This window comes from Castanea sativa, chromosome 2 (genome assembly GCF_040712315.1).
Source record: "Castanea sativa cultivar Marrone di Chiusa Pesio chromosome 2, ASM4071231v1".
Classification (NCBI taxonomy): Eukaryota; Viridiplantae; Streptophyta; class Magnoliopsida; order Fagales; family Fagaceae; genus Castanea; species Castanea sativa.
The window spans coordinates 40,608,189-40,678,231 of record NC_134014.1 but is presented as its reverse complement, the minus strand read 5'-3'; the positions used below and the strand labels follow the sequence as shown (position 1 = coordinate 40,678,231).

The 70,043-nt window shown below is 36.7% G+C and overlaps 9 protein-coding genes and 1 long non-coding RNA gene across 11 annotated transcripts; 7 read left to right on the top strand and 3 right to left on the bottom strand.

Moving 5' to 3' along the window:
• Window positions 1-1,116: 1,116 nt before the first annotated feature.
• LOC142626384 (U-box domain-containing protein 30-like) lies at window positions 1,117-3,858 on the top strand. Its single transcript, XM_075800208.1, has one exon. It carries the CDS (start codon window positions 1,898-1,900, stop codon window positions 3,242-3,244), a length of 1,347 nt encoding a protein of 448 aa, XP_075656323.1. The 5' UTR covers window positions 1,117-1,897; the 3' UTR covers window positions 3,245-3,858.
• Window positions 3,859-10,654: 6,796 nt separating this feature from the next.
• LOC142625881 (uncharacterized) lies at window positions 10,655-11,570 on the top strand. The gene has a single exon (XM_075799623.1). It carries the CDS (start codon window positions 10,685-10,687, stop codon window positions 11,234-11,236), a length of 552 nt encoding a protein of 183 aa, XP_075655738.1. The 5' UTR covers window positions 10,655-10,684; the 3' UTR covers window positions 11,237-11,570.
• A 5,551-nt stretch (window positions 11,571-17,121) lies between these two features.
• On the bottom strand, window positions 17,122-22,433 carry LOC142623512 (GTP-binding protein At2g22870). Its single transcript, XM_075796953.1, has 4 exons — window positions 21,822-22,433; window positions 21,658-21,727; window positions 18,108-18,270; window positions 17,122-17,987 (listed from the first exon to the last, which is right to left on the bottom strand). Exons 1-4 carry the CDS (start codon window positions 22,312-22,314, stop codon window positions 17,778-17,780), a joined length of 936 nt encoding a protein of 311 aa, XP_075653068.1. The 5' UTR covers window positions 22,315-22,433; the 3' UTR covers window positions 17,122-17,777.
• Window positions 22,434-27,646: 5,213 nt separating this feature from the next.
• LOC142625817 (uncharacterized) lies at window positions 27,647-30,441 on the top strand. Its single transcript, XM_075799540.1, has 3 exons — window positions 27,647-28,386; window positions 28,659-28,846; window positions 29,553-30,441. Exons 1-3 carry the CDS (start codon window positions 27,744-27,746, stop codon window positions 30,225-30,227), a joined length of 1,506 nt encoding a protein of 501 aa, XP_075655655.1. The 5' UTR covers window positions 27,647-27,743; the 3' UTR covers window positions 30,228-30,441.
• A 1,854-nt stretch (window positions 30,442-32,295) lies between these two features.
• Window positions 32,296-38,596, bottom strand: LOC142623939 (ACT domain-containing protein ACR1). 2 transcript variants are annotated; one of them, XM_075797425.1, is made up of 8 exons: window positions 38,319-38,596; window positions 37,492-37,583; window positions 37,305-37,350; window positions 36,116-36,230; window positions 35,802-35,869; window positions 33,753-34,406; window positions 33,306-33,419; window positions 32,296-32,755 (listed from the first exon to the last, which is right to left on the bottom strand). In XM_075797425.1, the coding sequence occupies exons 2-8, from the start codon at window positions 37,560-37,562 to the stop codon at window positions 32,375-32,377; spliced, it is 1,449 nt and encodes a 482-aa protein (XP_075653540.1). In that variant the 5' UTR covers window positions 37,563-37,583; window positions 38,319-38,596; the 3' UTR covers window positions 32,296-32,374. The 2 variants fall into 2 exon arrangements, with proteins under 2 accessions (XP_075653540.1, XP_075653539.1); XM_075797424.1 differs by having other exon boundaries at window positions 33,315-33,419; window positions 38,319-38,590.
• Window positions 38,597-43,740: 5,144 nt separating this feature from the next.
• On the top strand, window positions 43,741-45,954 carry LOC142626164 (protein PHLOEM PROTEIN 2-LIKE A10-like). The gene has a single exon (XM_075799952.1). The coding sequence runs from the start codon at window positions 44,038-44,040 to the stop codon at window positions 45,259-45,261; it is 1,224 nt and encodes a 407-aa protein (XP_075656067.1). The 5' UTR covers window positions 43,741-44,037; the 3' UTR covers window positions 45,262-45,954.
• Window positions 45,955-47,691: 1,737 nt separating this feature from the next.
• LOC142626163 (uncharacterized) lies at window positions 47,692-49,673 on the bottom strand. Its single transcript, XR_012842462.1, has 2 exons — window positions 49,509-49,673; window positions 47,692-48,148 (listed from the first exon to the last, which is right to left on the bottom strand). It is a non-coding gene; the product is annotated as an uncharacterized LOC142626163 (long non-coding RNA).
• Window positions 49,674-52,235: 2,562 nt separating this feature from the next.
• LOC142625339 (uncharacterized) lies at window positions 52,236-52,928 on the top strand. Its single transcript, XM_075799017.1, has one exon. The coding sequence runs from the start codon at window positions 52,236-52,238 to the stop codon at window positions 52,926-52,928; it is 693 nt and encodes a 230-aa protein (XP_075655132.1).
• Window positions 52,929-53,119: 191 nt separating this feature from the next.
• On the top strand, window positions 53,120-57,099 carry LOC142625338 (uncharacterized). Its single transcript, XM_075799016.1, has 3 exons — window positions 53,120-53,389; window positions 53,666-54,259; window positions 56,098-57,099. Exons 1-3 carry the CDS (start codon window positions 53,120-53,122, stop codon window positions 57,097-57,099), a joined length of 1,866 nt encoding a protein of 621 aa, XP_075655131.1.
• Window positions 57,100-64,577: 7,478 nt separating this feature from the next.
• Window positions 64,578-66,516, top strand: LOC142623909 (protein CYSTEINE-RICH TRANSMEMBRANE MODULE 13-like). Its single transcript, XM_075797390.1, has 3 exons — window positions 64,578-64,781; window positions 64,894-65,026; window positions 66,280-66,516. The coding sequence occupies exons 1-3, from the start codon at window positions 64,730-64,732 to the stop codon at window positions 66,323-66,325; spliced, it is 231 nt and encodes a 76-aa protein (XP_075653505.1). The 5' UTR covers window positions 64,578-64,729; the 3' UTR covers window positions 66,326-66,516.
• The last annotated feature ends 3,527 nt before the right edge of the window (window positions 66,517-70,043 follow it).

The window sequence follows — 70,043 nt, the reverse complement described above, 5'->3', positions numbered from 1 at the left end:
AGTTTAATTAAAATTTGATTACAAAAATATCAATATTTTACACTCCAATATTAATATTTAAAAAGAAGATATAGAAAATATAAAATTTTGAATCACCAACTATATTAATTTGTTGACTTTTTTTTTTAGTCAGATATTTGATGACTTAATGTATACGGCAAAGAGTTTGTTCATTAATTTTGTGATGGAAATTGAAGAATATGACAGTGGTAGTTTTATCAGTTAGTCATAGGTAAGGAATATACCATTTATTAGATTTTTTTTTTCAATTCATATCATTTTTTTTTCATAATTAAATTCAATTGAAAAAATAAGTAAATTCTTATGCAAAAAATTTCAAGATACCTTCAATTTTTCATAAAGAAATAATCTTTGATAATATTGGTAGAATGACTTTGGTATTGAGTATTGACAAGTCATTTAAAATATAAGTGATATTATGAATACTAGAAATTATAAAATACAGTATTCATTAAGATATTTATTTTTATGGGTAATATTAGGTTGACAATTTTTTAAAATAAATTTTGTATTAAATATTTTTCTTTAAAAATTGGGTTCAACTAATACATTAATAATCTATTTTAAAAATATTTTTATGAAAAATTTAAAAAATTATAAAAAAAAGTTACTTTTTTGTTTATTCATAACAGATTTATTAAAATAGTTTATTAACGTAAAACCTTTAAAAACTTTACTCAATTGTGAATTCTATATTTAGACCAAAAAGTATATTATAGACAAAATAATGATGATTTAGGCATAAGGAGGGATGTAAGTGTCATTTGAAGTGTGAGTAACAGTGTAAGTCGATAATAAAGTAAGTAATAAACAGAGAAGCGGGAGATAACGGCGACAGATGACGTGACTGCACGTGTGGTGCGCGGGTCGAGGGGTCTTATTAACCGGCTACAACCCGTTGTTCCCGGTCATCCCCACATTATTCAAAGTTACTATATATTTTTAACTGTGACTGTAAAAAGATTCCTATCTAGCCCACACAATTATAGTACTAGTAGTAGTAAATTTTTTTTTAAAATATAGTAATAATAATAATATATTTTTTTAGTGAAGGGTTATTGTTTTTTGAGCAAAAAAGGCCCAAAAAGAAGAGCTTGTAGTAGTAGTAGGAGTCTAGTAGAACTAGAGAGTGAGTCAAGGCTCATCAAAGAGTGAGAGTGTGTAGAGGTGGAGCCTTTTTGCCAGGGAATGGCTTTTCTCTCTTCCTTTCCCTATCTCTCTCTCTCTCTCTCACCTTGGCGGTACGGCCTCTCTCATTTTTCTTCTCAAAGCTCCTCAATTTTCTTGTTTCTATGATCTGGGTCTCACTTATTTTTTCCTCTAAATTTCTATACTGTTTGTTAGATTTATATACAGTGGTCTCTTTTTTTTGTTTTGTTTTTGTGTGCAAGTGTGCACTGCTGTTGGTCTTTGGGGGGGGTAGTCTAAATTTCTTTTTGTTGGCTTTCGCATCTTTATTCGGTAAAAGGGCTGTTGATTGAACCCTTTTGAAGCTTGAACATGAAGTGAAAGAAGTTTGATTGTATGTTTATGATGTGTTGTGTGTGTGTGTGAGTGTGTGTTATGATGGTAATGATTCTTTTGACCATAGAAAGAGATCAGATAAGGGAAAGTGAAAAGGAACTGTATATGAGTGTGTGTGTGTGTGTGTACACAATAAAGAGAGTATTGTTGCTTGTGATTGTCAATGAGAGAGAACTTGGAGGGTTATATTCTCTCTTTTATTCCCTTTTTTTCACATCTCATGTGCAAGCTAGGTGTAATGTGCCTTGAAGAGTGGTCTTGTTAGTTCAGTGATTTTGGGTGGGAGTTTTGTATATTTAGTTTGGGTTTATTTATTTATTTTTGTTTCCTGTTTCAAAAGAGGATTCTGAAAATGCCTATGTTTCAGCCCTCTAGGAGGGATGGGGTTGTTGGGTATGAAGGTGGTAGAGATGGGCATGTTCTAGATCTAGACACTGCTGTCAAAGATGGGGTTTTGGGTGGGGTTGGTGGTGGGGTTGTTGGAGCTGGTGTAGAGAAGTTGGATCTGAAGAAGATGATTGAAGAGCTGGACTTATCCGAGGTTCCATCTGTGTTCATTTGCCCAATCTCCCTTGAACCAATGCAAGACCCTGTGACTCTTTGCACGGGCCAAACGTATGAGAGGTCCAACATTCTCAAATGGTTCAGTTTGGGGCACTTCACCTGCCCCACCACAATGCAAGAGCTTTGGGATGAATCCATTACACCCAATAGGACTCTTTACCATCTAATCTACACTTGGTTTTCACAGAAGTATTTGCTCATGAAGAAGAAATCAGAAGATGTACAGGGACGGGCGTCGGAGCTTCTGGAGACACTAAAGAAGGTGAAGGGTCAAGCAAGAGTTCAAGCCCTCAAGGAACTTCAGCTAGTCGTGGCAGCTCATGCCACTGCTAGGAAGACAGTGATTGATGAAGGTGGGGTTGCTGTAATTTCATCATTACTGGGTCCATTTACATCCCATGCTGTTGGTTCAGAAGTCATTGGGATTCTTGTGAATTTGACCCTGGATTCAGAGTCAAAAACGAACTTGATGCAACCTGCGAAGATTTCGTTAATGGTGGATATTCTGAATGAAGGGTGCATTGAGACGAAAATCAATTGTACCCGATTGATCGAAATGTTAATGGAAGAGAAGGATTTCAGGTCAGAGGTTGTTTCAAGTCATAGCCTCTTGGTTGGCTTGATGAGACTGGTGAAGGATAAGAGACATTCGAATGGAGTCTTGCCCGGACTTAAGGTCCTCAGGACGATATGCCTCCATAAAGAAGTGAGGGCCTTGATTGTGAGCCTAGGGGCTGTTCCTCAATTGGTTGAATTGTTGCCTGCTTTGGATCCTGATTGCTTGGAATTAGCCCTGTTCATCTTGGATGCATTGTCTACTGTACAGGAGGGAAGATTAGCTTTGAAGGAGTGCTCAAATACCATTCCGAATATGGTGAGGCTATTAATGAGGGTTTCAGAGTGCTGTACCCAATATGCTTTGTCAATCTTGTGGTCTGTATGCAAACTTGCCCCTGAAGAATGTTCCTCAGTTGCTGTTGATGCGGGTCTTGCGGCAAAGCTCCTCCTCGTGATTCAAAGTGGTTGCAATCCTGTCTTGAAGCAGCGGTCTGCAGAGCTTTTGAAGTTGTGCAGTCTAAATTATTCAGATACTATCTTCATCTCCAAGTGCAAGCTTACAAGAACAATCCAATGAATGGAAAATGTTACTCTGTATCACTCACCACCCTTTGAAGCTTTGGGGCAAGGAAGGTAAAGGGCCTACCACATCTAAGTCTATGGATCTCCGATGAACCGAACTCCAAAAAATGCGGTGGGGTTTTGAGGTACATGTTTGCTCTCCTGTACATATTGAAGTATTTCAATTCCAACAATTGATTCAACATAAATGAAGAAGAATGTAGACAGGAACAACCACTGTACAGGGTTCTCCTTGTAGGCAGTGCTCTCGATGGTTTTCGAATAAACCCCGTCAAGAAAATTATAAAACTATGTAATATCTGTATTGGGGGTACACTATCGTAAGAAAGTAAATGCAGTTGTTGGATAAAGATACTTGTTAGGGGAGGAGAAATCCTGGCAAATTTTTGGAGCTTGCAATTGCAATTGTAATTCTTATGATGTTGCTTTGCTCCATGGCATCCTTGTATTTCCCTTCAGGGTCTTAGAGACCTCCAATTTTCCTTGCAATTAGTGGGAGTTTTGCTTCTGACCCCGCATGTGTAGAGACTGGAAGTGCCTTTGGCCTTCAAATTTTATTCCATGTACAATGATATCAATCTTTTTATTTCCATTTGGTCTTATTCTGCACTGCTGTGTTTTAGACTTGTGATATTGGTTACTAGAATAACTCTTTAATTTCAGCCATTACTCTTTTTTCTTTAGGTAATTGTAGGTTTACATTGTACTAGTAATGCAAATCTTACACTATAGACTAAACAAATGACTACAACGTGAATCTTACGTTGCAAATACAATGTAAACTAAGAATTTCCCCTTTTCTTTTACTTGTAAATGTTGGTCTTGTTAAATTGTTCATCTCTGATTCTTTGGTAAGCAAATCTGCTAAAAGAGAGCGAAAGATGGATGATATACAGCTCTTGGCAATCACTACATGTGCTGGAATTGACTATTTTTGAAGATGACTAGACAGCTAGTTGCATGGTGTACTTGCTTTTTATCCTATTGCGGGAAGGGTTGAGGACAGGTCCCATTGTTACCTCTCGCTCGGTCACTGCTGAATGGAAAAGAAAGAAAAGAAAGCTGAGAGAGCTGCCTTTCACTGAATAGTGGGTTTAACTGGTATAGCATGTGCCTTCAGTTTTGTGACTCCAATTTGTGAGGGAAGTCCTCCCAGTCCACCTATATGCTGCTGCAGAAACATGTGAGACATTTTGTCTAGATTTCAGAGGATACACATGTAAATCAATCAATAGGAGCTTTTTTGTAGTTTTCAACAACATGATTTTAGAAGATATTCTTGTGGATTTTTTTCAATGAGGTATATATTGCATGTATCTCCTGTATTCCAAGGGGGTTTTTGTTGAACCCTGATATGGGTGGGTGGGGGCCTTTGGGCTCTTTAATCTCCCCACAGCAGAGACAAAAACAATAGTTCAAGTTTTGACACTTTTGGCTCATTGTGCTATTCTTTCCTACACCATTTGCTTCTGTAACTTTAATCATACACAATAATTTAATGGGGAAACAGTAAATAAAGTTTTCCCTCAATTGGTTGGAAGTTAGAACCTTTGCCTCTCTCTCTCTCTCTCCCACTATCTAAAAAAAGATTTCCCTCTAATATGTTGCTTGCGTTTGAAAAGGACCTTGACGCAAAGGAATCCTTAACGTTGGAATCTTTGAATGACAGTCCAGGCCCATATCAGTGGAAAAGCTCTTTTTCTTATTTTTGAAGCCACACAGACCAGAATATTTCTCTTTCTTTTTATGCTAATATAGCTCATTTTTCCATTTGAGGTGGGTTAAGGCCAATCTTTGAAGATTTGTTCCGTATAGTTTTTCAAATTAGTTTTTCAATGTACCAATAATGCATTCTGTGGCTCGGTTTTCCAATCTGGGCTTAGTTTTGAGGGTCAAAAGTAGGCAACATTTGTGCTCGTATGGTCTTAAAGACCATTCATTTATTGAGAGAGGATTATCAACATTCAAATCTACTGCTCAAAATTTGAAAAAAAAAAAACCATAATAAAGAGACAGAAAAACCGTCAAATCAATGGACCCAGGTTGCGTTATGATTTGATGATTGATCATTCGACAACCATGCGATTAGTATGTGGGAATCAGGGATATTCAAACCATTTGCTATTATTTATTGCTTATTAGGATGTTGATAACTTGATATGATCCCTTTATTCGATTTGGGGAATCTTTGATGGCGTAAATTTATGCCTTTGCATGACAATTGAATGAGACATTGTAGGTAAAAAGTGATCCTATATTTTTCTTTCTTCGATTCTGTCACAGTACTTATATTGCTGTCACCCTCAAAATAGACACGGGCCCAACCCCAGGAACCTATTCTTTCAGCAAATTCCTAATCCCATCTCTTACTGGGTTTAAGTTTAAAAAATTTTGGTTCATAATTGAACTTGCCACTACAGCTTGAGCTTACGTGCTGCCATCTCATCCATTGTTGACTATTTTCTGAAAGAATGTTCTAAATTTTGTGCTGCTACACGTCAAGATGAGGTTTGAAACTCTTGTGCTGAGTTTTCTTTTGACTGTTATCGAGGCGTTCCCATGCATCGAGAAACAAATAGACAGATCCAGTTGTAGCAAGATTCAGATAATTAAACACATCCAACAAGTTTGAGCAAGTAATTCTAGCAAGGTTAATTACAACATACCAGAATCAGGAACATCATAGGCCTTGTAACTAGTCATCACAATAACTAATAAATTAGATTCTAGCAAGACATTTTCAAATATTTTTCGATTCTTTGAATCAATCAGCTTTGACAAACGCTATAAGCCTATAACTATGCAATGACAAGACTAACAAGTTCAATAAAATTATATGAACTTAATATATTTGTCTGGCAAAGCAAGATAATGTAAAACTGACATAAACCAAGACTAAACAGTGAAGTGAGGAAGCAAACAAGTCGAAAAGGGAGAGGAGATAACTTTGGGTGATTCATGCTCAAAGAGCTGGTTCGTTCCCTGGCCACCATGTTGGAAGTGAAACTTTTTCGAAGCAAGTGACCTATGAGACTAGCATTGGGGTCATCACTGAATTTAATTGTAGAAAAAATTAAGAAAAATTCCAAATAAATTTCATAATTAAGCATTTCAAAATTAGACATTTGAAAACGGTATTTGTTTCTAAATACACTCTAATTAAAGAAAATGCACAACTTTATTTCCTAGTTAAAATCTAAAAAAATAAAAGAAAAAAAATTACAACAATAAGTCTAATATATATCTCTTACATTAAATATTTAAAGGCTACATTACAAAATGAAAATGTGTTAGACAACCACTTTGTCCAATCTAAAATTGGATATTAGATAAATAATTAATTCGAAGCAATGAAGAAAAAACATTGAAAAATAAAAGCCTACATGCATTCATTACTTGCAATTGCATAAAAAACTAAGACTATAAAAGGAAAGGGGGCAAAATCTTAGTCATAATAGCACATTAAAAGATTAATGAAAAAAAGCACATTAAAAGAAAATATATAAAAGAAAAATGAGTATACAATACGACCTATCCTACAATGGCATATAGAAAATTGTTAAGGTGCATGAACATATGAAAAGATTAAAAAACACATCCAAAATGGAATTCATACATGATATAGATGTTATATCTCTAAAAGACATATTATTATCTTTCTAAATTTTAATAAGTATATTAAAATGGTCTGGTTTACTCTTCATATGGGCAAAGAATATAAAATAAAAAGTAAATAATTAACAATTATTATTTTTTAAAAAAAAATCAAATATAATGAATGATTTTTGTTCACATAAAGAAAACAAAAACTATGAAGAAAGGGACAGTTAATAAAAATGAAAACTTCTATATGAAAAAATAAAAATAACAACTTTTTTTTTAATGACTACGTAAGCCAATTGTTTTTTAAGAGCCATTGATTCAGTTGGCATATATGTATAAATTCATCGCATTAATTCAATATTTTTTGGGGAAACCAACTCAAATTTTTGAATGACAAAATTTAAAATTCAAATACTATAAAAAAAATTTTAAATTTTAAATTCAAAATGGCTCTGCGGCTCTGCCATTAATTAGGGGAATTCTCCACGGGCTAAAAATATAGGGTCGAGTAGCAGTCTAAGGCCCAACCCATAAAGCCCAACTTAAACCCTATAAACCCAGGTTTGCCCATCCAGGCCTCCATAGCCCATAAAATCTCTTCTTATTCTTTTTTCCTTTTTTTTTTTTATAATAAATCTTAAATTCACACCTCACAACCAAAAGGTCCAAAACTATACGCGCTAGTTAGTTGTGCTTATTAAATTATAAGACAGGAAACACAGACGCCCAAAGCCCATAAAACCGAGAAATTATAAGGTTTTTATAGTAAACAAGTGACATAGTTCACTATTTTACTTAAAAAATTTCACTTGTTTAAAATTATTGAGTTAAAATTTTTTTTTTAATAATAAAAACTGATTATTGACTCAACAATTATAAACAAGTGTGAGTTTTTTAGTAGAATGGTAGATAAGTAAAGTGATCCACTAAAAGATGGTATAATTTCTCCATAAAATCACTGTTATGACTAATGAATGATGAACTCTGTATTTTTTTTTTTTTAAAACATCTGGGTTTAAAAATAATTTTAATTAAATTCCCAGCAAAAAAGGCAAAGTCAATAGGGCACGTGACCGTGATTCGTGATTCGTTCACGGGAGGTAGAAGCCTCAAGCCAGCCACCGTAAATCACGTGCTTCCTTGATTAGCTCGTGGGAGACATACAACTTGCACAATATCAGCATGTTAAACATAAACAGTACCTTAAAAAAATCAAAAAATATCAACGTGCAAATTTTTTACCAGTAATTATTAATAATAATTTATTATTGTCCAAAGATGAAAAAGTATGTGTACTTAATATGGCGGAAAAGAAAACACAAACCTTAAAAAAACAAAATGAAGAAAAAAAAAAACTCTTTGAAAAAATGCATATGAAAAAGGGTGCAGAATTTTGACCGATAGTTCTTAGTTTCTTATTTTGGAAAAAAACTGACCAAGTCTGTCCTTACCAAAGGAAAAGAAAAGAAGATAACTCTATATTGAGAGTACAATAATAATGCTTATAATTGCTTTGACGCCAGAGCTTACTAAGAAATAATTGCACTTTACAAGTTCCTATACAATTGGCTGAGTAACAGTGAGGCATTCTAAGAGCATGGATGGTGTTTTTTCTACTTATATTTATGGTAGGATCCACTTATTATTAAATTTATGATAAGATCCATCATAAATGTGAGAAGAGTGAGCATAATTTATCCATACTCCGGAAGTATCTAAAATTTTTCCAATTGAATAGTTGATGTCTAAGTTTAAACTATGGTAACGCTAAGTTCATTTCTTTAGCTTTCATTTTTCACAACATGTTTTGGCTGCTTTACATTGGCTTTTTTTGCCAAATACTTTGTTTTTGCAAAAAAAATTATTCAAAAATATCCGTCCAAACTTATTTATATAGTTATGTAGCATATTTTTGGAATTCAAGTTTACTAAATTCAAGTTTACCAAACTCAAATTTGATTTGTCTTGAATATTTTTTTTTATAGTTATATAGCAATTTTTTGTCATAATGTTTGGAACTTGAGTTTAATAAGCTCCAGTGTTTCTTGAAACTCGAGTTTGCATGCTAAATTTGAATTTAAAAAATATGCTATATAACTAAATAAGTTTGGGGGATTTCACAATAAATTTTTTTAACAAAAACAGAATATTTGGCAAAAAAAAAAAAGCCGCCATATGTTTCTCAGGAAATCATGAGCGCATTCAGCTGCCCTTTGTTGACTCAAAACCTGTCTCTAAGTTTCCGTCAAATACCATTTATAAGCTTAAAACTCCTAAGTAAAAATTCTCCTAGTTAATTCCCATTTTTTCTTGATCCCCGATCGCAATAGATTGCGTGTGCAGGCCTCATAAGTCATAAGGATTGATTTGCCCTTAGGTTGAGCAACAACAACTAATTATGGTGTAAAGAATATCCACTCTCGCATCAACTCTCTATTTCATGTTTTTCAAATTGCTCTGCCATAAGTATTTGACAATATTGTTTCTCAAAAAACAAAAAAAGTATTTGACAATATTCTTCCATAATTGCTCACACGAACTGTTACATCAACCATTAAGAGGATGCAAAAGGCAAGTTGTAAAAGTCTTGGTTGAGTTCAGACTTCAGATGGAGTTTGAAACCAAAAACTCATCTCTAGATTCTATACCATACACTTCATTGACAATTTACTAGAAAATTTGGAACACAGTACTGATGCCTGTGCGAATTAGGTATGCGGGAAAGAGACAATAAGGTATCCAGTGTAAAATAACTATATATGTTCATACAAAGAGAAGCTAATCCAAATGGTATCTTTAACTATCAAAATCATTAAGATCTAACTGTAGATTTCTTATATAGTTTTGGTCAAAGATAAAAACAACAAATTAAGGGCAAAAATGGGGTTTTACCCCTTTCTGCAAAACTTTTCAACAAAATTTTCATTGTCTGAAATTATTTAGGGATATACCCCTGTTTTAAAATTCAATTTTTAAAAAATCTAGTTTCAATGAAAAACTCGATTTGCCGAAAATCGAGTTTCTTGAAAATTTCTGCATGGAACTCGAGTTCCATGCATAAATTTTATTTTATTTTTAAGTTTTATTACCTATAATTCAATTTTTGTCAAATCAAATTTTTCATTGAAAGGCGATTTTTTTAAAAATTTAGTTTAAAATAAGGTCATATTCCTAAATAATTTTAAACCGGTGATATTTTACTAAAAAGTTTGTGATAGATTCCCATTTTGGACACAAATTAAGAGGGCACGTATGGCATTTCCAGGACTTCTAAGTAGGGCCACATAAAAGCAGGACGACTAAGCTATATATTATGAGGCGGCTAGTTGTGACCCCCACCAGATACCACCTTCTCCAATTACTATTAAATATATTAACAATGCTGAATACCCCTCTCTTAATCCCACAGAACACTAATTTAATCAAACAATGAATTTATTTATGCCTAGTTGCTATGTGCTAGCTAACTAATTAAGCTTCTCTCATTAAAAAACACTAATTAATCCTCTCAATAATGAACACATATGACTGAACATAAAAGAACAGCAAAAGAAAGAAAGAAAATTACGAAAGGCTATATATGTACATATATGTATTAAAAAAAAAGGGTCATACCCCATGCGTTTGACCACATTGCATGTATGTGTGTCATCACAGATTCCGCCGACGGCTGAAGACAAAACAAACTTTGAATTTTTCACAAAGGGCTTCACAAAAGTCGAAGTCTTTTCTTTTATCTCATGCTCACTTGTCTTGTATCTTTCATCAAACAATCTATATATAGAAGGTAGAACTTTCATGCATTTTCATATCTCTTTCACACAAACCAAATATGGAAGCGTATTCTTCTTCTTCGTCCTCTTCCACTTATCTGTCACAAAATTTTCAAAAAACAAAGAGTGCAAAACTCCCACACCCCTTTAATTCCTCACTCCATTCGGTTAAAAAGCCACCCACAAAGCCATGGAAGAAGCCTGTGGCTCCACTTCCACCAACACCACCTAGAATATACAAGGTAGACCCTGTCAACTTCAGGGACCTCGTTCAAAAGCTCACTGGTGCAACCGAGTTTCAGTCTCAGCAGCGTCTCCAAAGCGTTGCGCCTCCACAACTCAAAGTTGCCAATTCCACACAACCATTAATGTATAACAGAAACATTTCTGTGCCTCCACAACTCCACCGTTCGACATCGAAACCACCATTGTCTGCAGCAGTGTACCAGGACTTAACATCTCTGGAAAAGAAACCCCAGAAAATATCTGATCGTGAAGAGGCTGCGTTTTCGCTTGGGATGAATCTGTCGCCTTCTTCCCTTAATTGGTGTTCTTACCCTCTTATGAGTCCAGGAACTCTTTCCAGTTTGGAACAAAGCACGGTTCTTTAATTAGCACTTTTTTCACTTAGACTCTGTGTATATATATAAATATTATATTTTATATATATACCAGTGTCTCTCCACTGCTTTAATATACAAAGCAGTCTGGTTTTAGTATCCTTTGTTCTTTCTGCAATGCATAAATTACAATTTAGATCACAACCTCTGTCTTTTATCATGTATACGGTTGAACTCGTTACCGTTCACCATCTATTTGCCAGCAAAATAAATATTGTTCAGCCAAGACAAAGATAAGCTAGAGTTACATTTTTATTTACTAGAACTACATTGTTGTTTATATTAAAATTCATTGGAAGCAATATAATATTCATGAATGTAGGTGAAATTCATTGGCGTGTGAGAACTTTCATATAGTTTCTTGCATCATTATTAGCTGATTAGAGAGTAAGCACATGACGGTGAAATTCATTGGCTTATGAGAACTTTCATCCTTCTTTGACCATAGCAAACTACATATAATCTAAAACAGGAAACTGAATTTTCAATGCCGTAGTTAGACTTTAACTTGCTCCTTGCAGTCATGATTCTCACGAATTAAAGGAAACTGAGCGAATACTAATCAATAGATGGTCTAACATTCCACATTTAGGATATTGGGCGCGTGTTAACGAGTACGGAAAAGAATTTGTGACCCAATAATACGTAGTCTTGGTTGGTGTTCTTCCTAAAATTCAAACCATGAACTTGTTTTTCAGACTCAATTGAGGACAATGCTAGACTAGACTTGGTTGCATTCTAATATAAATGGATGGATGCATGTCAAGAAAGTGAGAAATTAACTACACTCGTTAAACACTAGAATTTTACAGAGTCTTATCTTCTTCCACAGTGCAACCTCATGCATGTAGGCCTACAATATGAGTTGGAGTTCATATCCTTGTGGAATAAAAAAAATTCTATCTTTCACTTTTGTTATTTTTATTTGTCATTGATGAAGTATAAAATTGAAACGCGTAAAGTGTGACCAAGGATTTTCATGCATTTTTTGTATGCCCATATATGTATGTATAGGGCCGGCTCGATACACTTTGGGTGGTGGTAAGATAGCAAATTCAAGCAAGGTATTTTATATTTAAACATTAGTTAAATAATATTTATTTGTCTTTTTATTTAAAAGATATACTTCTTATACTTTTAAAGATGCCAAAATACAAACAATAATTCTAGATATACACTTATAAATATATATTTTTTTTTTAAAGAATAGATATATAAAAAAAATTTACAACTTTTTTTTACGTATATGCTGAGATAAGTTGTGATTGGTATAAAATAAATGTTAATCACAATCTCATGTAAAAGTAATCTTATACTAGTTACAATTTGATACCTCAAAAATTGAGAAATTGTTATTATGTTTATAATATTGATGAAAATTGAAATAGTAATAAAGCTTTGTGTTTTGATTTTTGCACAGCCCACTTCTTTATTTTTATTGTTTTAGTGAAGCCGATTATTTGAGCATAATACTGAGGCATTTTAGAACAGATAGTGCAGAATAGACAAAAAAAAATGTTCAATTTTACTTGTCTATGCTCCAAAATTACCCACATTAATCAAAGTAAAGATGGCCAAATTTGTAAAATTGCTATTTCAATAGTATAAATTTATACTGATACTATTCATTTTACATTTAGTTTTTTATTTTTTTCTTACGTAATCCAAGGATGAAGGAATAAAGTGAATATTAGTTTTTGTATCACTTGTATGTCAAGAAAAAACTATTAAAAAATTCAAGAAAAATATGATATTTTAATGAAAAAGAATTTAGAATGGATAATATGACGATGTTGGTATTTTTAAAAAGTGATGATGTAAAATAGAAAAAATAGGTTTTTATATTAAAATTGTGAGGGCCAAACTTTTGGTTAATGGGCTAACTCCTATATTGGGCTTACAACTTATTTGTTATTGTGGGTGTGTGGATATCCTACAATGGGAAGTTCATTTGAAACAAAATCAATACTTGTGACTTGGTTCCTTCTTCTCCCTTCTAAGCTGCTAGTTCTCTCTCTCTCTCTCTCTCTCTCTCTCTCTCTCTCTCTCTCTCTCTCTCTCTCTCTCCGGCTTGTAGTTCTCTAGTTCGGTAGTCTCTAATGTCTAACCCTCCCCCGTTCTTCCTCTTCTTTCCCCATTTATACCCTCCCTTAGTGGAGTTGAAATGATTAGTTTTAGTATTTTTCGTGCAAGTGGGGCTCTTTAGGATTATTCCTGACGCACTTGGGTCCCACTTCAAAAAAAAGAATTCCAGGCTTTGGGACTTACAATAGACACCAAATGTTGCTCAGTGACAATACCCCCAAGACATTACCGAGGTAGCTCCCAAATCAGGCCCTGAACAAGAACAGACCTCGGGAATTAACCAATCCGACCAATCTCTCAAGCATTATGGACTGGGCCTACTATGTAATTGATATCGGACCCTTGGCTCATGGTCCTATCAATAATGGGTCAATGATCGTACAAAAATAAATAAAAATTTTTGCACGAATTAACATGAATACTCTTATTATTTGGGGCTAGGAAATTAATAGTGAAATTCTTTTAATGCATGTCTCTACAATTTTTTTTTTGGATAAACTAAATTTTTAATGTTTCTAGTCTTATTCGTTAAATAATGTCCAAATACATGGCCTAATTACTGTGGTCTACAATTTGCACAGGATAAATTAGGGGTTCCTGCATGATAAGGTAGGTACGAGTATGACCAGAATAATTCAACTGTTCACCCACGTGTTCTGCATGTCCATTGACAGTCGGTTAAAATAAAAAATTATTAAAAGAACAATTCTTCACGCCATCTTACTATTATAATATTTCGTACTATTTGGTACGTATTTGAATGAAGCTTTTGTCGACCAAAAGTGATTAATAATTAATTAATAGTATAATCTATACAATCACAGATTAGAGCTAGATGAGAAAGCCCGAGCCTCAACAATTCCGGTAGGGATTTATGAAAAATTATCTGTTGAATTTTGAAAGAGTGGAATGATATTGTGCTTAAGGTTTGATATAAGCTGAAATTTAATTTATCAGTTTTTGAAACTACGAGGTTTATTTTGTTAAATACTTAAATCCCATAAATTATGGGGTTTAATTTGTTAGTTTTTTTTTTTTGATATGCAATTTGTTAGTTGTTATACCATCTAAAAATAAGGTTTAAATAAAATTTTTCTAATAATTTTAGTTACTAGGTAACATGGAATCATTACCAAAGACCATAGGCATAATGTACTAATTGCAAATTTGTTATAAAGAATACATATGGTAACTCTACTATAGAGTCTAAAATCTAATCCATTTATTTTAAATTGAGTGAAATAGATTTTGTCACATCATCAATAATTTAAATAAATATCAAAATAGTGATAATTAACATTTTTTTTAAAAGAAAATGTTGGTAAATGTAGTTCACTCATTTTAAAACAAATATATATGATTTTTTAAGAACTCCATGACAATATTACTCTAAAAACTCCATACGATCTTAACAGTTATGTAAATACTATTAGGTAAAGACACCTTTTATAAGGCCGCGATAGAAGTTCATTACAAAAGATATATGACAAAAATGTGGGAAAAAGATTTTGAGAAATTGAAGCCATTGAGTCTTAAATTATTGAGAAAATTACATAAAAAGACTGAGACTTTATATAGGAGTAATGTTTTACATTAAGATAGTTTATAATTTTGTCAATTAAATTTCTAAACTCATGAAACTACTTTAATTGAAGCTGCCGTTGATATCCATTATGCTAGATAGTAACCAAGCAAAGGAAACAATAAAGCATTAATAAAATTTAAGCTTCCCCTAGATAACTAGCTTCAGTTTTTTGAATAGAAGATTCATTTTTAACTTTCTTATTCTAGTGAAACTTTCTCTCTCTACCTTTCTGATGATGTACAGAAAATCAGTAAGGTTGAATGGTCTGATTTCAATGGACTAGTGGTTGGCTGGTTGCTTGGAAGGCCTGAAAAGAAAGAAACACAAGATCAAAGGTGACCGGGGCGAACCGGCCAAGAACCCTCCGATACTTAAGTTAGTTTTCTCTTTAGAACTCAATAATTCAAACTTTAGGAGTGGTAAAAACTTACCTTCACTTGATATGAATGAGTCTTTTTTATAACGAGCTTTGGAGTGTTTACTTATTTAGTAACTTCCTCAACGTGGATTGAAGTTAGAAGGTTCAGACTTATCTTTTATAATTGCTATTAGAAGTTAGAAGGTTTAGACTTATCTTCTACAATTGTTATTAGAAGTTAAGAATTTAGTAGGAAGTTAGAGAAATAATTAAGGATTTTGCTCATACTTCAGAATAGTGGAATGTGGTCCGGATTATAAGCTTTTGAATATAAATTTATTCTGAGAATTTTCAAGTGTTGGGAGGTCATCCAGGTTCTTTCATGTTGGACAACCTTCTTACACTGGGATGATCTTTTTACGCTAGACAACCTTTTTATATTAAGAGAACCTTTCTGGACTTAAACGACACTACGGACGAACGGAAGATATTTCAATTTTTGGTTCACCATCACTCTATAATGGCTGCGAATTCATTTATGAGTAAATTTAGGTAAAATGCTAAGTTTTATCAACAATTTTCACATTTTTGCTACCATGTTACTATCCTAATCTAAAACAATCATTAAACTAATGAAATTTTATATTTTTACAATAGATTATTACACAAATTATGAAGAAAATGACGCTCTCCTTCTTTTAATTTACTGATGAATGACACTCCCCTCCTTTTGTAAGTATAAATCAATGTGAATCCTTTTTAAAAAGAAATATCTTGTTAGTGAAAACTTTTTTTTTTTTTTTTGAGGGAATTGTTAGTGAAAACTTAAGTGTTGCATTTATACAAATTTCAATGGGGGGATATCATTTCGAGGATTGTCATTTTGCCAAATGTCAAGGCATGTTGGTTTAATTTATTCTTTTTTGTAATAGAAAAATGCTATATTTTATATGTTCACTCGGATTTTTGCTAATAACATAAAGATTAACCTGATATGTGAACAGCACATCCCTAAAGAAAATGCCTAAAATTTTCAATTTCTCTAGTCAACCTAACCACAAAAAGAAGACACTTATGAAAGGAATAATTTATTGTTGTTAAATTTGGGATTAAACAATGGAAAAAACAAATAAATGATTGATAAACAAATGCTTATCCTTTAAATTTTAAATTTCACTTGCCTTTTAATGTTACTTTCAAATTAATTTTGCTTTCAATCTTGCATTTTAATCTTGCTACCTCAAGCTAAAATCCTAGCTCCGCCATTGGAGATACCTTAGTTAGTTTCAATATTAACAAATGTTTACAAAACTTCAATTGTCATTTTAAACATTTCAAAATCGTTTTTTTTTTTTTGCAACATTCAGCATAAAACCGTTTCCCAGATCTCAATCAACCAAGATTTCACTTTGACCGGCTGAACTCATGAACTCAACCGATCGACCTTCAATCAAGCAGTGTCAAAAAAACAGAATGATCAGGAAATACTTCACTAATGATTCGAGTAGTCAACCTAGAATCAAATCTTAAATCGAGATGTCTTGAACGATCGAGTTAGGAGTCAAGACTCCTTAAACAAAAACCTTCTGACTATTTACACAAAGGCTCTTTAAGGATTCACGTCCAATCTTGATTTTAATTTAAAATTCTCTCAACTTTTAAATATTATATATTACATCCTACCTTGTATATATATACAACATTCACAATTCAGGATTTTTTTTTTTTTTTTTGGATTGGTAAATGTATGACTTATGCTTCTCCATTACCTGGAGTGCCATATTCAAGGACCACTGGCAGGAATGATGTTAAGAAAAAAAAAAAACACACATACCACATCACATATGATAAAAATCTTTCAAGAAAGCACAACCCTCTTTTCTTTTTTAATAAGTAATGTAAGATTCATTTAAACACCATTCTCATACACGGGAAAGTATACAACAGAGCAGTGAAGAAGAAGAAGAAAAAGAAGGAACCAAGATTACAAAGGCTGAGAAATTAACAACGGATTAGCAAGTCATTTCAGAAGTCCATGAAAGAAAAAGTGGAGAAAGTATAAGATTTAGAGCTCCATTCGTATGAGATTTCAGGAAAAGGAACTTAAGGTGCGTCAAAGATAACTCCTCCACCGATTCCTCTCTTTCCGAATGCAAAACAAGAGGCAAAGGAGCTATACCCCCCACATGCCCCCTACCTCTAAAATATCCCAAAGTAACTCTCCAATATTCCAATATAGCAAGAACAGAATGGGGCAAGAAAGCACAATATCATTCATTTCTATACATATGGAGAATGTTATATCCCAACACACAGCCAATTTCCTTCAGGACATGCAGCCGGTAAAAACAACTATAGGCAACTAAAGTCAAGTCCTTAGGTTTTTGCGCTCTTCACTGTCATGATATATATGCATCTTTTTCTAGCTTTCACAATTTCTTTCAATTGAAAAAACCTACCTTCGCTTCAGGCAGGTTACATATTGTGGTATTTGAAATTTCCTCCTATTGATCCCAGTAGTTTCTTAGCTGTGACATATGTAGGAGAAGGTCATCTCTGCCCAGACCAGTAACACTGCTAGTCATGATCCATGGGGGATGTACCTTGTAGTTTTGTCTGATCACTTGTTGAAAATCCCTGATATTCTCATCAGGCCTTTTTCCTTTGCTTGCCTTCATTTTGTCACACTTAGTGAAAACAATGGTAATTGGTATCTGAAAAGCACAGAAAAATGGCAGAAATACCAAGATGAGAACTGGATTTAGCATTGTGGCAGTGACCAAATGGTAAGTGAACAACGATATGAACGTTTAAAACATCAGAGGGAAGCATACATTGTTGCGTCCAAGCCAATTAGCACAGTCTAGGTCAATCTTCTGAGGTGGAACACTTGCATCAACGAGAAGTAGGACAGCAACAAGAGTATCTCTGTTCAAAAAGTAGCCTTTGGTGAATGAGGACCAATCCATTCTAGCAGCATCTGGGGCTTTAGCAAATCTGTGAATAAAGTGAACCGCAAAGTATCAATTAGAATGAAGAATTCTGCGATAGGGATGACATCAAATTATGTAGTTGTAGAGGAGAAACAAGATACATATATAGGTTTCCATTCCATCACATTTATCCTTCCAGGAAATTATTATAATAATGAGAATGATCACAATTAGTTCTCCCTATTGTAATTTGCCTCAATAAGAATAAAGTCTAGAGAAGCAGAAAGAGCTCCCAATACCTGACAATCAATTAACATGGCAAAAATAATGTTTTCGTTCTTAAAGTTTACAAAAAGTTTGGTTTCGTCCAGAAACTTTAAAAGTTAACTATTGAAAACATTATGCTTTATATCCTTCTATCCACTTATGTTAACTTTGAGTCCTATGTGTCTAACCAAAAGCCTATGTGGCATTACTTTTTTTTTCTTGCTAAGTCTATGTGGCATGAATTTTTTTTTTTTTTTTCTTGCTAAGTCTACATGGCATTACTTAATCTGACATGGAGCACCACACCCAAAAATATAGGTAATACTTTATCTGACACGGATCAAACCATTATAAAATAAAGAGTGAGGACAGCTGGCATGCTTTCATTGGTCACACCAAATGATAAAAAACTGAGGACCATATCCCCAATTTCCCATTTCATTTAGGGTTTTCAGAAAACACAAACTCAATCCCACCAAATACAAATTTTAACCTTGAAAACAAAAATTGCATGTAACCCACACTGAAAGCCACAGAGATTTAAAGCGAGAGCATTGACAATAAGGGATTGACGAGCATTGCTCCGTCTTTGGGCGGGTACATTGAGTAAAACTTTAGACATTTTGCTTCGTTTTAAATCAATTAAATACACGTTGCCTAAATTTATGTGACTTTGAGTGTAACCCACAAGAATTGCTTTGATTTTATAATTGTTATTTGAAAATGATATGTTTGGGTTATGGCTGCATCACATGCCCAGCCCCTAAAAGTAAATGGGCAATGCTCAGTTCTATTTAGTGCCAAACTGACCATATACCACAGTTTGGGCCAAGTAAAGCTGAGAAAGAGATCCAAGACTTTGATGGCCTGGATTGACGCAGCCATAGAAGATTAATTTGCTACTTCTTTGCACATTAGTCTATTCAAAAAAATTTTTATGGGGCCCATGTGTGAAGTCCAATTGAAATGAAAGTTGCGCAGCTTTAAAGATCTATCTATATGTCTGCTATGGTTAAAAGATTTTTTCAATTTGGGTTTTTATTTAACAAGTTATGGTTAATTTTGTATTTAGTGACAATTTTGCAATCCCTACAAATTAAGAGTATTTTGGTAGTTTAGTTGACCTTATTAGATTTCTAGTTTACTAGTCAAACTACGACATATCAATAAAATTTTACTAGTCAAAACTATGAGTCCTGAACCAATAATTCAAGAATGATTCCTCATGTAATATATGCTCAATGTAATTAAAAATAGATGGAGTTGATTAATAAAAAAAGTACTATGTGTTTTGAGCATTGGGGCATGTTGGCTTTTGTGTGTTCTTCTCTCCCTTTCTCTTCTTGCTTTTCTCTTGATATTATTAGTGGATACTGTTCATGCAGCAATTTAACAAACATAAAACTCCTTTTTTTCCTTCTTCCTTACAACCCAAAGCAAGCATTTTCTTTTGCCAATCAAAACCCTAAACCCCACATAATTTCTTCCACCAAATAGTCATCAAATAACTCATCAAACTACTTTTTGATTCCTAACACAACCCCAAAACCCATTCCTCAACGAATTTTAAAAACCTAGATCCACAAATTCTCCTAATCCTAACTCCATCACACGCACTTGTAGATAATTTCCCAAATTTTTCGTATGTCATGTATCCTTCCTCCACAAAACAAAAAAGGAGAAAATAGATGGCTTTTAAAGAAATGCAATGTATATCACTATGTTGTACACTCAACCAACTCAACAATGCCTAATAACTAAATTATTCCGGGTTGGCTATGGCATGGTTGTCTTCAAAATTGCTGACTCAAAGTACAAGAGTAAACACATTCTCTTTGCTGTGTGATGGTGTGATGGTCCATAGCATGGTTAGAGAAACAATATCCTCTGCGGAAGACTGGAAGTATAAGGTTAAGGCAAAACCCAAGAATAAGTGTCCATGTTAAGTAATTAGGCTTTTATATTTTATTTGGTCACTATGAATCATAGGTTTTCTCTTATTAATAAGTAAGTCTTACTAAGTTTATGGGTCTTTATGTGTGGGCTTTGGTTCAATTCAATTAGGGTTTTGTTTACTAATTTAAGTCCTAGTTCTATTCGGAGAAGTTAAGAGCAGTATCTATTTAAGTGTTTTATTGTACTGTACAAGGGAGTTGATCAATAAAATTTTGAGTGTTATGAGTATTGAAGCATGTTGGCCTTAGTGTTCTTGTCCCTCCCTTTTCTCTTCTTTCTTCTTCTTTTCTTTCTCACGAGTATTGTTCACAATACTAAAAAAAATTCTAGTTCAGTTTCTTTCTTCTTTTGTCAACCATAAATCAAATCCTCACTCTTTTGAACCCTAACCTCCTTCTAAAATGATTCTGAACCCAAAAATACACAAATCGTCATACAAACTTGCTCTTCCCAAGGAAGTGTCATTTGAGAGCTCATACCAAATTACCAATCAAAGAAGATTTTACATAAAATCTATCTTCTTGCAGAATCGTAAAAGATTTTGCATGATAAAGAAGATTATGTCTCATCTGGGGCACTCCTATATTTCAAAATTTGCTTAGAATTGGTCTATTTTCCTAAGAAGCACAGACATGGACATGGACATGGACATGGGTACGGGTATGACATAGCGACACAAGCAATTTCTGAAAATTTATAACATAAAACAGCCAGTTCCATATTGGTATGACACCATTACAACACAAATACGACATGGTTACGGTACCCTAAATGAAGTAGTCATGCTTCCTAGCAGTGTTTTCAGCTTTTATACTCGGGATAGTGTGTGTGCTTGGTGAGTTTCCCTATGTTAAGTACTTTGGCTGCTAGAGCAGATCTGCATAGAATGTAGCTACTATGCTTGTATTGTGTGCTATTCAGAGTTGCTGTTGAATATATACTTATATAGCTGATTTATCCCCACACACTCCCACCCATGTGTACACACACACCCCCTTCTTACCATAATTCAATAGAAAAAACAAAAAATTTGCAGACATGCTAGACAATCTCCAACATTCAAGCATAGAAATAGACAAAAAATAAAAAATAATAAACGGGAAGTGCATAATACTCGAAATTTCATAGCATTTATCTCTAATTTAACCATAATGCTTATATTCTCTCATTGTGATACTAAGTTTCACGAAGCAAACAGCTAAAATTCAAACAACTAACCAGGACTTACCCATAGCCAGGCAAATCCACAATATACCAGCTCTTATTCACCAAGAAATGATTAATAAGCTGAGTCTTTCCTGCACAAATTTCAAAGTTTTAAACCCAAATAAGCAACACCCAGAAACCCAAAAAAGTCCAAGAAAACCATACAAAGTGGGAAAATTTCAAAACCTGGCTTCTTAGAAGTAAGAGCAACTTCCTTCTTGCGAACCAGAGCATTGATAAGCGAAGACTTGCCAACATTAGACCGACCCAGAATCGCAAACTCGGGCCTGTGATCTTTGGGACACTCCTTGGCTTTCCCACTGCTCTTCACGAACTCCACCTCCTTGATCCGAGACTCACCCGCGTAGGGTCCGATAACGATGTTGGAGCCGGGCAGAACCATGTCCTCTGTCACCTCGTCCGGGTCGACCCCGGGTGGCACGAACAGGACGGTCCGGACGAACCGGGCGGCGTCGGAGATTTGTCGGGTCTGGGTAGTCTTAGAGGCTGAAGCTGAGACATGGTGGTGGGTCGGGTTGCGGAGGGTCCAGTGGGAAAGATATCGGGTTGGGAAAGAGAGTGTGGGTTTAGGGAATGGTAGTATAGAAGAAGAAGAAGAAGAAGAAGGGTTTATGAGAGACGCGAGTTGGAGAGTCAGGATTCTATTTCTCACTAACATTTTTTTTTTTTGGGTTCAATCTCTAAAGTGTTAATTGTTGAACTGAACTAGCACCCGAAACTCACCACATCACCTCACCACCTCACCGCACCCGAAACTGGTCCGTTGGTTTCTGATATGCGTGGAACGACGTCGCTCAGGATTTTTATTGTGATTACAAAGGCAAATGCATGGATAGTTGACGTTCCCCAATAATGGGCTAAGGACAGCCCAAATGGTAATAGTATGGGCCAAAAGTTTTAGACTTTGTATGAAGTTCATTAGCAAGTCATCAGAGCAAGAGGAGTCCGGTAGGGACCTTCTGGTGTCATTTCATCTTCAAGGAAAACAGTTTACATCCTCTTTTTTTTTCTTCTTTTTTGAGAAAAACATCCAAAACAATATGAAGGAATGAATGGCGAATCTTCTTGTATGTTTGAAATGGAGGGAGGCCATCATCAAAAAATAATGTTAATTATATGACATTTTTAATGAGTCATGCAATTTATTTAAATGTATACATAGATAATTGTATAAATTGATATGTAAAAAGTTGGAGATTCCTCAAAATTGATTTGAAAGTTGGAGATTCCTCAAAATTGAGTGGTAAGAATAGGTGGATTATTAATTTCTTTCTATATGATATGTTTTAATTCAGAAATGATATGTTTTAATTCCTTACATAGTCATGTTGTTTATGTAAGGAATTAAAACATATCATATAGAAAGTTAATTGTGCTAAGAATATTATGACACTCACCTATAGAAGAATGAGAAGGTTACGATGATGCAGAAGAGTTGAATTTTGGGATGGTTTGGTTGTGTTTTGATAGGGACACAAGCCAAAGAACAAGTTTTTGGTGGTTTGAGGGAAGGAACTAGGTTTTGTGTTTCTGATTGTAGTTTGCTTTCTTGCTTTGTTGGGTGGTGGCAGGTATGATACCTTTGTGGAATAGGGCTTGGCTGTGAGCAATGAAGTTAATTGCAGGTAAGTTGGACTCGAGGAACCAGGTCAGCCCACCTGGACAAAGCCCAACATGAAGCCCAAAGCCCATTAGGTGATGTAGGCTCGATACGCATGGGCGAGGTAACCCCAACCTTCATCACAATGGGCCCGATCTCTAGTTGAGTGTCGGGAATTAGGGCGACCATGTCTTGAGAGATTCCTTAGAGATCGATGGTCTGAGCCAACCACAAAGGAAATTTGTGTGTGGTTCCAACAAGGTTGGTCACCAAGAACTAACGATTCTGAAAGGGATCCATTCCCGAACACTTTTCGGTGTCTGGAACAAGTTCCAAGGGAATCATCTGAATTCGTGAGGATTAAGATTCTGGTGGACGTGGGAATGTGTGAGTAAGTGGGGAAAGAAATGATAGCCACCCTATTAACGGAGGGCTGTAAAAGGAGGTTGAAACAAGGTTAGAAGGGGTTGGGCATTGAAGAGAGAGAGAGAGAGAGAGAGAGAGAGAGGGAGAGAGAGAGAGAGAAGGGGGATGAGAGGAAAACACAAAGAGAGAGTGAGTGAATACACTAGGATATTCAAGGGGAGTACTATCACTTGTTTGGGGCCTTGATTAGAAGGATTGAGCACAACCCCCACGTACAAATAAATTGTAAGCCCATTATTGCAGCAGAGACGATTCTGGGCACGCACATAATCCTTTATGGTTCTCTAAACCCATCAAAAATTCACCAAAATGCAAAACATTTTATGTGGTTCTTGTACATGCAGCATTACATGATTAAAATATTAGTTATCAATTAAACTTACAATTCTACATTTAAATTTACAATTTTAATCACAAACTAAGAATGAATAAACAAATGAAAACATTAAACAATAAATAAATAAAAATTTTCCAAAACTAATGTGCGTGCCCAAAATCGTCTCTGCTGTAATAATGGGCTTACAGTTTATTTGTACGTGAGGGTTACGCTCAATCCTACTAATCAAGGCCCCAAACAAGTGATAATACTCCCCCTTAATTCCCCTGAATATCCCAGCGTATTCACTCACTCTCTCTCTGTGTTTTCCTCTCTTCCCCCCTCTCCCTCTCTCCAATGTCCAACCCCTTCCAACCTTGTTTCGACCTCCTTTTATAGCCCTCCGTTAATGGGGTGGCTATTATTTCTTTTCTCACTTACTCACACATTCCCACGTCCACCAGAATGCCAAGGGATCCTCACAAATTCAGAGGATTCCCTTAAAACTTGTTCCAAACGCTGGAAAGTGTTCAGAAGTTGATCCCTTTTAGAATCGTTAGTTCTTGGTGACCGACTTCGTTGGGACCGCACACAGATTTCCTTTATGGTCGGCTCAGACCATCGACCTTTAAGGAATCTCTTAGGACGTAGTTGTCCCAATTCCTGACGCTCAACTAGAGATTAGACCCATTGTGATGAAGCCCGGGGTTACCTCCCCCATGCGTATCAAGCCTACATCACCTAATGGGCTTTGGGCTTCATGTTAGGCTTTGTCCAGGTGGGTTGACCTGGTTCCTTGGGCCTAACTCACCCACAGATTACAATATATAATTGTGTGATTTGCATATACTTAGCACTAAATGATACTGGTAAAATATAATCCTCTAATAGACCAAGTAGGTGCAAGGCACATGTTGCAAACACTAATAATAATAAAGTTTGTAAAATAAATATAGATAAATAAACTAGGATATGAATAGAGAATAGAGAATATTACGTTATATTTATAAACAAGTTAAAAATATCTATTAAATAAATTAAGTATATGCATACATTTAGGGTGTGGCAAGGTGAGCAAAACTAGTCCTCATTCCATCACCTCTTCAAGGTGGGAAAAAAAACCCATGCAAGATGAAATAGGATAAAACAAGTTTTTTTTTTCCCCTCAAGTTAAAGGATATGTGTGTGTGTGGTGAAACAATGAAAGTATTGAAAAAAAAAAGGGAAAAATGATCTTCCATCTTGGTTTGAAGGAAAATTCCTCAAAATCAGTACACAATGATTGATAAAACCATTCATGTATACTTTTTTTTGGATAACTTTTTTTTTTTAGAGATAATTACAACATGCTGCTAACCCTGCAACTCGAACCCTTTTCCCCTTAGACCCCCAAGCATTTTGTACATGGGGAGGTGCCAATTTAGCTACAAGGCCTTTAACTTTTAATTGGATAACCTATTTAATGAGTCATGTGACTTGTTTAAATAATTCATGTGACTTGTTTAAATAATACATGTGAATGGTGTTAAAAGATAACATGTAGTGGATTGAAGAAAAAGTAGTGAAAAACTACATTCTTTTGTATTAATATGTGATATCATATTATTTAAGAAAATAGTTGGTGTTTTCTTTAAAAAGGAAAAAAAAATGAAGTTAATTTCTTATGTAATTCATAATCCACTAGGATGGTTAGAAATTGCATATAATGCAAAATATGACAACAAAAAATTTGGGACGACAATTTGCTCCGCCCCTCCCGCTTCGCCCCCCGCGAGTTTTTCCTGCCCCGCAAAGGTGGTGGGGCGGGGATGGTGCAAGATTTTAGCCCTGCACTAAAGGGCGGGGCGGGGATGAGTTTAGATTTTTTAGACCTAACTCGCCCCATCCCTGCCCCGCCCCGTCTGGCATTAATAAGAGTTAAATTATAAATTTTTTACATCCTAAAACCCAACTATTTAAACAAACATATAATCAGCTTATTTTAATCTACCCGATAAGGATTTTTGCCTTTTTTTTTTCTTTAGCAAGGTTGGAAATAACGTACTAATTTTACATTTTATTTTGTATTTATTATAAACAAATTTATATACTATTGAATCGTTGATTTTGTATTATGAGATTTTTGTTTTTGTTGTGATATTGTTTTGTTAAATACTCTTGTAGGGATAAATGGCCCAAACATGAGTATTGGGCTGTAGGCCGTGTCCGAAGACCTTAAGTAGTCTGAGGATAGGCAATAATGACTGAGGCCTACAGAATGATGGCCCATGGAAGGAGTTTGGTCATGAGGAATTAGAAATGTTGCCCGAGAAGAAGTATCTCCTTGGTTGAGCAGAGTAGAGGTCATACGTCCGTCCTTCTGTCAAGAACAATGCAACAGACAATCATTTTGACAAGTATAAACATCAGGTGGGGATAGGACAAAAGAGAGTTGGAAAATATCTAAGAAGAAAGTTGCTGCCACCGTATTAAATGCTCTGCAACTAACCCCTTGGCCGTATTAATGTGGAGGTGATACCTGAATAGTAACCTCCAATCTTACAGTTATCCACAAAGACTTCAGGAAGGTGCTGATGAGACAAATATCAAAGCCAGCAATCTAATCTACACGTGGAGGGCTAAGATGAAGTAAGGAAGAGGTATATAAAGAAGGAAAATCCTATTACAAAGGGATCATCAAAGAATCTGTAGAAAAATCATTGTACACACAAGAACTGTAATTTTGGTTAAGTTTAAGAGAAATATATAAGAACAGCCTTCCTCGGACTTTGTCGAGGAGGATTTTCCTTGCTCAAACTGTTTGTTTCATGCTTTACAATAACAACTAACTTGCTGTGATCAATATATATCCTAACTCATTGACAGTTTAGTTTCAAGTCACTCTCTACAAATTCATTGATTGGGCTCTTTGGATCATTGACCTTTCTTTTGGGCTTTGGGAACAAAACGTGCCCTTACAACTTTAATATTATTATTTTATTTTTGCTAAAAATTAGTTTAATTTGATGTGATAAATTTATTTTGAATTTCAAGTATATTTTTATTAAAGAAACAGGTTTTATTAATAAAATTGCAATAGTTGTGGGTAAATTAATAAGAAGTAAAGTTTTACAGGGTGGGGCAGGGTTTCGCGAGACCCCAAGGGGCGAGAATGAGGCAACAAAAAAATTTCTCATCATGCGGGATGGGACAGGACGGGGATGAGGTAAGATAAAACCATGTGGAGCAGAGGTGAAGATCTCATCTTTCGGATCTACCCCACCCTATTGCCATCCCTACAAAAAATAATTTTTAAAAAAGTATAGCAATAAATATAAATTTTATCAATGAAATAGAGATAAATTCAACTATAACAATGGGATAAATGTATTTATTAAGGACATGTGTTATAGGTAATGATGTTTGTATCCAATCCATTATTTTAAAATTTTGAATATTTTGATAATAAAATTATAGTTAAAATGAAATTTTAAATTTCTTGAAAATTAGATAATAGAGTTATATCCGAATCAAACTATCCTTAATAAATCTTATAATTTGGTTCAACTACAACTTCAAGTGTACTAGAAACACAAATAATCCTTACAAAAAAGAGAAAAGAAAAAAAAGAAATACAAATAATAAAACAAAACTGCGTCGTATTGGCAACCTCTTATCCCCCGTAAAGAACCCACTTGCAGCTCAGAATCGTTTCAACTTTCAATACACGAATGAGAAAATAGAGTCAACCTCAAAACATTCAACAATGTCGTGGATAGCAAGGTCCATCGCGAACTCACTCAAACTCGACGACGACGACGACGACGACAAAGAACACCAACATGCCAATCCTAATGCCGATTCCACAGATCCAAATTCACCGCTCAAACCTGATCAACACCACCGCGGTGACCAAACCGAATCGCCATCGTCACAGTCGTCGAACCAATCGCCACGTGGCGTCAAAGAGGACCTCTCGGAGATCACCAAAACCCTAACTCGCCAACTCTGGGGCGTCGCCTCCTTCCTCGCCCCTCCTCCTCCTCCGGACCAAACTTCCTCCTCCTCCTCCGCTCCGCCGCGCCAGGTCGCCGACTCAAACCCCTCTCAACTTTCCGATCACAAAGCTCCCGAAGAGGAAGAGGAGGAGGACGTGATCTCCGGAATCCGCAGCGATTTCGCGGAGATCAGTGGGAGATTCAAGACCGGGATCTCCAAGCTTTCGAGCACCAAAACGGTGTCGGAGATCACCAAAATCGCTTCCAATTTTCTCCAGCTTGGATCGGAGGAGCACGAGATCGGCGACGCGGTCGGCGTCACCGAAGAGGTGCTGGCTTTCGCGAGAAACATCGCGATGCATCCAGAAACTTGGTTGGATTTCCCTCTCCCTCACGATGAAGATTCAGACGGTAGTACTCTCGTAATTCATCATCTATTTGAGATTATATGCAATGCGATAATGCGGTTTGATCTGATTAAGAAATGTTTGTTAGTCAATTGCCATTTTAGGTTGTTCACTGAGTGATAATAATTGTGCTTATGAACTAATATTTGAGAAGTAAGAAAGTTGTGATTTTTATTTTTAGTTCGGAAATTTAGAAAGAAAACTTAGAAAAGTAGAAATTGTGTGTTATAGACTTTTGTTCTGATTTTATGCATCTTTTGATAATTTTTCGGCCAGAGTTTGAGCTGTCTGATGCCCAACAAGAACATGCTCTGGCTATTGAGCGATTTGCGCCAAGATTGGCTGCACTCCGGATTGAACTATGTCCGGGACATATGAGTGAGGCTTGTTTTTGGAAGATTTACTTTGTACTCTTGCATCCAAGACTCAATAAACATGATGCCGAAGTTTTGTCAACGCCCCAAGTAAGTTAATTTCCGTTTGGCACTGACATAGTTTTAGTTTATAGGTTTATCATGTTAATTGTTTTTCTTATATTATTTTTTTCGTTGATTATTTATGTGACTGCTGATTGAGTTTAACCACTTATGGGCTGAAGAGATTCTTTTCTTCAAGCTCTAGCACAAGGAATCAAGGATTTTTCAAATGTGTGAACTTTTTGTATGCGACATCACACAATTCTGGTATTGTTGTGGGGGTATATGTGAGAGCCTTGCGCATGAAGGTTTTTTTAATTTATTTTACCATGCTTATAGAATATATAACTGGCACCAAAACACTTCAATTTTGTTTTTGGCTTTTGAGTTTTTAGGTTTAAGTATCCCAATTTAGTGATGGCTTCATAGCACTTTAATGAGAACTACTTGGTGAACCAAGTTATTATATATATATATATATATATATATATATATATATATATATATATATATATTGTATGGCGCAGATGGGAAAACATAGGATCATATTGGGGTGTTAGTTACTAAGTTTTACAGGTAGTAAGCTTGATATGTCAAACCCCTTTGTTATATGTTGTATCTGGGGTTTCTGATGAAGGAAGCAGGAAGTGGTTTTCGACCCTGAGTTTGGGAAATTCTGGCCTTTGGCTTACTTTTCATGTTTTGATTCATTAGTTTGCAATGCATTACTAGCAAGTGATGTTTATGTTTGCAGATAGTGGAGGCTAGAATGATGTTGACACAGGAGTTACAGAACCGCAATAAGGCAAAGCAAGAACCAGAATATTCTGGAAGAGGCACTAATTATTCAAATGAAACTGCTGACATACCACATGAACAGAATCTCTCCATGCCACCAAGTTCCCAACCAGAGTCAGCCCCTCTCCAGATATCTGCTGTTCAAGTGGCCCTGTCCTCAGTGCCAGCTGACATTGAGATGGAGAAGCACCCAGTCCAAAGTACCGAACTTCAAATTGTTGACAAGCCTGTTGTTGAGGAAGGACCAGTGAATCAAAACAAAAATCAATCCTCTACAGGGAATGATGAGGATGATGGTGATGAATGGTTGAAAGAGGAAAGTTCAGAAATGGTTGGTGTTAGTGAAACATCCTTCCCTATGGGGAATGCTGAGGATGTATCATTCAGCGATCTCGAGGATGATGATGATGGAGATGTACCTACAAGTTACAAGAAAGTAACATCTGGTTCTGATTCATCAACAAAAGACTCACGAGATTGGGTTCAGCTGAGCAGAAGCTCAGTTGACTCAGTTAAGGATATCAGTTCTGTTGAGACCCAACATACTGGTTCTGAGCAGGTAAGTTCTCGTAACCATGAGACCAAGGAATCTAATGACTGGCTTGATCTCGATGACATTGATGTGATCTGATGATGCCCACTAAAAACCTTGCACAAATAATGTGTTGTACTTCCCAAACCTGTTGTGAAATGCTGGTCTGGTCTATGCTTTTTTTAGTCTGAATCAGGCTTTGATACTGTATGTATGTACATAAATTCCATTCTAAACTGGATGATTATTTGTGTCTTATAAATGTATTTATCAAGTTTAGTAAACTCTGCTCCATCTTATATAGTTCTTCCAATAGCAGTTGTAACTTCTGCTCCATCTTATGAAGTTATGAACTATGTCTGTTTATTTGAATTCGACTGCATGTTTTTGAGATCGTTGGAATTCTGATGGAAAACATTGTCCTTGATTATTCTCATTTTTCATTCGAAAAGGAAAAGTTTTGTGGGAGAATCATTCATGAGCTAGTAGTGGAGATATAATCAGGAAAGGTTTCCTGAACTATATAATCATTTAAAGACAAAATATTGCAATAATCAATTGTCAGAGAAAATAATCTTTCGGGCTTTGACGGCTGGTGTGTCACTCGCACAAGTAACCTCAAGTATCTATGGTTACATTATGACTTAATAGCTTGTGAGTTTCAACTTCTATGCTAGAAAGTTGTTACTGTTATCGAAGATTATTTTTAATGGATCTCCTTATGCTGACATATCACAAACACCTGCATGTATTTAGGATGAATTTTTTAGCTGTACTGCCTGCCATATTGCTTCTGTCTATTTCATCTTATAACCAGATTGCTATTTCCTGAAATCAAGCTTGAATTGTTCTTGTTGATTTGGTCATGTGGTTTCGGGTTATATAGTTGAAGCAAATCAGGATGATTTCAGAATGCAAGCATTATGACATTGTCTTGAAAGTCGAGGTAAAAAAATTTACATGGAAGTAGATTTTGATTATAACTTAGTGTCCATTTGAGAATAGCTAATCTAGCTTTTTGTTGAAAACATTTTGTTGAAAGTGTGCTAAAGTATGCTTGTTCTTTAAAAAAATTTAAAAAAGTGAGAAAATGCGGGAAAAAACGAGCTTTTGAAAAGCTGTATATAAAATCTAAAAGCTAAAAGTTAAAATCTAAAGCTGATGCCAAATAGGCTCAACTTTGGTGATGAGCTAAAGTGGAGTCAGATCTTGGGCAATGCAGGATCCATGGCAATGCAGGATCCAGAACCTAGAGCAAGAAACTGAAATGTGTCATTTAGAGGTTTTATTTGTTTATCTATGGAGTTGGGCATTTAATGGAGTATCGTGTGATGTGGAATTGGATCCTAGAGTACTTAGGTAACTCCACTTTGGAGTTCTTTAAATTATATCCATCTATATTAAAACAAGTGGATTGGATTTTGTAACATTATTAATATTTAAACTAGCCTCATCACACGCTTTTCGTGCGTGCGATGGGGCTTATTTTATTTTATTTTATTTGGTGGTTGTAGCAAAAAAAAAAAAATCTATGTTTTTTTATTATATATATATAATTTTTATTTTGAGAATATAATTTATAAGTGGATAAATAAATTTGAAAATCAACAAGAGAGTGATTCTATTTTTAGGCAATATTTTAGTGAAAGTTAGGGGTATACATTTACCAGATTGTCTTTTAGTTTTGTCTCTACTTAAACATAGGGATGTTGGGGTATTTTAGAACAAAAAAAATCCAGTCCAAATAAAGGAAGCCCCTTAAATAGTAGTATAGATGAGAGTTTTCCTAAAAAAATAAAAAAAAATTAAATGAGAGTTTTTAAAACTCCATGGCCGAGTTATCTTAAAGCTATAGAGGGATAGTAGGGCCTCAAGAGGCCAGTTGATGCATAACTATTTCAGGCCGACAAATCTATAGTTGCATACTCAATTATTCCCCTTTGATTTGTAAGCTTGCAAATTGATCTTTCGCTCAAAGGCATTAATAATGTCACAGTTGTTTAAGGGGATTCATTATTGTGCATAGAATAAACCCAAGTTATAATGGAAATGCTTTTCAGCCAATTTTCATTAAAATTTGAGTGTGGGTCGATGTTATTCGTGTGGCTATGTGCAGACACTATCAAAAAGAGATATCTATCTAAATTATTTACAAGACATCATCATGTTGGGAAGAAAGAAACTCTTGTTAGAAACATAACCTATTTACAGATGTCTATTGAGTACAGGCATGGAAGGTTCTTGAGTTAGGAACTCATGATGTGGCCAAAACTGCTTGATAGGCGTTCAAGCTGAGACCACAACAAGTTTCCAAGTGAGAATCTCGGCTTATCCTCTATGCTGCCATGGGTGCTTCGGATTGTTCTTGATGAAGAAGACTGTGTAGCCCATCTTGGGGACTTCTGAACTGCAAGGACGGATCCCCCAATCTCTTCTTTCACGACTTCGGCTATGTTTGGATTCACATCATACCCCGAGGTGTCTTTAACATAGAATGATCCAACTGCTCTGTCACCTCGTGTCCAAACCTCAACCCTCGATATTGATATCCCATTCTCTCGAAGCACTCGTGTGACATCTGAGAGAAGTCCCATTCGGTTTTGAGCGCAGACCTCAAACTTTAGTCCCTACACATGTATCAAAAAGAGTTAATGAACCTACGTTTTAGTTAATGTGTTAATCTCAAAAGCAGATAAAAGTGCATTATCTCAAATGCTAGTAAAAATGGGGCACATATAACTAGTCGACGAAATTAGCATTGAACAAAGTTTTTCTCTAAACTAGTTTGAAGAGAAACTTTTCAAACTTCTCACATATCTCTTTTTTTTGTGTGAATTTTGAAAATTTAACCGTTGAATTTCATGTTCCTTATGTTTTTAATATACATATTAGATTTCGTTCAAATTGGATATTATTTACTATTCGATCAATAAATATATTTTTTATACACAATTTCAAATCATAAAAATTTAAAATTTTAATATTTGATTGATGAGATAACAATTGATCTTTGATTTTCTTGAAATTTTACATGCATGAAGAATATAATAAGAACATGCAATCTAACGGTTAGATTTTCAAAATTCTCACTCAATATAGAAATATATGAAGAATTCGTAGAGTTTCTCTTCAAACTAGTTTGAAGAGAAACTTTGTTTAGTATGAGCAAGGCCTTACTGGACATACATGCGAGACTCGTCTCTCTATAGCAGCAACCAAACATTGTGTAAGCATATGCCTTTCGCTCTCTGTATCCAACGTGCAACCATCCTTTTGCCGTATAAAGTACTCCTGTGTTATTCACATTGAAGCAAAAACATAGCGAAACAAACACATTAGCAGATTAAAAAATTGATGGCAGATTAAAAAATTTATGGCAAATTTGGCTGAGAGCACCAAACAATGTCGAACAAAGATAATATATTATTGCTTAATGCTTAGTCAGAACCAGATGCAATGGAACACAAATTTTCAAGATATGTTATGCTTGGAAATCATTTAAATGCAAGAAGAAATGGAGCTACTTAAAGCTAGAAAACATTGAGAAACATGTATTGTACGAAAGTAATGATTTGATGATTACAGACCTAAGAAATAGTAACAGGAAAGACTATATATTAGTACCTGATCAGCCATAGAGCCCTTGGAAGCAACCACAGCATGAAACACCACGTACTCCAAATCAGTGAGAGCACAAACAGTGTCAAACAAAAGCTTGGGACGATCTCTACTCTTCACATTCACCACCGAGTACCCTTTCTCCTTGCAACTCTCGATTGTGACGTGGGTCCCATCACAACCCATCTTATGCTCACCACCGCCGCCATCACAAACACGACACCGCTCGTAATCCAAATCCGCATGCATCAACTGGTGGAGCCGCCTCTCCGTGTGGGTCTGGGCCGTCTGGACTGCTTCTGGGCCCATCAACCTGACACTCCTTCTCTCTCTCTTCCCATCATGGGCCTCAACCACGTTCTCTAGCTGCTCTTCCACGTGGGCCAGCCGAATTGGGTCTGTAATGGGCCCTCCTTTGGACGCATCTTCAACGTAGATAATGCAGGCCGCTCGTGTGTTGTGGGTCCATCCCACGGCAGAGGTGATGCTGCAGCCAAGCTGAAGGAGCACAGCTGATATCTCAGACATTAGACCTGGTCGGTCTGTCCCAGTCATCTCTAGAGCTGTTTGCTCAGTTGACACGTGGCGGGGTTTCACCTCTCTTCCCAACCGTGTTTGTAACTCCTTTGACATCTTCTCTTTTCTGCTTGGACATAGTGCCTGCAAGGTTGTATTCATTAGTGGCAAAGTCTAGGGACCCAATTTTTGAAGAAAATAGGGTATTAAAATACTACTGTTTGAGCTTGACAGGTCCAAAAAGAAAAGTAAAAACTATTATTGGTTTACACTGCACTATTCATGCAGGAATTAAGATTCACAAGGTAGATTAAACAAATATATATAATATTATACACATTTGTTTAATCTATAGTGTAAATCTTACTTGGATAGTACAATTCAACATAATAATTTTCCAAAAAAAAAAAAAATTGCTTATAAATTATTGTTTATGGAAGGAAGAATAGACCGGCCTCAATTGTATTGGAAATTAGAAATTAAAGTATTTATGTCAAGCCAAGTGATAAGGTAAGAAACTGGTGCATACAAGACTATACAGGTATGAATGAGTCAGTTTTTGCCAATGTTGTAATCCATTTTGCTAGTTCTTGACAAATTTTCAAGCTTCTATATACATATATAAACAAAATCCTTTGTTTATTTATAAATAAATTAGAATTTGAGATTATTTTATAAAAATAGAAAGAAGTTGGGGATAATTTTGGGATTTCTTAAAGAAAGTAGTGGCATTCATACAAAGATACCATTTTAGATTTAAGGCGAAAAAATTTAAAAGGTCAGTTTTTTATTTTTGTGAAATTTTTACTTAATTTTTTGTTATATTTTATTTATTATTGATAAAAAATTAAAATAGGATCACTTCATTCTCTTAATATTTTTAAGTAATTAATAATTTACTTTAAAGTCAAATTAATAATAAATTTTAACATAAGTTGTATATAAAAAAAAATATAAAAATAAACTTACTTATTATATAAGTCATTTAAGGGTAAGAGAGAAAAAAGTAATTTGATGATGACTTGTTGAAAAGAGAAGCTTTTAGAGATAGAAAGGAATGGTTTTATGGCATCTGATTGTCAGAGTTATTTTGAGAGAGAGTATTATATTATAAAACTAAAATTATGAAAGGGAAAAGGCGATCGTAATTTTGTTTAAGAATAAAATTATAAGCGTAAAACTTGAGAAAAAGTAAGTCCAACTTAGACTAAACTTGTTAATAAGTCTTGATATAAAGTTGAGAAAAAAAATTCTATAAAAAATCCAAGTATGTGGTTTAGATCATCTTGACTCATAAAAAAACCTACATTTACCTAAAAATTATTACTTTTACAATTTATGAAGCTAATTAAACTGAGTTCAAGCTACTGAAATTTTTAATAAGCTCCGAGTTCAAACATAATAAGTGAGTTAGAACTAGCTTGAACATCTTGGCTCGGCGTAGCTTTGACTCAGTTAGGCTAAAGGGTGTAACTAAATTTCAGAAAATTACCAAGCTAGCTAGATAAACAAAAGAGAGAGAAAGAGAAAGAGAGAGACCTGCTGAATGTAAAGTATGAGGTTTTCGTCAGTGAGTTTGTTGCCGAGCTGGTCTGTCACGTGAAACACTGCGCCACCATGCAATCAAAAGATACCCACACCACATGAATCAGCCACAGGTTCAAGTCGTAAATGACTTATTATATATAGCTCAGAAACAGAAAGTTATCCTTTATAATCATATCCTAATTCTTCCTTTTTCTTTTTAATAAGTAATCACAGTGATAAATGGTGTAACAGAGACATTATTATATATAATATAGGTGATGTAAGATTGAATTGAATGATTGATGCTAGGGTGTGTAGGCACTGACCATCCATGAACCAACCACCATCGGAGGAAATGTATGATTTGGAAATAACAAGGTCCAGATCTGTCAAGACTTGGACCATCTCTAGTAGAATCCCGTGCTTGTTTGCACTGTCAACCTGTGTCAAAAAAACAAAACATTTGTTAAAGGGTTTCTTTCATAGTTCATTTTCTTACTTTTAATTATTAAGCCCGTGAACCCTGGTTACAAATTACAAAAGAACTAGAAGAGCAACTAGACAAGGGTAGAGAACTGAACCATGAAATCAAGGAGAAAAATTCTAGGTATTTTCTATTTTGCTTATTGAATTGAACCCAGCTTGCGCTTAGCTTTTTAAGGGTTTCATGGTCTTTTCATACTTGTTTCATTCTTTATGAACTAGATAGTCTAGATTGCGACATTTCGTTAGAATACTGTTGCATAGAAAAGAGAAGTATCTGCTTCTATACAATTCCAGAAATCCTTGCATGAATCAGCTACTGATCAGGACTTTAAAATCAAAGGAAACCAATTAATGATAACTTTAATTGCTTCCTCCTTTCCAACATGTGATTTCTAATGGCTCTCCACCGGTGGGACAGAAAAAGACACAAAAACAGCTCTCCATTCGGTGGGTTCAATATCAAAATTACAATAAATCTAACACAACCTATATTTTTATACTATTTTTTATAAGTAAATGATATTCCAATCATAATTAACAAACTTAAAAAGATGTTCTAAAAGTTGGGTTCTCAATATTAATTACTATTAAAATTAAACTAGGGTTTAAGTAAATCTTTAGATGTTCATTAGTCATTTTTCGCCGTCAAAAGGACCAACGATGATGGAAGAGAAGTAGGAGCTTATTTGGACAGAATCGAATACTCTTAAACTTAAAATTAAACTAGGGTTTAAGTGAATGTTTAGATGCGCATTAATCATTGTCACCGAAAATATAACTAATTAAAGTGATCATTATCTCTAGTTCTCTATTCTTACAATATTTGAGATTTGTAGAATTTCTCACAGTTGTTTATACAAACATTGATGGAATTTCCAACAGCTGGAATTCCACTTCTCAATCCCCCCACCCACCAAAAAAAGTATAAACAAAAAGAGAGAGGAGGATAGATTCCATGAAACATGTCTATTCCCAGCCAACAAGATTGATTAATTTAGATTCAATACTATAAGATACTAAAAATCTAACCTTCACAAGAGTGCAGTCTTCGCATGCGTCATTGTCTATGCAAACCCTGAAAAGCCAAACGAGCAAAGCAAAGTGATGAGTTGCTGAATTATATAAAAAAGGAAGAACCAAAGAACTGAAAATAGATAGCATAATTAGAACAACAAATCACAGGATGAGTAGTACCGAGTTCTATGATTAATAATACCTGGGAGGGTACATTCTTTCTATGAGAGATTCAAACTCGGGATCGATATAGGGTTGGTAAATGATCTCCATCTTTTATTCTTCTTAGCAAAGCTGCTTAGAAAAATAACATCACTTATATATATATATATATATACACACACTTCTTTTAGAACATTCACAACACATGGGAGAAAAAAAAAACGCGTAAACAGAACCGCATATCGTGGAGGAGATAAGAAAGCCAGCGGAGACTAGTTTGTTGCTGAAGAAATATTGAATGATTTGAAAGAATTACACGCTACAAAATATGACTATTTCATGGTAGGCGTTTAATTGTTTCAGAACCACGTGTATATATAGCTTCTTTCTTCAATTGGAAGAAAGACAGAGAGACTTTTGTGTCTGTCTACGATTACATCGATTATCTATGCAGCTTACAGAGACAAGAATTCGGGAACACAGATGTATTTCTTATAAATGAAATGAGTTGGAAGAAAAAAATCTATTGGAGTAGAACAAAAGACATGGAAGTAGCCACACGATAAATTGGTGAGACCAAAAATCATTGAACCAAAACAAACAAGGAAACCGAATCTCTATCTTAAACTGCGGACTCTACGGAGTCAAAGAGTTCTAGGTCTAATAGAACTGATATTCTTTGATTGGAAATGACCAGAAAGATTGAAATTTTGGATGAAATACGATGCTTTAAAAGCAAGTATTTGACAAAAACTTTAAACAATATTTCCCTCAAAGAATTCAAGATGACATGAAAGTTGAAACCCAGTAATTTAAATACCTTAATCTATTGAAAAAACGTAAAAAAAAGAGTTCAATAACAATTACCTGTTATGTTATAAAATACGACCCAACAAAACTCACAGAAGTTCACAAATTCTTTCTTTCTGAGAATCTGACATACGCGTACATTAGAAAAGTCGCTTTCTTCAATGTAGCCGAAATAGATGGGTTCTGATGAATCTGATCAGCTAGTATATAACAGAAACTCTTACCAGCAACCGTGGAAATCTAAACCCGTACTCCGAACCCGTAACCGAAACCGAATCAAGATTCAAGACCCACATTCAATTTGGCTGCTTTTTTCTTGGCCGAGTCATATAATAATAATATAACCGCCACAGTCTATCTCTCTTGAGCTCTTTGTGAGGCAAGGAAAAAAGAAAAAACGAAAACGTGTTAGCTTAGGGTTAAAGTAACCTAGGGGTATTCAGAGACTCTCACTGAGGATTCGCCACGTAAGGGTTTCTGATAGCCACGTGGCGAATCTAGCATGCTGACATGCCTATCAAAGTGCGGCGTCTCGCCTCTACAACTCATCAATAATTATCAAAACTGGTGAATCCAAGTGTTGGTTACGAGTCTCTTTCGGGATAACAACGTGTCTTTTTACCATACATATCTTTTCTTTTCTATTCACATTTTTTTTTTTCCTTCAAGTTAGTTTTGGACTTTTTTACTTAGTCAACTGAGCTGGAGACTATATATGGGCTCAGCTCCTAAATGCTGAAATTTCTGATTCAATCAATGTGACAGCTAGGAAGAGAACATGCATTCGATTGTAGTGTCATAAAAAAAAAAGTGTTGATTACGTGGCAATAAATGGGCTAATAGAGCATGGATTCAGATCCTCTAGAGTTTTTAGGGTACTCTACCAAGTAGAGTTCATTAAATCCTAGCCACTTTTTAATGATTTAATGGTCTAGATTCTGCCATGTCAGCATTTCATTAACAATCATCTTAATTGTTTTGTTTACAACATTATTTTATTATTTTAAGAATATTATTAATGAAATGCTGACATGGCAGAATCTAAACCATTAAATCATTAAAGAGTGGTTAGGATTTAATGAACTCTACTGGTAGAGTACCCTAAGAACTCTACTGGTAGAGTACCCTAAGAACTCTAGAGGATCTGAATCCATAGAGTATTGGCTTGGTGATTGAGATCACGACCTGCAATTACTTTCAATGATTGAGATCGACAGTTTTTTCCAAAAAAAAATTCAAGACTAATTCCAGTAGATTTCTTTCTGAAACATTTACCAAAGAATGTTTCGGCTGGGCCAATTACAATGTCATTTGATCAAACCTAAAATTTAGTCCACTAAACTTCATGCTTCATGGGTTGGACCAATGACCAAAAATAGGTGGACTGGACCGGGCCTAATGCAGAGGCATTATTCCCGTTTTGTAAAATAAGAAAATTGAGTGATTTTCTTGTCTATAATAACTTCCAAGGCGGCAAGGCAACCATTTAGAGGGTACATTATCATGCCTATTTTTATATAAGCATGAAAGAGATTTTTAGGGTGGGCTAAACTTATTTGGGAAATGTAGAAAAGGGAACTTAGGAATTAATCACTCATGATGATGAAAAACCACCAATTAGTCACACGGTCCTCACAAGCTTGAAACAATACCTACACAACACAAAAAAAGATGACCTAACAAAGAGCATCGGTGTGGTGCCGGCCAAATACCCTTCAAAAGTCAAGTTAGAACTTTACACAACTCTAGAGTGTCAGAGCTAGGATGAATTATGCGTACCTTGCTTTCTGAGGGTTCTTGGGTTTTTATAGTGGTGTAGAATCGATCTCCATTTCTTGCGTACCAAGGCATTTTCTTACTGGGAAGATCCTCCTTAATGAGCGTATATTATGGAATCTTTTCATAGATAGAATTTTTCTCATATTGGGATTCTTTGAAGTTAATCGTGAGATGCAAGTTAATTCCATTTAGGAATCCTTGGAGCTTAATCAAAATGGATGGATGCCATGTGGCCGTTACATCCGTCTACTGTGTGTCCGTGCACCTTGGACTCGTCCACTCTTGGCCAATTGGTCCAAGGGTCGTCATGTTTGTTCAAGAGTATCCGTCATCAATCTTTTTACCCTCTTCAATCACCATCATCGTGAGTTTTGTGGGTTGAAAAGATAAGAAATAATGAAACATAAAGTCCAAAAATATTTAGAAACCGTTTGATAATGGGATAGTGTGAGTTTGTTTAACTGCTTGGTAGTTGGCTTGGGTGTGGGATTCGAATTATTACTACTAATTTCATTACACGCGCTTCACGCATGCAATGAGACTTTGTTTTTTGGGTTTAGTATCATAATAAAGAATTAAAGTAGAAAAAAAAAAATACAAAATGACTGGTTTTATAAGCAGAGTTTCCCTTATCAGCTGACTAAGAACGTCACAAAAATAAAACTTTTACACTTTGCATTTCTAACAAAGGAGACCTGGGTATTGGTATTCACATGTTTACCACATGATCTGGCTAAACCTTTTGCTATTGAAGAGGTGTGTTGAATGCATTGGCTTGGTGAAAGTCTCTCAATAGTCATACCGCTTCCTCTAATGATTCAGCAAGCTATTTCTGAATGCCATCATGGATGAAGAGGTTGAGGGCGTTCCATCACTACAAAAAACAGGGTCTATAGCCGCGTTTAAAAAACGCGGCTATAGACCCCGAAAACGCAGCTATAGACCTGAAGCCGCGTTTACAACCCCGGCCTAAGCGGAGCAGCAACAGACCCTGCGGGTCTATAGCCGCGTTTGAACTACGGCTATAGGCTTCAGGTCTATAGCCGCGTTTTTTAAAAACGCGGCTACAGACCAAACCTGAGCTGTGTTTAAACCGCGGCTATAGGTCTTTTTAAAAACAAAAAAAAAATTTAATGGCGGTTTTTTTCCCCCCAAAAAATTCAAAATTCAAACAAAATTTTTTTTTTAAATTAAACACAAACCCAAAAAATTCAAAATCAAACACAATGTACTGACAGTACAAATGCAACGTGCTCCAAATTTAAACAAAACTAACCCAAATTAAAAAATAAATCCATTCAAAGAACACAAAAACTCAAGAACACAAACCTATTTAAACATAAGCACAATATCAGCAACACAATAGCAAAAATAACTTCTAGCAAAAGTATAATATCCATAAAAAAATTAGAGAATTTTTACATCAAATAGTAGAGATGAGTGAGCCTTTAGCTTTTCTTATGAAGTTTTCCAGTGATCCTTGCTTGAAAAATGAAGTATATGGTGGTGTGGAGTGTACCGGTGAGAAGAGTGTGTGCGTTGTGTTGAAAGAAAAAAAGAAGGAACGAGAGAAAAAAAGAAGGAAAGAGAGAAAAAAAAGAAAAGAAGAAGCAGCCACAAAGAAACAAAGAAAAAAAAAGAGCTGTGTTGCAGTGAAGAAGGAAAAAAAAAAAAAAAAAAAAGAGAAAGAAAGGAGCTGGGCTTGACTTGCAGAGAAGAAAGAAAGAAAGAACCCAAGAAAGCAGACAATGACCAAAGAAAGAAAAGATGAGAAAGAAAAGATAAGAGTGGGGGTAGGTGGGAAAGTGGGTTCTGGGGTTTTTTATTGGTGTTCCCTATAGCCGCGTTTTTGAAAACGCGGCTATAGCCCCTCCCTTATAAAAAAAATAATTTATTCGGATGCACAGGTAATCTTTTTAAAAAATATATATTATTTGACTGGACCTATAGCCGCGTTTTTGAAAACGCGGCTATAGCCCCCGTTATATAAAAAAAATTATTTGGATATACAAGTCATCTTTTTATAACATATATTATTTGACTGGACCTATAGCCGCGTTTTTATGAAACGCGGCTATAACCCTCCCTTATAAAAAAAATTTGTTCTACTGTACATAGCACCCTATAAAAAAAATATTTTTGTCTGGACCTATAGCCGCGTTTTGATAAACGCGGCTGTAGTCCGGACGTGAAACGCAGCTCAAGGCACTAGAAACGCGGCTTTAGACCTAACCTATGGCCGCGTTTAACAAAACGCAGCTATAGGTTGGGTCTGAAGCCGCGTTTCTAGGAAACGGGGCTATAGGTTTGGTCTATAGCCGCGTTTCTTTTAAACGCGGTTATAGGTCAGGTATAGCCGCGTTTTTTTATAAACGCAGCTATAGCGCGCGTTTTTTGTAGTGCATATGTGATGGTTTGAAAGCTTGTGGAGCATATTCTTGGTTAGAGACAAAAAATCCTCTACCATTTCTTGCCAATGAACAAATTACAAACTGAGTAAAATTTTGAACATAATAAATTTGCAAACACAAAATTATTGAAAAGGCCTTTTTATAAACCGTAGACTGTAGCACCTGGTTAGACGAATCACCCAAAACTCCAAGATCGGTTGCTTTTTTTCTCACTTTTTCGAAGAAACATAAAGAAAGAATAATAGAACAATTTCATTATCATTTTGTCGAAACCAAAAAAGAAGAGATAGAGAGATCGTCTACCCAATCAATCTTATATTGGAGCTGAAATCCCAAAATTTCTAAAGCAGTAGTTATTTGAAAAGTTTTAGTTAAAAAACAAAAGAGATAGACTATAAAAATTGTAAAAATGGATAAGAATAAAAAATGTATAAATTAAAATAGGGATTTAAGAGCGGTTTAAATTTAAAAACTTAAGAATGAAATGGTAAAATGTGACATAATGTGGTTAAACATGTGATCTTATGGAGGAAATTTAGAATTTTGAAAATTGTTAATCAGAGAGGAAGAAACGCGTATGGGAGAAACTTTTTTTTTTCTTCAAATTTATCTAAAATTTAGGAGTTTTTAAATTAGTAATTTTACGTATTTAACTCTATTATCTATATTTTTTAGGGTACTTTGGGCATATAAAAGTAGGAGTTCAAACAATGAAAACCCCCTTAAATAATAGTATAAATAAAGAGTTTTTGGAAATTTCTATATATATCTTCCAATTAATTTTTTTTACACAAAAGTATTTATTAACTTATTGCGTCTGCTTTATAATGATTACTCTTTATCATCAATTCAAAACACTAATTAATTTTTGGTATAAATGATATTCAAACCTTAACTACCTTATTAAAATTCTTTGCAGAATTCTTTATTTATAAGACTCGATTTCTATTTCTTAGTGGACAAAGATTACATTACTTTATTACAAATGGATAGAACATTTATTTTCACTCTAACGAATAGCTTTTTATTCTGCACTAAGGTAATCTAAAAAATAAACAAATTAATTTTCCTTTTTTTAACCCAAAAAAAAAACTTAATTAGCTTTCCGAATCCCAATAAGAATGTGAGACAATTTCTCAAAAAACCCCCCTTCCTCCTGTCAAAAATTGTGAATTTGAAAAACACAACATTGTACACAAGCCCAAAGTTTATAGCCCATAAATCGCTGTTCCACACCGACACTAAGGCCTACTAAAAATGGTTCAATAAACTATTATTCCTTGGCCAGAAGTCCAGAACCAGAAGTTCAAAATCGCTAGTTTTTTGTGCACTAAAAATTTAAACTGGTGGTAGTTAAAATTGGAAAATAAACCACATCATTGCCTTGGTCCTCTGTGCTGCTTTCCTTTGCCTGTCTTGAAGGACCAAAACCCAGTGTCTATCTCTCATCATTACTTTGTTATGTCTTAGGTTTCAATCATATTCACATGAATCACATGTTCCTCCACTTCATCAAATTTATTTAGTTTTGAGCTTCAAAACTTGTTTGCACTCACGAAGTCTCTGTTCTTTCGGGTTTCGTATTCATGATGGACCTGCAATATTTGGTAAAAGCTGGTTTCGATTTCACTCGCAAAAGAAAGAAGTTGGTTCTTCTATTCGCTGCTTTCGGCTTCACCGGTTATAGTCTCTACTCGGTTTATCATCTACCTTCAGTAGCTCGCAAGCGAGAGAGAGTTTCAAAGCTTTTTTCAGCTTTGCTTTCTGTAGCTGAAGCTGTGTCTGACTCCGCTGAGTCAGTTGGGGTTGTCTCCAAAGATCTCAAGCAGTTTCTTCAATCCAATTCTGACCAAATTCCCAATAGTTTGAAGCAGATATCGAAAATCACAAGGTCCAACGAGTTTTCAGAGTCTTTGACACGGCTCACACAGGCTTTAACTGTTGGAATTTTGCGGGGTTATAGATCTGTGAGTAGCTCTGATGGTGGTGCTAATTCAGGTTTTGCCGAGCAAGTTATGGACAAGCTTTTTACTACAGCTGGGTCTGGGTTTGCTTCTGTTGTTGTGGGAAGCTTCGCTAGGAACTTGGTCATGGCGTTTTTTTCAGATGGGCAGTCTAGTGAAGGATCAAATTCGAAGGGTTCGAAAATGAATCAGATTCCACAATGGATCAACGTGGTTTGTGATGATAAGTGCAGAGAGCTAATTGGTGATTGTATCCAAATGTTTGTGAGCACAGCGGTTGCTGTTTATCTTGACAAGACCATGGATATGGACTTCTATGATGAATTGTTTTCTGGGTTGACTAACCCCAAGCATGAAGTTCAAGTGAGAGACATGTTGGTTTCAGTTTGTAATGGTGCAGTTGAAACTCTTGTGAAAACATCTCACCAAGTGTTGACAAGTTCGAATTCGAGTCCAAGTCCTCGTTTTTTGGAAATTGAAGAAGGCTTAAGTCCGGGTAAAAATTGGGATTTGGGGCTTAAATCAAGAAAGTTGTTTGCTGAGAAGAAAGATAATGGGTGGGTTGGTAAAGTGTCATCCACTTTGGCAGTGCCAAGTAATAGAAGATTTGTTCTTGATGTTACTGGGAGGGTTACTTTTGAAACTGTCAGGTCTTTCCTGGAGGTTTTGTTGGAGAAGCTATATGAAGCTGTGAAAAAATGTGTTAACGTCGTTCATGAGGAAGTTATTGACAGGGGTCATGAAGTTGTGAGATTTGCTTCTGCAAAGTCCTCTGTTGTTGCTACCATGTGTCTCTCAGTCTGTCTGCAGATACTGGATGGAGTTTGGATTTTAGTGCCAGCTTAAGTTGAGAATACTTTCATTCAGTAAGTTCGCGCGATTGGATTCCCAAAAATTCTTGTTTGGAGGATGCAGTTATGTTTATTTCTTTGTGTATCTTTATTCAAATATGCATTTGTCTTCAAAATTGAAAAGGTTACTCTGATATGATATTGAATGATGCTTGTCCTTTGTCATTTTGACATCATAGAAAATTTATGGGTTTTGGACACCTTCTGCATAGTTAAAGCAATTGTCTTTATTGGGTACTTTCATGAGATCAAAACATCTGGAAAATTTGGAACTTACATATTGATATGGTATGGAAAGGATCTCCTTGTTCATTGGACAGTTGTTTGAAGATGTTTAGTTATTTGAAAGTGGGAAGAGACAACTGTCCATAATTGAAGTTTGTTTGGTAGCTATAACATGGCGATTTGGCGACAATCCTTCCGATTTCGACAGCCAGGAGAGCATCCTGGCCTCCTGGTGATTCATGGTGAACTTGCTGCACTACATACAGTCAGTGAACTTGGCAATCGCTGGTTATCAAATGCCTGAACTGCCTAGACACCTTGCCTTTGAATGTTTTTTTGATAAATAAATTGTCTATAAATGTAGAACTATATGTTCACTAGTTTGATTCATATGTATTCCTCCAACCTCTCTTGTGATTTAGAAATTCATTCTTAGAATAAAGATAAGTCAGTAGATTATTGGTAGCTTCGCTAGGCACTAGAAACTTCCTGAGCTCTTGAAGTTTATCCCAACTTGCCCAAATTGGTAAAGTCAATAATGGGAGCCAACTACTACACGCAAAAATGGATAAGGCTTATTATTAGCGTGCAGCATGGTCAGTCTCATGGCTTGTTGGTAAGAAACAAAAATAATTCAGATAAGACTGCTTTTGCAGTTAGTCAGTTATGCCACCCCACCGACCATATATTTAAGGATCCTAATCCATACATGATTATCCTTTTTCAAAGAATGGTGTAAGATATCAGTCTGTTTGGCTATTTCCACATATTGGAAAACTGATGGAACAATTTTCCAGGATATCTATATTCCAAATTTTGTCCTTTATTTCTGTTTTTAGTTCTATGGTCCACCTTTCTGTTTCACATTCACATAGTTATCATCCTTAATCCGAAATGGAGAAAATAATAAGGAGCATTAGGCCTTGTTTGATTATCATTGGAGGTGGATTCATTTTCCCTTTTCATTTTCTAAATTCTTTTTTTTTTCTATGTTTGGAAAGCACATTTTGTGTGTTTTCCAACTCACATTTTTTTAGTGGATCCCGTGCACTGTTCACAGGACTCACAAATTTTTTTTTCCCCCCAGCAAAAACAACTTTAAAACTAGGTCTCACAGAACTATTTATACATTTAAAAATTATTTTGTTACAGTGTTTTCAGTTTTCAGCAATAAGCGGTATCCAAACAGACCTATAATTTCTCAAATCTTGTATTCATTTTATCTACGCAATCTATTTCATGTTTGGCATTATTTTCTGCTCTATTTTTTTCACTTTATATTTTTCAATTAAAAATTCAACACATTTGAGAGAGAGAGAGAGAGAGAGAGAGAGAGAGAGAGAGAGTGCGTGTTTTTTGATGGGACAAATTAGTGTTAGTAAGACCTACAGATTTGATTTTTAAATTTCTTTTTTTTTTTTTACAAAAATGTCACCATATTCATTTTCAAGAAAATGAAAACACCAAAAAGTTGTATTCCGTTTTTGTATTCAAATCCTATTTTTTTGAATACTGAAAATGAAATTTGAATACAAATATAAAGCCAAAGAAGTTTTTTAATGGTGGGTCCCACAAAAACTGGAAATGAATATAGAATACACCCCATTTTAGCTCAAACCAAACATACCCTTATTTTGCCATCTACACTAGCTCTTAATGGAACAAGGCTAACCTAGGTTGTATAAACATAGAATACATATGCATTACAAGTTGTATTATTGACATTTCATAAAAAAAAAAAGTATTATTGACATGATTTTTGAGCCTTATTGGAATCTTCATTTGTCTGAAAAAAGGTTTCAATGTCAATAACCTTTAGTAAACCTGGAGGGCAGATGGAGGGTGATTGTGTTTCCTTGCTTTTGGTGGATATTCCACCAGGTGGGGTTTGTAAGAAACTAGAGTCTGAATTTAGAACAGATAAAATTTAGGTACAATGCCTTAGGTACAACAATGTTTTTGAATTTATAAAACTTTGGTGCATGCATGAAACTGTACCTAAGTTTTGCCATTTTATAAGCTGCAAGTAAAAAAGAATGATATCGGGCAAATCATCTAGAAATGAAAAGGAAGGAATGGTAGTTACTAATTAAATGCATTATCTTTACCCTTTACAATGTGGAAAATCATAATGTTGATCAGATGCAGCATCTTGGATAATCGCAATGGTGAATGGCATATGCATGAGATATTGGAATTCTACTAGCAGCATTTCCTATGTAATATAACCAAGGTTCAATAACAGTGTTCATTGTAATGTAGCAACTCAAAAACAATTGAGCAAATACAGAACTTGTGTATAGTTTTTCTTTAACCAGAAAGACAGATGAAACTCACTGTATCTTTTCGTTATGGGGTCAGGGAACGGACAAATCCAATGTTAACGGCTTTTGCCCTGTTCCATTCTTATCATGACAATATCAAGAACACAAACACATGACTTTGCTTCAGCTTACTTAATAAAGCAAACTGGAAGAGTAATCCCCTGGCATTGCACTTTCATTAAAGGACCAAGCAAGCATGAGGAAATTCACATTAATATCTGCTAACTTGAACTTGCATCAGTCTCCCTTGCAGCTGCCTCTTCCTGATGCCTTTTTTTCCAGTACTCTTCAAGCGGGGGTCCAAATATTGCCTTTCCAGAAACAACTCCAATTCTGCAGAACCCAAATTATCATATAAAGCAAATCAATTACGTACTCTGAAAAATTTATTCAATCAGAATCCACCAGGCTATGATGTAAATTTGAGAGCAAAATTTATGGGGTAGCATATCTGAGGCACACTAACAGCAGATGAAAAACCCCCAGAGGGTTTTAGCATTTAGCAATTTGCATTTTAGAACACACAAATATTAGCCCGCATTATTATCTTACTATGACCTGAAAAATAATTAAAGCAAATTGAGCATATTTTGCATTGTTTTTTCCACTAAACATTCCACGTTGAAGGTTGGCCACAATGTTATAACATGTAAGATTAAACCAGAGGGTTTTAGCATATTTCTCAAGCTAACATTAAAACAAAAGAATAGCAGAGATGGCATACTACTTTTGCAGTCAAGTACAACAAATGTACTCTAAAAGCAAATGTTGGATGCACACGTGTGAGTGAAATCTCATATTGAATAGTAATGAGAAGAATGAGTGGTTAATATAACATAGTTCAGCCAAACTCATAGGCTTAGGCTTTAGGGTTAAGTGGTACTCCTATGGTTATCTCCCCCAACAACAAGCCAAGCAAGAATAATATCTAAACCACATTGAAACAAAATAGAGATAAAGACAAGTGTTTCCCATTTTCTATTTATTTTTCTCTTTCAATTTCATACTATGCACCTCCATCGAAATATGTTCTGTTGAACGTTCTTGTTTGTACCGGAGTGTTGTTTGGTTAGAAGCTGAAGAGCTACAAATTGCTGCAAGCAAATTCTATAGACCATCCATCATCTCCAAGTTTTGATTGAATGTGAAATTATGTCAACGGTGGGTGAAGGATATTGGATACCACATTCTCACAACATTGATCAACACTTACATATTGGAAAATTAAACACGCACCTAGCGGGTTTTGAACCCACGACCACGCCCTCCAGTCCACCCATTCTTATGGGAGAAAGAAGTGGCATTTAAGTTAGAGCTCATTGACTACAAGCAACATAAATGAAGTAATGAACACAATATCCTAGCATTAGAATTCGATTATATTTCCTCTTAAACTTTCACAAACATATTCAAGAAGTAAGGAACATGGACATCCTTAAGCAAAGTAGTGTACACACGGTGTTATGACTTCGCACAGCCTATATATGATATAAAGAAAAACGGCACAGCCTATTCTGAATAATTCATGTTGGTTCGAACCGAACATATTGTTATATATTCATAGTCTAGATAATCCAATTCAAAGAAAAGTAGGTCCTAAAAAACTAAAACTCATAAGCTAGAAACCCAAAACCAAAGCATATGAACTCAAAAAAAGAGAAAAATATAAACAGAAATAGTAAAGCGTACTTACATGACTGCTCCAATCACCAGCGGAAACGAGAGGAACCTGCTTCGACCTAACATTTTTTTCAATTGAAGAGCTCTCTCGATTTGCTTGCGGATTTGTGCGCTTTTCAGGTTCTAGATCGATTATAGCTTTGGATCTTGAAAAAGAAAAAGAAAAAAAGAAGCTTTATTATGAAAATAATCATGGGAAAAGGCCCATTGAGTAGATTGGGATGTAAACTGGTCAAGTGAAGCTCAGTCTAATTGCTTGTGCTTGGGCTTGTGCTTGTGCTTGTGCTTGTGCTTATGCTTGGGCCGAATATTAAGCCTGCACAATCTTTCCTATTCTAGATCGGGTAAGTAAAAAGAAACACAAACTCTCAAAGCTTGAGTTAGTCATTGCTAGACTAGTATGCTATAAAAAATAAAAATAAAAATTGTTTGAGTGTGTTAGTCATTGCTAGACTAGTGGCCCTTAAGTGAGAAAATTAATATTGATTTTTTTTTGGTTGAAAAAGTATGAAGTCTAGTACTTAAATTTAAAATAGTTATTTGAATATCTACGTACTATGACAATTTCTTAAAACTTATTTACTAAATGTAATATCTACTCACCAAAAAATGCTACAAATAATGATAATGAATGTCATCATCTTTCTACAATATTTAAATTTTCGCAATGAATGATAATATATGCTACAATGTTTTTGAAGATTTTTATTAAATTAAATATTTGCAATCATCTACAATAAAATTTTTTTTATTCATATTTCATTATTTATTATCTTATTTTATGAGTCTAACTATGATGTTTAGCTTATTTATTTTTAATGAATACCCTTTTAAGTAGGAAAGTAAATTAAAAAAAGAACAAATAACAAAAGACATACGTCATCAAAATTTCTATTAGATAAAATTATAAGTGTAGAAGATTTAAACCTAATAAATTAGTGTTCTCTAGGTAACAAATAGAATACCATATATCATCATTCTAACTTTAGGTAACAAATAGAACACCATATATCATCATTCTAACTTTCCAAGATGACTACCAGTCTACCACATAAAATTCAAAATACACAAAGAAATTTTTTGGGACATTAAAATTTAGTAGGAGTATATTAGACATTGCATAATGGAATATTTTATGAATTATAAGATTTTTTCAGGGTTTAACTAAGAAAGAAACAATAGGGGTTGTACGGGACGCTATTCGTTCGCAGGCCCAATACTCCCCAAAGCCCATCATAACAATGCCACGTACATGAAGCCCACGACTCGCTAAGATTCGAGTTCTAAAACTATCATGCTTAAGATCATATATGACATCAGGCCCACGAACACCGTCCGGACGATCCTCGACACTCAACTCGAAATTAGGAAAGCACTGATGACAGACACTATAAACGTAAAAGCCTGTTTGTTCGGGGAATGTAATCGCTCGAAAGGTCGGGTCCCCGTGAGTCTAGTGAAAGCTTTGGGGATATCACTGCCGAGCAGTCTAGCCAGCGGTGGAACTAGTTCCAATGCCACTCTCACCTCTTCCCACTCCTAACTAAACCCCCACTTAAGGGTAATAGTATTGGACCCCTCCTTCCACCCACCAGGGGAATAATCATGGCCATTCCACTAAGTTTGGCTATAAATAGGCAAGGGAGATTCAGTTGAAGGGGTTGGCAATTCTGGAGAAGAGAGATTGGAGGGAGAGATCGATCATGCTGGAAGAAGAGGAAGAGCGACAAGGATAACAAGGGAAACTGGGGTACTAGGCTTGCCGAGTATAGCATCACCCGTTGTAGGAAATCTGAAAGCCCATTATACAAATAGATTGTGAGCCCAAATACATCTTAGGCCGAATAACCACTCTAGAAGGGCACGCACAATTAGTGTCGTTTGTGGGAATCTCCTATGTAGCTGTGGTACTATATAGGTGTGCACGGGAGAATGTCTGGAAGAAGATAGGGGAGCCATGTAGAGAGCGGCTCTGGGGGGTTGTTGCGGGGGTCTACATAGCGGGAAAGGAGGCAAAAGAGGCGGGAGGACAGGAGATGTGAGGAAGCAGCGAAATCTGGGCCCGAAGAAGGATCGTACCAAACCCTCCGGACAATGTTTGACGCCTCGGGCAGCAGCCATCTCGACGGAAGAGACTAGGAGCTTGAGCAGAGGGATCAAGAACTCGAGCGCCTACGTAGGACAGTGAGGGATTTGGAGTTGGAAGCGCGGGGCAGAAACAGGAGAAGGGACCATGAGGAGCGAAGGGAGAGGTCGGCAAGTGTGGGGAACCACCGTGCGGCAGAATCCCAACAATCTGAGTCTCACCGAAATCGCGACCGTTCGTGAGAGTACGCGGACCGTGAGTCAACTTCCCCGGATGAGGGGCGACCTCAAAATGCGGCCATGGATGCCATGAGCCGGGCATTACGCCAAGCTGCACATCTTTATTCTTGAGGGACATTGAGAACGCGCTTATGTTGAGCAGATTCACACGGCCGCCGTTCAATTCCTACACTGGAAAGACGGACCCGGTGGAGCATCTAAGCCACTATATTCAAATGATGTCTTTACACACCCATAACGATGCGTTAATGTGTAAGGTTTTCCCCTTGAGCCTCTGCCCTACTGCTTTGAGGTGGTCAACGGATTGAAGAAAGGTTCGGTCCATAGTTTTTCGGAGTTGATCTAGGAGTTTGGAGTGCGGTTCATGACTTGCAGCCAGGTTCCGCAGCCCGTGGACGCGTTACTATCGATGAAAATGGGGGCTGGGGAAACCCTTTGTAATTACGCCAATCAGTATTGGGAGTTGTATAACAAGATCGGCGGGGGCAATGAAAAGTTTGCGGCGAGCACCTTTTGGATGGGGCTACCTGAAGAGTACGGGCTCAAAGAATCATTGACCCTGAGGCCTCCCGAAGATATAAGGCAGTTGATGAGGTGTATCGAGGAATACAAGCGCTTAGAAGACGATCGGCTGCAGACCAAGGCGAAGGCCCCGATCATCAATTATCCTCAGAATACTGGCTTCAACCCCAGACACCGGAAGGATTTGAGAATTCAAGAGCCTGGTCTGGCGATCGGGGGGGTTAATGCGGCGTTCAAGGAGCCCGTGCACAGGATCATTGACAGGATAAAAAATGAGCCGTATTTTAAGCGGCCGAACAAGATGGTAGGCAACCCATCAAGGGGAAACCAGAATTTGTATTGCACTTACCACAGAGATAAAGGGCACACCACCAAGCAGTGCAGAGTGTTGAAAGATCACTTGGAACAGTTGGTGAAGGCAGGACACTTGAAAAAATTTCTAGTGGAAGCAGGGAATCAGGAGACCGGGCAAGGAGATCGGCTGCGTCGAAACCCTCTCCCACCCCCTTTGGGGGTAATAGAGGTCATTCATGCGATACTGAGGAGAATTAGAGCACCCACAACGAGGGGGTATTGGTGGTGGTAGTAGCAGAAGGTTGCGCAGGCGAACAATCCCCGGGGAAGAGGCAGAGGTACGCTAGACAACCCATAGCCTTTGACAACGACAACCTGGAAAGCACCACTCAGCCGCACCACGATGCTCTAGTAGTCATGGCCCGTGTGAGGGGCTTCATAGCAAAGAGAATAATGATTGATTAGGGGAACGACGCAGACGTAATGTACCTGGACCTATACAGGGGGCTCGGCCTGAGAAAGGAGGATTTGTCAAAGTATGACACGTCGTTGATGGAATTCGATGGGCATATGATGACCCTAGAAGGGAAGATTTCACTCCCAGTCAACATGGGAGGTAAAGAGGTAGTGGTGGCATTCATAGTGGTCGCTTCTTTCTCGCCATACACGGCAATACTTAGAAGGCCGTGGATTCATGACATGGGAATTGTACCGTCCACCCTGCATGTAAAAGTCAAGTTCCAAACTGAAGAGGCAATTACAGTGATAAGGGGCGATCAGCAAACGGCCAGACAGTGCTTAGTAGCCGCGGCCAACAAACAAATCTAGCAAAAGGAATCAAACAAGAAGGCTCCCCTATAGCAATTACAGTAGCCCCAAGTAGGGGGGACCAAAGTTGCCGAGGAATTGGTAAAAGTAAAAATTCTACCGGGAGGTGAAAGGAGTTTCCTGTTAGGGGTAAGCTCGAATGATGGGGAAATGGTGGAGTTACTGCTGTTTCTTATATGAAACGTGGATGTGTTCGCTTAGAGCCCATATGAGGTGCTCGGGGTCGACCCCGAATTTATAGTTCACAAGTTGAATGTGGATCCTTTATGCCCTCCTAAGAAGCAGAGACCAAGAAGGTCAACTAAGGAACATGTGGAAGCCGTCAGACAGGAGGTCAGGAAGCTGAGAGAGGCGGGGGCCATAAAGGAAACGTTCTTTCTGGAATGGCTCGCAAATACGGTGGTCATGAAGAAGAAGAACGGTAAGTGGAAGGCTTGTGTTGATTTCATCGACTTGAACCGAGCATGCCTGAAGGATCCGTTTCCGATGCTGAAAATTGATCAATTGGTGGACGCTACGTGTAGGCACCTAAGAATGAGCTTTCTTGACACTTTCCAGGGTTATCACCAGATTGCCCTGGCCGATGAAGATCAGGAGAAAATGGTGTTCATAACACTCGATGCTAACTATCACTATACCGTGATGCCATGCGGATTGAAGAACGCGGGAGCCATTTATCAACGAATGATGACGAGGATGTTTAGGGATAAAATTGAATGGACGGTTGAAGTATACATTGATGACAAGGTGATAAAGAGCAAGCAAGAAGTACAGCACATCGACAACCTTAAGGAGGTGTTCAAGATACTCCGGCGCCACTAGCTACGCCTCAACGTCGATAAGTGCGTTTTCAGAGTAGGGTCCGGCAAGTTCCTGGGTTATTTGATTACCAAATGGGGGATCAAAGTCAACCCCGATCAAATTGAAGCTGTGATACGTCTCAAACCACCAAGCAATCCAAAAGAGGTTCAAAAATTGACCGGTATTGATGCAAACCTCAATCGACACGCTTTGAGACCCAACAAAAATATTGGAATACTTGCCCAAGAAAGCTAAAATTCATATTTTTGATAGAAACCCTGACCCAACGTTTATAATTGAAACGCAAACCAAAGGTATAAGTTGACCTTGACCCAATGATTATAAAGAATCACGAACTGAAGGTATAAAGTTTGAACGCCACAAGGAAGAATCTTTAATAAGTTCACAGTTCCTGAAGAACCAAAAGAAGAGCAAAGCCTCACCTTTTCTAATTTTTATTCAATAATATTATGAAAAACGTTTACAGACTTAATGACCTATTTAAGGACTTTATAAAACTTGACCGACAAGAAAATATATTCTAAAATAACTCCTAATTGATACCTTACCATATCTGGAATCAAATTTGACCTAAAAAGCATTAAATGCACCTAAAGACAAGGAATTAAATTACCTAAACTTAAAATAATTTTTTTACATAAAAATACCAAAAATAATAAATTACAGTAATTAAACAGTAAATTGTGTCCTACATCAGACCCCTCCACTTGAAACAAACTCGTCCTCGAGTTCATCTTTGAAATCTGAAATCTTCCGCTCCAAATAAACAAATACTTCGAATGCTTTAATGACTTGATCCGGTTGTGAAATTTGAATCCTTCATAAAGTGTAGCAGAAAATTTCTTCTCATCTACTTTCAATTTATTTGCAACATCAATCAACAAAGGGTTGATAATAAAATTAAAAGTTTCTACTCCAAGAAAATCAACATATTGTATAGTCATCTTTAACAAATCAACTGAGACTTGAGGATTGTGAGTTGTAGACTCATCCTCATATTTAACCTCAATTGAATCTTCCACAATGTTCTCAATAATTACCATCTTTTTTTTTTTGGAGCTGGGTGCACGATTTTAACTTAGTGCACTTCAATAAAAACAAAAAAAATAAGAATGATGAATGAAGAACACAAAAGAAACAAGATAGGATGATAGCAGGAAACAAAAGATAAAAGGATAGAAAACTGATTTTAGAACCTGTGCTCTGATACCAAATGATGCGAACCTCAATCGACACGCTTTGAGACCCAACAAAATATTGGAATACTTGCCCAAGAAAGCTAAAATTCAGATTTTTGATAGAAACCTTGACCCAACGTTTATAATTGAAACGCGAACCAAAGGTATAAGTTGACCTTGACCCAATGATTATAAAGAATCACGAACCGAAGGTAAAAAGTTTGAACGCTACAAGGAAGAATCTTTGATAAGTTCACAGTTCCTGAAGAACCAAAAGAAGAGCAAAGCCTCACATTTTCTGATTTTTATTCAATAATATTATGAAAAATGTTTACAGACTTAATGGCCTATTTAAAGACTCCATAAAACTTGACCGACAAGAAAATATATTCTAAAATAACTCCTAATTGATACCTTACCATATCTGGAATCAAATTTGACCTAAAAAGCATTAAATGCACCTAAAAACAAGAAATTAAATCACCTAAACTTAAAATAACGTTTTTACATAAAAATACCAAAAATAATAAATTACAATAATTAAACAGTAAATTGTGTCCTACATCAGGTATGCTGGCTGCTCTTAACCAATTTATTTCCAAATTCGCTGATCGGTGCCAACCATTTTATTAGCTTTTGAAGAAGTGGAAGGGGTTTCAATGGGACAAGGAGTGTGATAGAGCCTTCCAAGATCTTAAGGACTACCTTGGGCGGGCTCCGACGTTGGCAGCCTCGGAACTAGGAGAGGACTTGTATATGTACCTCTCGGTATCTGAGCATGCAGCCAGTGCCGTGCTATTAAGAGATAGTGGTGTACAACTCCTGGTTTATTACATCAACAAGACATTAGTTGACGTCGAGACCAGGTATTTACCACTGGAGAAACTAGTGTTGGCTCTCGTGCATTCCACCCGAAAATTGCCCTATTATTTTCAGGCCCACATTGTCCATATGCTAACCGAGTACGGACTTCAGTCATTGTTGAGAAGATTTGACTTTACGGGGAGGATAGCCAAGTGGGGGACTCGGCTAGGCTCTTTCGATATCAGGTACAAACCGAGGAACTCGATGAAGGGACAAGTACTCGCAGACTTTATTGCCGAGTTCGCGCCAAAAAGTACAGATATAGTCTGCCTCGCGGTGGTCAGGCCATGGAAAGTATTTGTGGATGGCACATCCAATACGTCAGGAGAAGGGGCGGGGATCGTGGTCATCACCCTGGAAGGGCTAAAGTTAGAGCACTCGTTCAGGTTAGGCTTCAGGGCTTCTAACAATGAGGTTAAGTATGAGGCCCTGCTGGCCAGACTTAGAGTTGTCATGGATCTGGGAGCCAAAGAGGTGGAAGTTTACTCGGATTCTCTCCTAGTAGTGAATCAGGTGCAAGGGAACTTCGAGGCCAAAGCTACTCGGATGATGGATTATCTACTGCTGGTAAAGCAGACCATGGGTAATTTTTCAAAGGTCAAGATTGAACGGGTAGCCCGGGGGCAGAACCGGCACGCTGATTCCTTAGCAACGCTGGCATCATCAATAGTTGACATGGTACCTCGGTTGATCAGAGTGGAGTTAGTGTTGGAACCAAGTATTACCGCTAGGACACTAGTCACACAGATCACCACAACCGAGAGTTGCTAGATGGACCCTATCATTGAGTTCCTTGCAGAGGACCGAGCCCCGAAAGATGAGAAAGAGGCAGCCAGAGTACGACGGACTGCTGCTAGGTACTGGTTGTCTGCCGATAGGAAGCTATACCGAAGATCATTCGAAGGGCCGTACTTGCAGTGTCTTCGTCCCAATTAGGCCAAAGAGCTTTTGACTGAGCTAGATGAGGGTGTGTGCGATAGCCATGTGGGGGGCGCTCATTGGCCCACCGAGCAATGACTCAAGGGTTTTGGTGGTCGCGGATGAGGAAAGATGCAACTAAGCATGCTCGGAGGTGCGAGCAGTGTCAAATACATGCACCGATGATCTACCAGCCTACTAAGAATTTGAACCCAGTAAGCAGCCCATGACCATTCGCCCGCTAGGGGCTAGACATAGTCGGGCCATTTCCTCGAGCACCGGGCAACTAGAGGTTTGTGCTGGTGGCCGTAGACTACTTCACCAAGTGGGCAGAAGCGGAGGCGCTGGCAAACATCCGAGATGTTGATGTCAAGAGGTTCGTATGGAGGAACATTATAACAAGATTTGGCGTGCCGGAGTCTCTTGTCTTTGAAAATGGTCTACAGTTCGACAGCAAGGCATTTCGGGAGTTTTGCAACAACCTCGGTATCCGGAACCGGTATTCCATACCAGCATATTTGTAGAGTAACGGCCAGGCAGAAGCTACCAATAAGGCCATCGTGAGCGTATTGAATATAAGGCTGAAGGGTGCCAAGGGAAGATGGGCCGAGGAGTTACCAAGCGTCTTATGGGCATACCGAACAACTCCTAGGAGATCCACGGGAGAGACACCATTTTCTCTGACTTACGAGGCAGAGGCTGTCATCCCCGCTGAAGTGAACCTGTGCAGCGCCCGAGTCACGGGATTCGCTCTGAACAAGAACAAGAAGCTAATGGCAAAGTAGCTGAACTTGCTGGAGGAACACTGAGAAGCGACCATCATTTGACTAGCAGAATATCAGCAAAAGCTCGCCTAGAGATACAACAGAAGTGTGAGGAAACAGGAGTTTGCCGCTGGGGATCTGGTACTTCGCAAGGTCGTAGGGAATACACGAGACGTTAATGCAGGGAAACTAGCTCCATCCTGGTAAGGGCCCTACTGAGTAACTGCTATTGTCGGTGTAGAGGCGTACTATTTAGAAGACTTGGAGGAAAAACCCCTTCGCCGGCCATGGAATGTTCACAACTTGAAAAAGTTCTATCATTGACCGGTTATTTTCCAAAGATGTAAACTTGATGTAATTTTGCATTATCACGTATTTAATATGACAGTATTTACTCACGCAGGTGCATATGACCCCATTACTTTTAAGTTATTATCACCAGGCAATAAATATAGAGAGAATCGCGAATGTGAAGACATCTTATTCACGCTAAGGATAGAAACCTATCCTCGGTTCGATTCCTATCGCCGAGCAGGTGGAAACCTTAAACTACATATCTTCTAGGGATAGAAACCTATCCTCGGTTCGATTCCTATCACCGAGCAGGTGGAAACCTTAAACTACATATCTTCTAGGGACAGAAACCTATCCTCGGTTTGATTCCCATCGCCGAGCACTACATATCTTCTAAGGACAGAAAACTATCCTCGGTTCGATTGATATCGTCGAGCGGGTGGAAACTTGAAACTACATATCTTCTAAGGACAGAAACCTATCCTCGGTTTGATTCCTAGCACTGAGCAGGTGGAAACCTTAAACTACATATTTTCTATGGACGGAAACCAATCCTCGCTTCAATTCCTATCACCGAGGGGGTGGAAACCTCAAGACATTATTTTCTAAGGGTAGAAACCATGAGCTTCCGTACTGAGCAACGAAAACATGAGCCAAAAGATCCTAGGGGCGGAAACATTGCTCTCAACCATCATAAGCGAGAAAGTAAGATATGATGATTAAGTTAACCCTAATCATATACAAAACCGGCAGTTCTCAAACAAATAGGCATGAATTTAAAAATAGGAACGAAACATACGAATTTATGTCCCAACGATACTGATCAAAACTATTCAAACGTTAGAGAAATTGTTTCGTCGCCACAGCCAGACGACCTAGGCACACAAAAAAATAAAATAAAATAAGATATAATAATATCAAATTTTTTTATGCTCCACCGAAAATTGAGTCTTCATTCAGGTGGGTTGGAGGGCAAAGTCTGTGAATCGGGTTGAGTGGGCATATCCTTTACTAGCGGAGCTGTGAGGGGGGCCTGTTCTCGAACATCCTCAGCTTCAACATGGATGTTGCTTGAGGCTTCTAAGTCAACCATTTCAACATGGGAATCAATCGCCTGCACAAGGTCCCTTATGCTTGGCGTATCTTCCTCATCTTCAGCACTGACCTAACTTTGAATAGGTAGGGGTGGAACCGAATATGGAATCTGATTGGGGTTCCATAGAGGGGAATCCTCAGCTACTCCCATCGCTTGGAGGGCAGCCAACCACCCTTCCCCGAACCCATGGTTCCGAGCCTGATGGATAATAGGTTCCACAGAGTTCTCGGCCTCCGTAAAGCCTGCGTTATACCATTTGTCCTCGCAGGTTTCAAGAGCATCCTTTAAGCCGGCAATTTGGTCTGCTTGGGACAAATTCAGACTATTCTCCTTGGCTAACTTTAGCTCGGTCTCGCCCAATCTGGATATCAGATCGGTCAGTTTCTTCTCTGCCGCTAAACGAGCTTTTTCGGCATCTACTGCTTTCCTTTCATATGCGTTAGCAGCTTCTTCCTTCTTCTTGACCACGTTCTCGGTAGTGGTTTTCTGTTCATTGGCCTAATCAATAACCTCGGCCACCTCCTTCAACCTCCCGTCGATAACACTAGTCAGCTGCGCGGCCTGAGAACATAAACGGTGATGAATTAATGAAAGTGGGAAAGCGCATACGTATTGCAATGCATGAAAGTCGGGAAGTAACAATTACCGCGATGGTATGCCATTGCAGCCGTCTAGCAAGTGACTCGTCATCCCCGTCCGAGAAGAAGTGGGCGTCCTCAGGCAATAGGAGACCTTGCGCCAGGCTTTGAGCGACCTGACCTCCTTTGCCTTGCGCCCACAACCGAATAGTGGCGGTCGCCGGTAGGGGTTTGTCGCCTAGCCTAAAGTCAGGCTGCCAATTAGCCATAACCTGAGAGGAAGATGCTTCCTTTGTCTCGACCTGGATGGTCGGTTGAACAGCACTTGTCGCCTCCTGGGTATTGGGGCCCACTTTCGCCCGAGGCGGGGTTTTTGGGGGAACATCACCCGGGGTGGGACTGACCTTTTCGGCATCTCGCTTCCTTTTTCTGACCTTTCCAGTGAGAAGACCCGGCCCCTTTCTTAAGGGGGACTGAGGTTGAGCTGTGGGGCTGGCCTCGAGCAGGAACCAAGTGAGGGTCATTGTTCTTTTGCTTACCATTTTCCCTGCCGGACCGGTTTTGACGCCCGATGTGCTGATCGACTCAGCTACTCTTTTGGCCGCTTGGACTTGGGCGTTGTTCCCCTCAACAGGAACGTGCACTAGCTCTCTGAGAGCCCGGGAAACTCGTTCGGCTGACTCGTCCTGGACCGGGGTAAGGTCTTCAGTAGTTATGTAGCGGGGACTGAAGTCGCGGGCTTCGCTGGTAGTCAGTGAGGGGGGAAGGAAGTTGGCGTGTCGGATGTCGACGTAAGATAGCAATGGGCTGTCGACCAAAAGGGCTTGGCTGAAGGGTTGCCAAGTCTTGTACATGGGGGTGCAACTGAGTATAAGGTGTGACGCCCTGAGCTGTCCGTCGCTGTGGACAAATATCTTGGACCGAAGCACGGAATTCAAATCTCTTATATTCGCTACTCTAAGATCTTGGGTGAATACTTTACTGTCTGCGACAAAGAAATACGAGGGCTTAGTATCCGAACAAAATAAATAAAAGTAAAGGAAAGGAAAGGAAAAATGACGGATTAGTGTCCGGCACAAACCAACTTCACGCCGCGAGAGAGGACAAGGGATGTCACCGGTAAACCAATTACCGCGCACCCGAACAAACTCTCCAGCAGAATTCTTGTTAGAATCGGGTAGACATGAAATTAGCCGTACCCGCGTATCTTTGACCTTCAAATAATAATTGGTCTCTTTATTCCCACACATGTAATTTATGTCATGATGACTCAATCTTAAACCGTATATTTGGTTCAGCCTACTGACGCAACTAACTACCCGGTAAAAGTTGGGAGGAAGTTAGTCCGGGCACAAGCCATAAAACCTAAGTGTATCGATTAAAAGAGCATCCACGGGAAATCTAACCCCACTCTCCAGAATTGACATCAAAGGGAAAAAGGCAGTGTTGGAACCCCTATAAAGTGAAAATTCGCTCTCATGGCAGTACGCCACATCTACATCCTCAAGGGTGTTGAATGTTTCCTAAAAGTGGCTAGGGATGCCTCAGTGTTCAGAAGGTGAGCGAAACCCATCCTAGACACTAGGATTGAAGAATTGAACTAGAGTAAAAGAGAGAGAGGTAGAAGACTTACTTCGGATTCTAGGGGAGAGGAGTATTCTGGGCTAAGGGATTAATACCAGATGAATGCTCGGCAGAGAAGGGGGCTCAAAGAATGGAGATTGTAAAAAAGAAGAGGGACTCAAAGTGGCCTATTTATAGGAACCATGAGAGAAGGGGTCGGTGCGGATCAATAAATAGAGAGCGGGAAATCTCGCCAATCCCCACGCCAACTGTCGCACACACGCCGTTTCGGTTCACGAACCATCGCGCAATGATGAGAATCTGAGCCAGCGGTCACATAACGCACGACTTTTCAGGGGCGCATTAAATGATTTTTCTAAACCACCCAAATCCCTGTCCGTTCAGTATCTCAGATAGCGCTTATCCCTTGACCTTGACTCGTGCCCGGGGCCGGGCACGAATCAAGGGGGGGCTATTGTACGGGATGCTATTCATTCGCAGGCCCAATACTCCCCAAAGCCCATCACAACAATGCCACATACACGAAGTCCACGACTCGCTGGGATTCGAGTTTTAAAACTATCATGCTTAAGATCACATATGACACCGGGCCCACGAACACCGTCTGGATGATCCTCGGCACTTAACTCGAAATTAGGAAAGCACTGATGACAGACGCTGTAAACGTAAAACCCTGCTTGTTCGGGGAATCTAATTGCCCGAAAGGTCGGGTCCCCGTGAGTCTAGTGAAAGCTTTGGGGATATCACTGCCGAGCAGGCCAACCAGCGGTGGAACCAGTTCCAATGCCACTCTCACCTCTTCCCACTCCCAACTAAACCCCCACTTAAGGGTAATAGTATTGGACCCATCCTTCCACCCACCAGGGGAATAATCATGGCCATTCCACTAAGTTTGGCTATGAATAGGCAAGGGAGATTCAGTTTAAGGGGTTGGCAATTCTAGAGAAAAGAGACTAGAGAGAGAGATCGATCATGCTGGAAGAAGAGGGAGAGCGACAAGGATAACAAGGGAAACTGGGGTACTGGGCTTGCCGAGCATAGCATCACCCGTTGTAGGAAATCCAAAAGCCCACTATACAAATAGATTGTGAGCCCAAATACATCTTAGGCCCAATAACCACTCTAGAAGGGCACGCACAGGGGTATATGCTTATTATTATTATTTTTTGATAGGAGGGTATATGCTTATTTACAAAATATAAATGACGAAATTATTCAACTTCAGTTTAAGGGGGGAATGCAACTACTTAAACATATTTAAAAGAAAAAAAAAACTCAAATCGATTACTGAAAAAAAAAAAGGCACTGTAACTACTACAGTACCAGTTGAACAAACCAAAAGGCCATTGTAACTGCAATGCATTCAGACTGAAATTTGTTATAACAATATATATGCCGGCTAATATAAAAGTTTAAAAGAAAAAAAAAAAGCACAAACTGATCATTAAAAAAAAAAAACCTTTAGGTACTGTAGCTACAGTGCCAATGTAACCACTAAAAGGACACCGTAGCTACAATGCATCAGCGCATTTGCGCTTTTATTTTTATTTTTATAGGAAACTTAAAACTTTATTCAAAAAAATTAAGAGAGCACGTCGTGTGAAATAGCTTGCTAAGCAAGGATTTTCCATTGTGCGTGTTTGTTTATCAAAAAAAGAAAGCAAGGATTATATAAGAAACCGATTTAGAAAAAAAGTGAGATAGACAGAGAGAGAAAGTGGAGAGAGAGTGATTGGAGTGGAGAGATTGAGAGAGGCCTCGCACGATGTCGCTACAGAGGCCACCATCACGCTGCCTATACATTACCTGTTTGGTACACTACAACGCGTCTTTCTTTTCCTTCTTTTTTATTTGTTATTTTTTGTTAAATTTTGATAATAGATTTTTAGTTGGAGTAGAATTTAAATTTCTAAAACTTAGATGATAAAGTTTTATCTAAATTAAATTATTGTTAAATCTTATCCCCTAGTCAATAGCTTCGAATTTTAGTAACTTAATAAAATAATAATTTAATAAGATGCAACTTGATTAAAAAAACAAAAACAAAAGCAAAAATGTGGGTGGTGTGGGATTAAGTTTAGAAAATTTTTATAATAGACTTTTAGTTTGAATAGAATTTAAATTTGTTTTAAAGTATTGTTAAATCATGCAACTTGAGGGAAAAAAAGAGTGAGTTGTGTGGGATTTAAGTTTAGAAAATTTTGATAATAGACTTTTAGTTTGAATAGAATTTAAATTTGTTTTAAATTATTGTTAAATCTTATCCTTTAGTCAGAACATGATTTTTAAAATAAAAAAAAAACTTGAGTTTTTGTGTGGGATAGTTTGTAAATTTTTTTATTATAAAATTTTAGATTGAATAGAATTTAAATTGTTGAAATTTAAATGATAAATTTTTACCAAAGTTGTTAAATATTATCCCTTAATTGAGGAAATATATTCTAACAAAAAATCTATAATTAATTTACTAATTAATGAGAGTAACCACTTGGCGCAATCACAACTTTTAAGTCAACTTTTATATATATATATATATATATATATATATATATATATATATATATTTTTTTTTTTTTTCAAATGGTGTTAAGTGATGGTATTAAAAAAATATTGTAAGAAATTTTAAAATTTTATATTATAAACAAACTATCTATCGAAATAAACTAAAATGATAAAATAAGATAAACACGTCTTTAGCACTCGCGTTATATTATCATTTATCCATATAGAGAATCTGAGAAATAATTATTTTTAGCAAAAAGGAGGTTATAAAAAGTTGAAACTACTTTTTAAATTAAAATTTAAAATAAAAAGATATTTTAATTTTTTTAGAAAAAAGAGGGGGAAAAAAAAAATGTTAAAACTTGAAACTTTTACACTTCTACTACTTTTGCTTTCCTATTAGCCTTACGAGTGCGATGCGATCAACTTTTATTCTTTAATTTATTGCGAAGGCAGAGTAGCACCGTGTCTCTCTCGCCGTTCAATTTTGAGTCGGTTTGGGCATCGAAAGGAAACTTCGCTATAGATTCCAGTCTCATACTTCGCCGCCTTTATAGTTTTCTTCTATAAAAACCACCTTAAGCCTCAAAACTTAATTCCAGTCGTTCTCAAATATTTTAGTTAAGCAGAAGGAGAGATTTGTTTTAATTTGTTGTGAAGAAAAGATGAGTTACTACCCCCAGCAACAGCCTCCAGTTGGTGTTCCTCCTCCTCAAGGTAACGTCTTCTCAGAATATCATATGGGTTTCTTTTGAACTTAAAACAAGTACTAGTTTTTGTGGTTAACTACTAAAAGCATTGATGGGTTTTTGTTGTTGAATTCACGTAGGTTATCCAAAGGATGCTTATCCTCCAACAGGATACCCTGTGCAAGGCTATCCTCCACCGGGATACCCGCCACAACAAGGGTATAATCAGTACTCACAGCCTCCTAGGCAAGATAGTGGTTTTCTTGAAGGATGGTATGTCTCTCTCTCTCTCTCTCTCAAACACACACACAAACACACGTGGTTCTAAGCATTTGCTGGTAGATTGTGTTTTGCTTTTCGTCTTTTTCAAGCAATTGGGAATTTTTACCTTGTGTTCCAAACAAATTTTTTTTTTTTCACTAGTTAATTTTAATTGTTTGAGTTTGGTTCTAAAGAGGGTTGCACTGTTTCACACGGCTTGTGTTATGTTGCTTTATTTTATAATAAAGATATTCGTCTACATTTTTAGGATGTGAAGTTTGAAGATTTCTGGTCCCCTTTCATCTTTTAATTGTTCAGCATATTAGTTTTTTTTTTTTTTTTTGGGTAAATATAGGAGATACTATTAAAAACTGGACACGGGTTAGCTCCAGTCCAACACCATATGAACACGCGTTCGTGTCAGCTCTAGAGCACTGGAACCCTTACCCTTTAAAACCACATGAAGTGTCAAGTGTTAACAGTATGAGAAAATTAAACTTCAGGCAGATCTAACAAGCATAGAGGTTCTTCGTCAGCTGGGGGATGTTTAAACAAAAAAATCTGTATACTTCTTCCCTTTCCTTGTGTTCAATGGTGCTCTGATGTAACATGTACAACAGATTCTTGCTTTCACAGGAAAAAAGCATCAAGTAAATTAGGCTAGTATTAAATTCAATTGCAATTTAGCAGAGTAAGCTATATATAGTGTTAAACAATCCTCTCCATATGTCTTTGAAATGTGCATTGGCCTAAATGCGGCTCTAGGGTCTGATGATTTCCTAATGTGTGCTTCCTCAATTTAAAGGACACAATTTTGAAATAAATACCTGAGTCAGTGGTTAGCTCTAGTATTTTTTTTCGGTGCATTATAGTTCCACATCTACCATTGCTATTGCCATATTGATTTTGGTTTTTGTTTTGAAATTTCCATATGAATGGTGACGTACCAACTTTGCCTTAGTTGAGGGAGATTGTATTCTTTGTGCCTTCCAGCGTGGAATATTTGAAAGCAGAGAATAATTATTTTTTAACCATCATTTATGATATCAATTTTGCACTAGTGAAGATGGCATCTTTTGTATTTGAGTTCGTAAACATTAGGATGCAGCATACATTATACTCAAAAATGCAAACAAGTATTTGTTTCTGATAACATGGATCAATTAGTAAGAACTATTTAATTAGGTGATATTTGAATTTAAAAAGATGAAGCTAAGAAATATGGTGATTCGGGAAAAATTAACATAGTTTGGTGTTTTTTGCAGTTTAGGAGCACTCTGTTGTTGCTGCCTTTTGGATGCTTGCTTCTGAGAAGAACCTTCAGCTATACAGCCGTGGTCATTCATCTATGACGTCTCTTATTTGTTAGAGTGGATTCATGTTTAGGAAAAGTACTTTCATCTAATGTCTGAATTGATATTTTATTTGGATATGTATAACCACTAATTAAAGATTTTATAATAAGCAATTACTTATAAATGTTGGTATGTCTTTTGTTTGCAGTTTGTTGGATTTTCTGCAATGCAATTCTGCTAAATAAACCATATATTTTTTTTAAAACGTTGTAGATTGGTTCTCTCTTGGGTCTTTTGTATGATGCAGGGAATTTTAAGAGGTTGTTTACATTTGCAGCTAGCCTTGACACAAACCAGTAGCAACAGTAGCTAAGTCAGCAGCCACCCTGAGCCTCTTGTAACTAATTAGTTTGTTAGTTAGATTGATGATTGTTTAAGCATTGCTTAGTAGGATTTAGACATTTGTCAATTATTTAGAACGCTGCCAAACCAAACAACTAGTAAATGTACCAGAATATAAGAACTTTGTAAATCAATTTTTGTATGTGAATGAAATAGGTATTTGAGCGATTTTCATGAGAACTTTGTGTTCTTTGTAGGGGTGCCTAATTACTATCAATTTGTTCTAAACAACTCACATCTCATTAAATTCTAATTCATATCACAACCCATCATACTTCCCTGCAAGGCTGCACCATTGTACTTTCCCAAATTCTCAGAACACTTGCAAGAGTTTTGAGTTTCCGGGGGGCCCACAGCAAATGTTGGGACTGTGTTGAAACTTTTGGGCTCATCAAGCGTACTTAGATTTCTTTGGGTCTTATGAGCAGAATAGATCCTCTCCATTTCACTCTCGATTTTACATTTAATTAGGATTTTATTTCGTCTCTAATAAATTACATGGTACCATGTCATTTGGCACTAGATATACTATTTAAATTTGTAATACATTCCAAAACATTAAATGAAGCCATTTAAGCCACTAATTGGGATTGCCATGACCATGATTTAGTACTTGCACGTAGTAGTTGTCCCTTTGGTAGAAGGTATTATCACTTGCCCAAGCAAGCAGATTGCTGAAACATGATGCATTCTTAATGTCAGATGATAGACTTGAAGAAGGTGCTAGGGACCAAATATTTTTACTTAAATTGAGGTGCAGATATATCATCCGAAATGCCTTCGCAGTTAGTAGGACGACACACTAGTAATTCGTTTTCCCTTCAAAAATGGAAGGAGAAAACTAGTTTTGATATCCAGTTTGAATTATGTAAAATTTGGTCCAACTTGGCTTGCAAGCCTCCTTGATTGGCTTAAATTTACAAATAGAGTTTTATCTCCAAACTGATTTGGAGGAAAATACTTTCAATCCTCTGTATGGTTATTTAAATGATCAACCATGTGTACCTTTTGTCACCTGATCTATTTAATGAGTCATATATCTTATTTATATAAACAAAATTAACCTACACCTAACTTGGGAGTTAGCAGCAAATATTTTTATTTTAAGGCATTACCTATGGCTATATGGAGAGCAATATGAGAAGTATTCACCAACAAGACCTCAATTTCGTCTTTCCTAAGAAAGAGGACGTGGTTGGATTTTGGAGACTAGAGTTTTTAAAAAACTATGACCTAACTATTAATTACCATCTTGGGAAGCCAATGTAGTTGTTGATGACTTGATGCCTTGAGTAGGAATTCTGCATGAAATTTGGTAGTATTGTTAACTCTTCACAGACAAAACCTAGATGACCTAAGGAAGCTAAGGATAGAGGTAGGTTTTTTCATGAGCCAAGAACACGGTTGCCAAAGCTTTAGAGTTCAGCCTACTTTGGTTGAAAAGATAATAAATCTTGCACAAGGTAATGATTCGTAGTTGCAGAAGATTAGGAGTATGGTAGAGACGGGTTCTAATGGAGGAAAAAATGGTGAAAATGAAAGATATTTTAGAAAGCTAAGTTGCTTAGAGAAAAGAAAAAATGAACTAGCTTTTCACGAGACACACTCTTGGAATAATACCTCATAGGTAGTGATGAGCCCATAAAAACCATTAAGGTCGTCCATCTTAATGGACGATCATTGCATCATTAGTAGACTATCAAAAATAAACGAGTAACTGTCCAACACATTCAATAATGACCATCAAAGGTCTTAAACTCTCTCATCAAGACAAAGAACGTTACAATTAGGGTAATAATCACCCTCATTTATGTCCAATAGCTACCTAAGTCACCTATAAAAGGGACAATTTGTCCATTTGCTAAGGTATGTCAAAAATACTACTAAAACACTATTTGTATAGGAAATACATGGATTGATACTAACTTAAGCATCGGAGGCTTTCCCACCGGGCACAACCCGGTGGTCTTTTCGATCTATCTCTCCTTTATCTTGCAGGCTCATAAGATCGTCTAGTGCTCCGGATTGAGCTAGTGGCCAAACTGACGATTTTTGCATTATCAGTTTGGCGCCGTCTGTTGGAAAAGACAAGTCATTGTTCTCTTCCCGTGACAAAGGGTCACTTAGTTCATTCGAAAAATATGAACACCATGATACCGTAGTCAGTATTGGTCAGCTAGATGGAATGTGGTGTAAGATCCTCTAATAGAAGCAGATCTACCCGCGACAAAGCAGTCTTGCAGTGTCTTCCAACCCAAAGGGACGAGCACATGAAATTTGGAGGCCAAATCAAATCACCTCGACGTGATTTCGCAAAAAAAAATGTCATCGTGTTACTGTGGGGGCACAAACGAGATGGTTCGCGTCAAGAACCCAAGGTAACTCTTATACCTTTATTCAAAAAAATAAGTTAAAGAAGAAGAAGAAGAAGAAGCAAGAGCAAAGATAAAATTGTCCTAGAGATACATGGCCTAACCCACTGAGCCATTCTATGAGTAGTGGTGTGTTCATGAGTTTATTTTCCAAAAAGTTATTTTTCTACGTGATACTATTACATGTTGCATAAGATTTTAAATTCCTAGATTACTTCAAATAAGTCAACCATAATAATGGTGGTCCCAAATCACAGCCTTGTCTTTCTATATTTATTTTAGATCTCCTCAATTTGATCATACCGAAGTTGCTATATATGGTGATATATAAATGGAAGGAATGGGAATCATAGCTTCGGCTAAAGGCTTTATAAAATAACAATAAAAAAAAAAATTAAGCTTCAATTGATGAGACTTATTGTGCATATATATATATATATATATATGAATATATACTTCAATACATGCTTCTTAAGAAAAATACAGTAAACCCAATGTGGTGCAAATTCCATTTTGATTATTCACAATTTCACATGTATTGTTCAATTGCATGTTTGATGTTAGACATCCTTGTTTGGCACATAATTCACCAATGTTGGTATTGACACGTATGGTGCCACTTACCAGTTTATCCCCCCTTTTCTTTCCTAAACGTATCTAGCTTAAATAGGAAAGATGAATTAAATGTGTAATTGTCTTGCAATTGGTAATAAATCTCAATGCTTGAATATTAGAAAATATTTATTATCTTACCAAAATATAATTTTGGACATTAAATGGCAGGGTCAAATTTTATTACCATTTCAAGTTATAAAATAAAAAATAAAAACCCAATTTCAAGCATAGAAACCGGACCTTCTCAAAAAAAAAAAAAGGCATTAAAATCGGAATTTATTCTATTGTCTTTTTAGAATTTAGAATTATATTTAAGGATTTCAAAGATGTTTTAAAAAAATAAAA

Coding starts and splice junctions, on each gene's coding strand:
- LOC142626384 (XM_075800208.1), top strand. CDS start 1,898: ATGCCTATGTTTCAGCCCTCTAGGAGGGATGGGGTTGTTGGGTATGAA.
- LOC142625881 (XM_075799623.1), top strand. CDS start 10,685: ATGGAAGCGTATTCTTCTTCTTCGTCCTCTTCCACTTATCTGTCACAA.
- LOC142623512 (XM_075796953.1), bottom strand. CDS start 22,314: ATGTTAGTGAGAAATAGAATCCTGACTCTCCAACTCGCGTCTCTCATA. Junction 18,271..21,657: donor GTGGATTTGCCTGGCTATGG/GTAAGTCCTGGT, acceptor CTTTATTCACAG/ATTTGCTAAAGCCCCAGATG. Junction 17,988..18,107: donor ATTGGCTTGGACGCAACAAT/GTATGCTTCCCT, acceptor TGTGCTTTTCAG/ATACCAATTACCATTGTTTT.
- LOC142625817 (XM_075799540.1), top strand. CDS start 27,744: ATGTCGTGGATAGCAAGGTCCATCGCGAACTCACTCAAACTCGACGAC. Junction 28,387..28,658: donor TCACGATGAAGATTCAGACG/GTAGTACTCTCG, acceptor TTTTTCGGCCAG/AGTTTGAGCTGTCTGATGCC. Junction 28,847..29,552: donor AAGTTTTGTCAACGCCCCAA/GTAAGTTAATTT, acceptor TTATGTTTGCAG/ATAGTGGAGGCTAGAATGAT.
- LOC142623939 (XM_075797425.1), bottom strand. CDS start 37,562: ATGGAGATCATTTACCAACCCTATATCGATCCCGAGTTTGAATCTCTC. Junction 35,870..36,115: donor TGGTGGTTGGTTCATGGATG/GTCAGTGCCTAC, acceptor ATGGTGGCGCAG/TGTTTCACGTGACAGACCAG. Junction 34,407..35,801: donor TCATACTTTACATTCAGCAG/GTCTCTCTCTTT, acceptor ACAACCTTGCAG/GCACTATGTCCAAGCAGAAA.
- LOC142626164 (XM_075799952.1), top strand. CDS start 44,038: ATGATGGACCTGCAATATTTGGTAAAAGCTGGTTTCGATTTCACTCGC.
- LOC142625339 (XM_075799017.1), top strand. CDS start 52,236: ATGGGGGCTGGGGAAACCCTTTGTAATTACGCCAATCAGTATTGGGAG.
- LOC142625338 (XM_075799016.1), top strand. CDS start 53,120: ATGTACCTGGACCTATACAGGGGGCTCGGCCTGAGAAAGGAGGATTTG. Junction 53,390..53,665: donor TCAAGTTCCAAACTGAAGAG/GCAATTACAGTG, acceptor GTGTTCGCTTAG/AGCCCATATGAGGTGCTCGG. Junction 54,260..56,097: donor ACATCGACAACCTTAAGGAG/GTGTTCAAGATA, acceptor CCATTTTATTAG/CTTTTGAAGAAGTGGAAGGG.
- LOC142623909 (XM_075797390.1), top strand. CDS start 64,730: ATGAGTTACTACCCCCAGCAACAGCCTCCAGTTGGTGTTCCTCCTCCT. Junction 64,782..64,893: donor TGGTGTTCCTCCTCCTCAAG/GTAACGTCTTCT, acceptor GAATTCACGTAG/GTTATCCAAAGGATGCTTAT. Junction 65,027..66,279: donor AGTGGTTTTCTTGAAGGATG/GTATGTCTCTCT, acceptor TGTTTTTTGCAG/TTTAGGAGCACTCTGTTGTT.